We start from the raw sequence: 50,645 nt of genomic DNA on the forward strand, positions 1-50,645 counted from the left end.
TCTATGTAGTGTTATGAGCCCACACACCTTATTCACCAAGGTGACTTACACTGCTAGATACACTGCTTAAAATGGGTCACTCATCCATACATCATCTACAAATAATTTGTGTGACAAATCACATCCTGCAGTAAAAGTGCCTACTCAAATGAACATTTTTTTGGCCCAGAACGGGGTAATCAAGTGGTTCTGAACTAGCTTGCGTTGATGACTGTTTCCTACAGAAGTGACATCCACAAAGAAAATGTTCACTTCTGCTTAAACAGTGACAAGTTAGGCCAAATTAAATAGCCTTTGGCTTAGATCCAAAGACAATCCACATGTTCTGTAAGCCATAAGTACTGATTTGTGCTGTGTGATAGAATTAAGAAATGTAAGTCTAATCATGTATCATGTCACCTAAAGAACAATGAATAAGCACCGGTGCTGAGCACAAAAAGTTTGTACTCACCAAGAACTGTGTTATAGAAGGTTGCAACTACTGTGGGTCCCCCACTCAACTGAACTCAACTGGGAAATGGATTTGGTTTATGTCTTTAAAAACTTTGTTAATTAAATGTGACACAAAAGAGTCTGCTAAATAAATAAACGTAAATGTTAACTATATGACAGTTCTGCAGGGTGCAAGAGGAAGGAATAAGGGGGTTTGGACAAAAACTCAGCAGCAGACTGGTGCTGTCTCTCCCCCACGTAACTACGGCTTGTACGTAAGTCGGACGTTCGTAAGCCAGTGACTGTCTGTAGTCGATGTTCCAAAAGCTATATCCATTCAATGTGGACAATGTGTCACCTGTTTGTTCTGCATTTTCTTAATAATGTCAATACAGTCTTTCAGACACTTGTCTGTTTTGAAATAATTCAAATTATACTACAGGGTGAGTCAGGAGTCCACCCAAATATTTCTAGGTGCCTAATGTCGGATTGATGTAGCCAATACCATTTGTCACTAGACCAATGGGTGTATCTGTGATGTATATGTGAACACCGCTCTGCCATCTTGAGGGGAGCAGTCTTGAATTCAGCTCAGTAATTTCAAATGAAAAAGCATCACGTGACCACTCAAAGATGTTTTTACTTTAAAATTGTTTCTAAAGCTTATAGAGGGAAACTAGTTATGACATCTTTTCAAGTCTGCTTTACATGTTTATTAGAACATTTTACCTTTTGTTTTGCTGACAATCAGACATATTCATGAGTACTGCAGAAGTGCCTTGCCTGTTGTTAACAAGAATTTTTTATGATTTTTCCATATTCACTATTTATCTTCCTAAATAGGATACTTCATAGCTTGCCAATCCACACACAATGTTAACAGTCATGCAGCTGGTTTTTAATGGTGCAATTTAGTAATGCATAATCACTTCTTTTGTGCAAGACTACTGTGTCATTCTTAAATATGTCTGCTTTTGTTCCCTTACACTTATTATTCAGACATTTATACCTTAACTGTACACTTGCATCCTATTTATACATCTAGATGTTTGAAACAAGTCACATGGGTTGCAAATTATCCCCATCCTTATAGTCTAAAACAGGCCAAGGGTTTCCACAGATGTTTCATTCTATCCTGAATAGTAAGTAAATAATTAAAATAAAGACTTCATTATTTTAATTATTTGTACAATAGCAGGTCATTTTTGATTAAAAAAAACTGTGTGTATATCACACAGACACACACCATGATGGATACTATAATTTAAAACAATTAAAAACCATAACCCAAGGGTCTGAAATCTATGATACTAATTAAAAGCCAACTCAACTCTTAGCTATGCTGCTTAGCAGTGACAGTTCCCTGGTTTGTTTCCCAGATGCTGTCCCAGCAAGGAATGGGAGTGGGCTTTGACAGGCTGCTGCCTGCTACAGGGTTTTAAATGAAACTCTTTGTAAAGTACAATTCTTATAACTCAAATGGGTGTATCTCAGGGTATGACTGAAGACAGAAAATTGATAAACTCCACAGAATTCTTAAATTTATGTGATTTAAACAGAGTAAATTTTTATAAGCCTTCACCCTGATTTAGCCCCTGATGTAAAGAACAGACACTTTTCTTGCACAGGGCCAAGAACACTGCCTCACCTTGTTCTCGCTTAAAGAATTCTTGCCAAGATCCTTAACTTGAGGTCTGTTAATTGCTAAGTAGGTCTCTGATCTCCAGGTCTGTCAGTCAAATATACATACAGATAAGATAAGTATCAGCAAGCATGAAAATCACTACTAAGCAGTAGAGCTCATTAATATTTCTAAGCATCTTCACATAGGTAGAGTGAGTGATAAAGCGGTCACCTGGGGCAGTGTCAGTTGTCCATGACTAGTTGGTATGCATTGTGTAGCCTTCAGTAACTTACCTCTTAAAAACTTGCTCCATATCAATTATTTATACAACTATTCATGTAATGTATACCAGCAGAAACTGTAGTGTTGGACTAATTGTCTGTACTTTTTGAATCCTGTGTCTGCATCTCAGGCTCCGTATCTGTTGATGCAATGCACTTTTGTTTACTTTGAGTTGTACTGCCAATGAACGAATGTAAAGTTGTGTGCAATGTGCTATTCTTCAGTCTTGAACAGTAGTATGACAGGGTGAGTATGTACAGAATTGTATGGTTTTGCGTATCTGGGAGAGAAAGAAAAATAAAGTAGACGTGTAAGGCAACAGATGGGAAGTGCAGAAGGTGCAAAATTGATAAAAGAATGACCAGTGAGACTGTGTTTATAGTCATGTACAATGCTGTGAAAAGTATTTGCCCCCTTTGTAAAAATGTTCTGTATTTTTAGAGCTTTGCTTTGAGTGTGTCACAACATGCCTTTATGAATTTCTGTTTTGCCAATATCACTTTTGCTGGTAAGAGTGTAGCTATTTGAGAATTATATTGGACAGGGCTGGTCCAAATCAGGCCTGATTGTATTCAAACAGCTGACAGTAATTCTTAATTAGGTTTATTATAGTTAGGGGGTAATTACTTTTTCACACTCATGATTGCACGTTTTAGTATCTTCCACACCTAGAAAATGAAATAAAAACATTACTGTGTAATTTTTGTCTCTCTCAGGCTCCATTCATGTACTATCACATCAGATCTGAAGTTTAATGTCAGTCACCAAAAGAGAAAATTGTAAATTGGGCAAACACTTTTTTACAGTTCCAGATGCTAAAGTGTAGCATTACTGAGGGCCTTACAGAGAGCATAAGATTCCTTCCTCTTACCTGCAAAAAACCCAGAAGAGTTTCAATCATGTCTGCGTATTTGTATTTATATGATTCCATGAAAACCCTAGAAAAAGAGATTTTGTGCAAATGACCCAAGGCAAAATATATTTTAAAACACTGCTATCTGAATAAATTTCACTTTATGTCGTAACATGTACCAAAAGTGTTTGACACTGAAGTAGTTTATGGTAACTGGAATAAGTAACATCACCATCATGGCAGACTCAGACATTACTGTGATAACAGTCACATGGGATATTCTTTTCTTTCAGCTCCTCCATCCTGCTTCAGTTTCTCTAAGAGCCTCTTTAAGTGCTAGTCTGCTGTAAGGAAGACTGAATTCATCCTGGCCTGTGTATCCTATCTCTTTCTAATCCTTCTGGTCCTCACCAAAATATGCATCATGTCTGAAAATACAGCCACAGCTGTAGGTCTCGCCACCAAACATTCCTTCTCCCACAACCCTCAGCCTTTGGGCAAGGAGAACAATGCTGCTTATCTCTGTCCAGTTGGAATATTTTGTTCTCCTTGTCCTCACCTATCCTTGTTTTTCCTCATTTGAATTCTATGCTGTCTCTACTACTGCTCCAACTGCACTGCTTAGTGGTTTGTCTGCTATAGCCCTTTCACATCATTTTTTTCCTTATCTTCTTTCAGTCTTCCATCACCTCTCTTTCCCAACCTTCCTTCTCTGCACCCTCTGTCATGTTCTGCTGTAACTTAAAATTGCCCTCCTTCTCCTCTACCATTCCAACCTCCTTCCTGTCCACTGCAAAATTCTCCAATTTATCACCTGTGGACCCAATTCAGTCCAAAACTGCAGGCCAGCTTTTCTTCTCCCTTTTCTCTCACACCTTTTGAACATTCAAAGTACAACCTGTACTCCTTATACATAATGATTTCCTTAACACTTTTCACTCTGGATCCAAGATTATTCAACCAATATTACCCTCTATGCAGTATTGGTAGCTCTCCACTTAGCTAAAGCTGCCTTCCCCATTGATTATTCACTTTTTATTCAGCAGGTTCAGATGTATCTTTGTATTGCAGCTTGTCTCTGACATCTCTGCTTAGACTGGTGATGACTGATCACCATCTATGACTTAATCTCACAGCAGGTCCATCCAGCTGTATGGGAAAACCTGTACCAACCTGGATAAGTTGCTCATTTCACACACCTCATTGGTCAAGAACCTGAGAGTAACAATCGACTCATGTCTCTGCTTCACCTATCATGTAACTCAATCCTGCATATACCTTCTGTATGAAATCTGCAGGATCCACTTTTGTCTCACAATACTCTACACAAACCTCGCCTAGGGATTCCTTAGGGGTCCCCTGCCGGTTCCAAGCCCGAATAAAGGAGGAGGGTTGGGCATGGGGCTAGCGACCCCATCCCACCACCGCTACAGAAACGCGAACAAGGACTCAAGACATCTCAGACATCACAAAGGTGCCTGGAGAGCCCTTGTTGACGGCCTATTCCCCAAGAGGGGTAATAGGCATAAGTAAGTAAGTAAGTACTCTACACAGGTCCTGATCCAGGCCAAAGTGATATCCCGTCTACACTAGCAGAGCTCCCGTTTACTTACTTTTGATTGTTTGTCTGATGTTTTCTTCAGAGTGACTTGCAGTGTTAAGCTACTTACAAAGGTTTACCTATTTATTGTATACAGCTCAGCAATGTTTACTGGAGCATTACAGGGTAAATACGCGGGTCAAGCGTGTTATAGCAGTAGGTGGCATTCAAATCTGGATCCTTCAAGGCCAAAAGCAACACTACTCAGTACCATCCTGTGTGGTCTTCCAGCTCCCTCTCTCCCTCAGAAGTATTCAATCCCTTTCAACATTCAAGGATGGTCACAAAACAGATCTCTCAGATTCACTGCTCTCCTGATCTCCTATCTGCTTCATAAACTTGTATCACATCATCTGTCAGTTCTACATTTATTAATTTACATTTGTATTCTATAGGCAACTACTTGCGGAATGTGAACCAACAGAAATGATAGCAGTGGACAAACTGTGCTACAAAATCAACTGTCTGCATCTATAACTTTTTGTCTGTTGTGAAATATACTTTGATTTAGTGAGTTGCACATTGCTTTGGAGAAAAACATTGGCTAAATGATAACGGTAAATGTAAAATTATTCTCCTTTTAAAAAACATGCCATAATTTGTTTTCACATTTTACTCATCTATATGTGGCACGAGGGGGTGCAGCGGGTTTGGCCGGGTCTTGCTCTCTGGCAGGTCTGCGGATCAAGCCTGCTTGGGGTGCCTTGTGACGGACTGGTGTCTCATCCTGGGTGTGTCCCTCTCCCGCCTCCAGCCGTGCGCCCTGTGTTGCTGGTTTAGGCTCTGCTCACCACAGCCCTACTGGGACAAGCATTTCAAAGTGTGTATGTTGTACACCAGATAATGCTGGTGCTTCAGAGTGACTGGGCTATGAATTCAGATGTAGTGTGAATCTATCTTGGTCTATATGGAATTTGCAGATTCCTCTGTGTTCTTGTTGGTTTCCTCACATGGTCCAAAGATGTGTGGAAGAAAGCAATGGAAACACTTCTGTACCTACTCTTGCGATGAACATCGGTGCATACAGTGGAAAGAAACAAACTAGGTTTACTTAAGAATCACTCGTTTGCAACTATGTCTCTCTCATAATGTAATTGAACAAATTTTATTTTCTGTGAGATGTATGTCCTTTGGAGAAAGCGTCTGCTAAATGAATAAAATGTAAATGTACCTTCCCTTATAGGGGGCGTGGTGGCGCAGTGGGTTGGACCGGGTCCTGCTCTCTGGTGGGTTTGGGGTTTGAGTCCCACTTGGGGTGCCTTGCGGCGGACTGGCATCCCGTCCTGGGTGTGTCCCCTCCCCCTCTGGCCTTACGCCCTGTGTTGCTGGGTAGGCTCCGGTTCCCCGTGACCCTGTATGGCACAAGCGGTTCAGAAAGTGTGTGTGTGTGTGTGTGTGTGTGTGTATACCTTCCCTTACTGCAAAAACAGTACAGGTTGTTGTAGTGAGTCAATCTGAATTCAATGGCACTTCCACTATTCATTTATATCTTCCCCTCTGAAGCAGGAAAACCACAATAATCTGGGATGTGGGAACTTGGGTAAACACATTGTCATAAGTGCATGCATGAGCCAACTGCTTCTAAAATACATTTCTTTTGTTTCAGAGTTTCATACTGTATCTATTATCTGTTTCTTCTTTTCCAGTTTTGCACCCATTTTGTTTTTAGTGGTCAAATTCAATCCACTGTGTCGGACTAGGTTTAAGATTATGGAAAGCTAGTGTAGCCATATGGTGTATTTCTGTTTGTATGCCACCTTGGAGGAATTTTTTTTAAAATGCTTCCAATTAGTGTCAATTAAAAAAAAAAAAAAAACTTAGGTTTTCATGTATTAGCTAATATATTTTTTCAAGTGAGAAACCTCTGTAAAGCAGTGTGAGAATAGTTTTGTAAAAGTGTTTAAAAAGCCAGATTTAGAGTTTTCTGCTGTATTTCTCCCTACTTATTTCCGCCCCAGCTGTATGGGGCAAATACCAGCAGCAGTATCTGCATGAACAACTGGATGTCTCCAACCAAACTTGATGTTTTCCTCTTGTATTGCCCCCTCATTTTTGGCCATAACACAGATGGGGTTCTCCAATAAGGGGCATCCTGTAGGATTAGATTGAGGTCCAGCATAAATTCTCCCTAAAAATACAAGGTCACAGAGTAATACATCTGTGCAAAGTAATTTGTACAATCCTGGCTCTGTAGTGCAGTGTAGCCTTAGTCAATATAGTTTCAGACTCCTATTAATATTCTTTCTGCCCACTTGTTCTAAGTGATTAAAATTGCAGTCAACTGTGTCACAGTTGGGCACACAGTGGCACAAAGGGTAGCACTGGTGTCTTACTCCAAAGGGTTCAGGTATACAGTTACAAGAAACCCTTTGGAGTTACCTGGATTTCTGCATTAATTATTACTCCTAAAATGTGGTCTGATCTCAACTAAGTCACGTTAATAGACAAGCGCAATCTGCTTAAACTAAAAACGTGTGAACAATTGTTCTTTCTCTTGTCAATACTAAACAATTTTCTACAATTTATATGTGTTGCAGAGATTAAGGGACCTGTGTTTTGGTGCCTAGCTAATTGGGAGTAAAACACACCAAACAGTATCGGAGTGTGGGACTGCCTTTATTTGGCTGCCTTACACTGTGTTTTCAACTCATGCTTGGTGTTTCTGAGTATCAACACTCAGAAACAAGATGGAGAAACGTAAATGTTTGCGGGGTAAATCAATCATCATTATGAATATGAGTTTATAGAGACAATGCATTTTTCATTTTCAGTCATTTCAAATTAGTTTTAGTTGGAAGTTAATAAAAATGTTAAGTCAAAGGATTGATATACAGTTCATTCAATGTATTCAGACCCCCTTACTTTTTTCACATTTTTTATGTTGCAGCCTTTTGCTAAAATTTTTTAATTTTTTTCCTCTATAAATCTACACTCAATACCAAATAATGACTAAGCGAAAATAGGATTTAGTAATTTTGTTTGTTAGTTTATTTATGGGGTATTGATACACATTGGGGGGCGGAAAATGAATTTTATTGATTTTAGAATAACGCTGCAACGTAAAAAAAAAATGTGAAAGTAAGGGTCTGAATAGTTTCTGAATTACTGTATTTACCTTTGTCTGGGACTTTTAGAGAACCTAACCTAAATCAGCAAAGACACAATGTTTTTGTTAACTACTGAAGATAATTCCCCTTGTCCTATTTAAATGAAGAAAGTTTAAAGTGGCTAAAGCAGAGGAAGATGGTAGAAGGTAAAGCAATGAAGCAGTTAACAGTTACAAATTTAATTTAATTGTATATTATTGAATGTAGGGGGGTGCGGTGGCGCAGTGGGTTGGACCAGGTCCTGCTCTCCAGTGGTCTGGGGTTCGAGTCCTGCTTGGGGTGCCTTGTGACGGACTGGTGGTCCTGTCCTGGGTGTGTCCCTCCCCCTCTGGCCTTACGCCCTGTGTTTGCTGGTAGGCTCAGGTTCCCCGTGACCCTGTACGGGACAAGCGGTTTCAGACTGTGTGTGTTGTGTGTGTGTGGTGTGTGTGTGTGTGTATTATTGAATGTAACAAAAAATAAAATTAATGAGTTTTTATTTAGAATTATGGTTTTTTAATCAGTGGGGGGGCATTGGTGGAGTGGGTTTGGCCTCTGCCTGCTCTCTGGTAGGACTGGGGTTCAAGTCCCGCTTGGGGTGCCTTGCGACGGACTGGTGTCCCGTCCTGGGTGTGTCCCCTCCCCCTCCAGTCTTTGCGCCCTTTGTTGCCGGGTTAGGCTCTGGCTCATTGCAATCCGGCTTGGGACAAGCGGTTTCAGTTAGTGTGTGTGTGGTTTTTAATCTGTTTTTTATAGATAAACTGATAGATTGATATACCTATTTATAGCTATAGATGGTTATAGAATAAACCAACAAATAAACTGAAGGTTGCAAAAGTCTGAGACAAAGTAGCAAACAGTCATAGTAATACAAGGTATTAATAAGGATTTGAGCATCCTACCTGAGCTAGAACTAGAAAACAAGGATGCCAAGTCATGTAGAAGATTATAAACCCAATTAAGACTCATACAGAAGGACAATGTCTAGTCCTTTCCAAACCTATCAGGAGATGACAGGAGTATGTACAATAAAACCTTTCAGCAATTTCTTACACATATTTGCATTAGTTGCAGGATATGTGATTTTTCCAAGCTATGAGTAAGATAAAACATACTTTCCTTTACAGTGAAGTACAAAGAAGGAGTCTGCAGAAACTGTGATAGTAAGTACAGAAATATAATGAGTATGGCCATAAACAGATGCATTGTTACTGTGTGTCTAGAAAATCATTTGTCCTCCCAGTAACTGAAAATTGCTATACTACTAATAGTTAAGACATTTGTAGCTGCCCTGTACTGGTATAGCTCACACATTATGTTTAAAAGCTTCTTATCTTTCAGCAGAAACTTTAAGGAATTAATATAAGACTGCAAATATGTACCTCAGAATCAGTTCTCAACAAAACACAACAGATTTAACAAGAAAGTACATCATATAAGAAAGAGTGTATAACAAAGTATGAGATAGGAAATTATCAAACTTATACTATCAGCGTTATGGCAATGATACCTAGATTTTGTTCTCTGTTCAACCCGATGCTTCAGACATATCCTCACACATCACTGCTTGTCTTTCAGATATCTTTGCTTCGATGACTGATCACCTCCTAAAACTGAACCCCTACAAGACTGCAATCCTTCACTTCCCAACAGGTCTGTCCATCTGTAGGGAACTCTCTATTAAATAGCACAACTTGCTCAGTCTATCCATTTCATTGGTTAATATCTTTAAGATCTCACAACACACGCTACACTTGACTTGTCCAGGCCATAGTCTGGTCTCCCAGCCTCCTCCATCAAACCTCTCCAGCTGCTCTGGAATGCTGATGCTGCATGAGTTGTGTTTAACCTGCTACATGTTCCCATGTACCTGCTCTCATCTCTCCACTGCCTGTCTGTAGTTGCCTGTAACAAGTTCCAAGACCTGCTCACTGATGCACAGGACCTGATTGCTGAGCCCCCACAGACTGCTCCGCTCCTTCATCTCTAGCCACTCGGTGGTCCAATACACAAGAGGTTCCAAAACATAAGCCCAAAGGTTCTTGGATCTGGTTCCATTCTCTTGTGCATTTATCTCCTCCTCTGTTCATCAGAATTGCTGAATCACTCTACACATTCAAAAAGGGTCTCAAAACACATCTTTCAATTCCACTTCCTTCCCGATCTCCTATCTGCTCTATAAACTTGTACTACATTAGTCGTTATGTGTTTAAAAATGTACTCTATCTGTATTGTATTTCTATTTGCAGCTTTCGTGTTTTGCTAAGCGATTGTGTGACTACTTTGAAAATCGCCGGCCTGCATTATCATCTCGTCTGTTAGGGAAATGTCCTTTTGTTTTCTCAGAGTTGTATTTCGCGTTAGAGAGAAGCATCTATTAAATGAATCAAATGTAAATAAACGGCAAGGACGTTTTTCACTTGATATACTAAGAACGCCTCCGCTGCCTTACAAAAGGAAGCGCGCCGGGTTGTCATAGTAACACCGATCGACGCTCGGCTATTTCCGGCGACGTGAGCTACTGCGCAAGTTCAGGTGGTCCGTGACGTCTTCCTTCGCTCTTTTCGCTTGCAATTTGATGTTCCGAACCACTTAGCTGACTTGAAATGATAGAACTTTCGGTTTTCAAAACAGGGATATATACTTAGAAAGTCACTGAGCTTTAGAGAACAGTTATTGGAAAGAGAGGCGACTAGAGACGTAGAAAAAAGGGACTACTACGCTACAAGATGGTAAGTTACTGTGCGACTCAGTCACACTCTGTCGTGGTCGAGAAACACGCTACTCTCGTGTAAATACCATTTGACCAACAACTACCGGCAGACTGGTGTAGTATAATTTAAGTAACATGATGGCATGCAAAATAAGTAGTTCTTCGCTTCTAGAAGAAACGAGCTGGGTGGTGGCAACGAACAGTATCATACTACTAGTAAGCAGCTACCTTGGCTAGCTACGGTCACCTAGCCTAGCTAAGGCTCTTTTTTGTCACGCCCAGAGTCAGGTACTGTATATTCATTCAGTGGAAGAAATTGCGAGCACCATGCCCATCAGTGACTGTGTTAAGCTGACGTCATGTATGGAACCGTCCCATTGGAAAAACTTAAATTTTACTAACCCACCTGAAAACACTTATTAATTAGATGTTAAGGTTGCAAACGTAGCAAATCCCAGCCAGCTATGCTGCGCTATTATTCGGTCAAGCAAAGATTTATTTAGATACATACAACAGCTGAGTCAGCTAGTCTTACGTTGTAAATTTCGGTCTACTGTTAACGATATTTTTGCTGCTTGTGGTTTTAAAATATTAATCCTAGAAAAACAAAGGGTTCAAAGTGAATTGAACACATGGACCCATGAAAAGCTTAATTGCATAAGGTTGTTTGAAAGTACGTTGAATGTCCGGGTTGCACATACTACAGTACCTACGGTAAGTTGCGCGTTTCCGACTGTTCCAATGCATGACGTAGGATCTACGTAACAGGGCCGAAAGTGAACCATAGCAACGACACACTGCACGGAGTTGAAGCAGTGAAGCGAGTTAAAACATGCACTAAAAGAGGTTTAAAAGCTTTCATAAGCTTGTTAGCATACAGTGAGAATCATAACTATTGGGAGTGTAGTCAACCGACAAACTTAGGAGACTTATTTTTAGTTCAAAAAATGAATGTGAGACTAAATCAGCCTTTATTTCTGGGTAATGACATTATGATAATGTTTTCCACACAGGTTTAAACCCTGTGGAAGTTATATTTTGTGTTTAGTCTCCCCCAGTTTCATCTGAGCATAACCTTAACCCTAACCACAGCTGCTGGTCGGTCAGTGATGCACCCAAGACCAGGTAAAATGGTGAGGGTTGATGTCGGGGAAGGCATTCTGTTGTGACATCTCTGCTCCAGTCATACCACCAAACGCCGGAGCACTTGGAGGTAAAACAGCCAAACCTGGGTTCTCCTGGAGCTGGAAACGCACAGTGTAAAACTGAACAGTAGTGGAAAAGTAGTAGTGGTACATGTAGGATTCTTGCTTTTGCAGCCTCAGTGAGTTGATCTTGCATATTAAACATGCAGTAGTTGTGAAATATTCCAGACAAACGATTAAGACCATTGTTAGTACCCCTGAAATGTAGTCCAAATCTTTTTAAATTGTCAGCAGTTATTTAAAATTTATCGGTGTTAGTGAACCTCTCGCCCACATGTAGAGAGTGAGTTGCGGTCCAGTGTTTTGTGTTCTGCTGTCTCCCTCACGGTGTCAGAGAGAACATAGACAGCCTGGAAACACATGAAGAATCAAGCTTGTGGCCGTAAGTAATGTTGATGGCCTAGCTGTAGCACAAGTGCTTTTCTCGTTTGACGAGAGATGGTAGACTGTGAATGTGCGCTCGCCAAGAGTCCTTGCAGATGTGGAAGTGTGCCATTGTGTTCCTGTGTATTACTTTAGGTGTTGCTGGGAAAGCATGTTCCCTTTGAAAGTGATATCCTGAATGTGGTTTTGTCCATACTGTTAAAAATTACACAATGTTTTGTAATACATAGAAAACCATGTAGTAGAGGTGCAACCATAAAGACTTTAGAAGCTGTGAAACCTGCACTTTACCCATTTAACATATCTTAAAATAAAGCTTAGTTATATGTGACTTGTATTTGTGGATGTTTATCTTAACTTTAACACTGTGAAACCTCCAGTGTGAAGACTGATACAGTATTTCTTCACATCAGTGCCGATGTACACTGGTTCCTTAACTTACAAACACAATTGGGACTGAAACTCTGTTCATATGTTGATTTGTTCATAAATCCGAAGGCTTCTTTACCACTAATTCATAGATGTCCTTCAGTTTATTTTGCTGGTTAGGTTCTGTACACAAATAAATTAGAAATCCACCAGCACTCTCAAATTCCAGACATTAGCTATAAATACTGTCAAAGAAAGTTGAGAACTCCTCCACAATACTCTGTTGCATTTTTACTGCCCAAGAATTTGTACTCACAACACAGGTAATTTTTGTTCTGCAAAAAACAATTTTTAGAAAATGTATGTGAAGAAAATGCAATTAAAAATAAATTATCTGGGAAAAAATGTTCCTATCTTTGAAAATGTTTCACTTGAATGTTTGTAACACGGGCAGCTAGTGTACAGATATTCCCAAAACTCCCTCTCTCTCCTTTTTATCACTGTTTTTAGGGGTCTGAAGGTAATTGCTGCTACTTGATTAACTTTTAAAGAAATTTTCAGTATTTTTCTTAAAACTGAAATGCTGTTCTTACTAGGGTTCCTCCCCCAGAAGCCAGAATTGCTGCCATTCTGGGGATGTTACAACTGGAGCTGAAATTATGTCACTTGGTTCTAATAGGAGAAAATTGATCGGAGGTTCTTCCTCAAATGGTGACCTCTGAACAAATGGTCTTTTGTAATTTAATGTATGTCTGGTACATTACTGTTTGGGGGTTTAAGAACTTTTCATTCTCACAATAAATACAACTTGAATGTGTACTTGTTTAAATATTTTCATTATGGCTATATATATGCCTTTTACCTTCATATAACAGGGTCCCACACAGAGAAAAGTTACTACAGCGACTTAAAGTACATCCTTTTTTCATACAACAAGCTTGTTCAGCGTTTTTGCTCGTTACACTGTCAATTTTACTTCCCCAAAGGATGTTTAATTATGTACAGTGGCTTTTATCATGGGTTTTAGAAAAGAGATGCATGTTTGGTGCCAGAACCCATAAGGTTTTTGTGCCTCAGTGGTGTTGGTCTGGCTGCTGTTTTTCCTTCAGCCTTTCACCACAGTTAAAATTTTTACTTAGGAAACCAGCTACTCTGTAAAGCCAATATAACAATCAAAGATTGGATCCCAGTTCTACCCCCCCTTTCTCATGTGCTTCAAATTTAGTCAATTTGCGGTTTGTTCTTGTGCGTGTAGCAGTTTGGAGAAAGCGAAAAACATTATACTCATTTATTAAGAAAACCACAATGTAAAGAGGTGTGTACCATGTAGACTCCATTAAGTACTCAAATCAAAATGTCTGAATGCATATCTTATTTTCACAATGTTGATCTTTAGGTGGTGCTTCATTTTTTGTTAGAGTGGATGTAATTTTTAAACTTTACATGTATGAATTTTTGTTCTTGACAATAAAACATCAGAAAACTGAGCGAAATCTTTTTCCAACATTGAAGAAGTTTCTGGTTTATGATTTGTCAGGCATGAAACATTGATAAGCTTATGTTAAAGTAATCTGAATTCAGTTCACTGGCATATTTCTGGTCACACTCCCCCCCTTCTTCCTCCTCCTCCCCCTTTGGGAGGGAATCAAGATAAGACTGCAACCGGAAGTATGATTAAAATAAATACTGTTGCGTTGATTTACTCTGCAACTGTAAGCTTCCTAACAGACTCAATGTAAGCATCTATTATTCTGTTATTTCATTATACGGGAAAATTTAATTCCGAGTGCATGTCAAGGTCACCTCAAAATCACTGTAGATGATGTCATAAGGAAAAATTGCATGACATATTAAAATAGGATGGATAACTATCAACATTATATATAAAGTTTGAAAAAATGTTTTTCCATAAACTCATGCGATTGTGTGCTTGGACTGACTTGAGGAAGATGGAGACTATATGGTCATATTTAAATAAGTAAATAATGAGAAAGTTAAAGCATAATAGGGATAACAAGATATAAACAGCACATGAACATAGAAGTGAGACTGTAGTGTGCCAGACAGCAACTGGGAGCATGGGTATGCAGTTTCCACATTGTGTAGGCAGAAAAAAACATGAGGGTCTTGGAAAACTCCACAAATGAGCTTCATAAGCACAATTTGGAGAGTTAGGATTGAAGGGTCCAGGGAGGCAGGCTGCTAGTAGTGTGGTAGAATGAGATGGTGAGCTAGCAGAGTATGCAACCTGGTTAAAAATGGGGCAGACCAATGGGGAAAAGTATATTTTTAATGCATGGCTTAGTTACCTACTTGACATATATGACTTTATTTGCTCAGTTCCACCACTTTTTTTTTTTTAAAATAAACTTTTCAATTGCTTTAAGCTACTTTAACACTTTTTTTTTCCCAAAAAGGAAAAACAGACAATTCTTTTTGCTATTTTATTGTGGAATCCATCCTTTCTCTTATTTATAAATAATAATTGCTATGTGAGTCTTTTTCGGTTTCTTTGTCTGCCGCGAATCATCACTGTCAAAGCTATATTTTTAAGATGAATGGGGGTGTGGGCGTGACCTCCAAATGATCTCTTTGATGTTGTGCCACTGTTACGGTGGTAATTTTTGATGCTTGTGCCTGGATGTTCCAGATGCGCTTCATGCTGCTGTTCAGCCGGCAGGGCAAACTACGGCTACAGAAATGGTACACAGCAGCCGCAGAGCGGGACAGAAAGAAGATGGTGCGTGAGTTGATGCAGGTGGTGCTGGCACGCAAGCCCAAGATGTGCAGCTTCCTAGAGTGGAGGGACCTCAAGATTGTCTACAAGAGGTAGTACAGATTCCGTAAACTTGGTAAACCTTCGTTGGTTATAAGGTTCACACCTTATGAGTACAAACAGCACAAACCTGTGGTGTGTACTTTACCCTGTCATGGCAGACACTGTTCACCCAGTATAGGAGTTCTTACCCTGCACTTGCAAGAAATGTCTTATGGACATCAGGTAGGAGTTTGCATGAACAACTTTGTTATACCTTAGTTTTCAGGTATTCAATTTGACCATGTAAAAAGCCTTCCTTAAGTAAGTGGTTTATCTAGTGCATTTTCAATTACTTGGATTTTTTATTATTAAACATTCAGTGGCATATCTGTAGTTTATGGTGGTCCTTATACTTGCAAAAAAGCTCAACAACAATAGGTTCCAAGCCCTACAACCTATAAACATTGAAATGCCTTGTCATGTTCTCTTGTAATTATCAGCGCACATATTATTCAAGTATTGAATATTAAGTTTTTTGTTTAAATCAGTTCATCATACTTCTTAGAATTGCAGTGTTGGATTACTGTACACATTCTCTAAAAGAGGAGTTTTTAGCATAGTGGTGGTATAAGGCCAAGGGCTTGTATGCTGAAAGCTTTAAATTCATGCCTCAGTCCCCTCTACTTTTACAGTACCTTTGAACAATATCCTCACCATGAATTTCTAAAATGCCCACTGGTGTAAGGGGTTGAAATACTCTACATTACTTTGATTAAAAACATAATCTTAACAACAAGTTAATAGTGACAAATACTCATTATAAAAAAGTACATATTCCATTAAGTATTATTTGCTCACACTATACATTTGTAGTTACACACTTAGTACATTTCTATGTACACAGGAATTAGTAAGCTTTAACAGACTCATAGCTATAAATGTATTATTTAGCTCACGTCTCTTTTCAAGGCGACTTGCATTTGTATGCTAAGTTATTTTCAGCTACAGTGTACTGCAGAATGATTGGCAGCCTTGGTAAAGATGAGCAATAGCTCTACAGTAAACACAGCATTGTCTCACAGCAGCCGGTCTTACAACTTATTAACTGTAGCACATATTGTTTTCTTGTGGTACCATTGCTCAGAGGAGAAAAAAATTAACAGACACCTGCATTTTGTACTTTCTGCACCCTCCATTTGCGAAGATAACAGAACTGAGTTTTCTCCTATAATGTTGGCGAGGTGGGAGAATACATAGCAAGCAATGGATTTGAAACCATGCCTCTGATCAAAATCTCTCCAGATCCTTTGGAGTTCTTGGTCTTTGTTTGTGAACTATTTTCTTCAGCTCACTCCACAGATTTTCAGTGGGATCAGATCAGGGACCTGGGATGGCTACTGCAAAAACTTGGTTGTGTTCTCATTTAACAAGATTCTGTAGATTTGGAGGTATGTCTTGCACCATTGTCCAACGACAGCCCAGTGTTATCCTCTGGCTTGTTGTAAAATCTCCTGATGGTACTATGTATCCTAACAAGGTTCCCAGGTTCTTTGGAGGTTTAAAAAAAAAAAGCCCAACAGCATGACAAATTCATGGCCATACTTCGGGGAGGGGGGTTACATTCTGTTCTGCATAACCATGCCTCTTTTTATGCAAAACCCACATCTGGTATTTAATGCTGAAAAGCTCTATTTGTGTTATCTCACCATAGAATCCATACACACACACACACACACACACACACACACACACACACGCACACACACACGCACGCTGAAACTGCTTTTCCCAAGCAGGGTCACAGCGAACCGGACCCTAACCCGGTAACACAGGGCAGAAGGCTGGAGGAGGGGACACACCCAGGATGGGACGCCAGTCCATTGCAAGACATCCCAAGCAGGATTCGAACCCCAGACCTGCCAGAGAGCAGGACCTGGCCAAGCCCACCGCGCCACCCCACAGAATCCAGTTCAAATCAAAATTCCACTGACGTTTAGCAAACTCCAAGCACTAACATTTGTGGTTTGAGGATTGCAGAATTATATATCCCCATCCACACCTATGGTCAGCAGTTTTGAGTAATGACCAAAAGGACGAGATCAAAGATACACACACACATTTTCAGAACCGCTTGTCCCACATGGGGTCGTGGGGAACTGGACCCTACCCGGTAACACAGGGCATAGGGCCGGAGGGGGAGGGGACACACCCAGGATGGGACGCCAGTCCGTCGCAAGGCACCCCAAGCGGGACTCGAACCCCAGACCCACTGGAAAGCAGGACCTGGTTCAACCCACTGTGCCACCGCACCCCCCTAGATCAAAGATACAAGCAGCTGAAATATGATTTCTCCACAAGGTCGTTGGGTTCAGTCTCAATGGCAGGGTTAGAAATTCAGTGATCCAGAAGAGCCCCTGAGTAGAGTCACTGCTCCTGTGGGTCTTGAGGACTTAGTTGAGGTGGTTTGGCACGGTCATTATATTGCCCACCGGGTGGCTCTCACTGGAGTTAGACTGGATATGTCCCAATGGGAAGAGGCCCCGTGGCAGACCTAAGACAGATTGGACCGATTACATTCTTCAGCTAGCCTGGGGGACACGGGGGATCTCCAAGAGAAGCTGGAGACTGTGGCTGGGGTCAGGAAGATTTTGTTTTATTTGCTGTGTCCTATCACTGCAGACCTTATCAGTATAAGTGGAAAGAAACTGACTGGAATATATACATTTATTCACTTAGCAGATGCTTTTCTCCAAAATGACTTACAATGGATACTATGTAGTGTTACTAACCCACACACCTTACTGTGGTGACTTACACTGCTAGATACACTACTTACAATGGGTCACTCATCCATACATCAATGAAACACACACACTCTGTGACACTCGCACACTATGGGGGAACCTGAACAGCATGTCTTTGGACTGTGGGAGGAAACCCATGCAGACACAGGGAGAACATGCAAACTCCACACAGACTAAGTGGGGATCGAGCCCACGTTCTCTCGCACTACCCAGGTGCTGTGAGACAGCAGCACTACTTGCTGTGTCACCGTGCCTCCTCATATACCCTGATCCATCCCATGTTGAGCTGTGATCCATGGGTGTTTCACCCCAGTGAAACAGGAAGTCATGGGTGTCCTCTTGAGTTAATAAAGATTCATGTGTTTAAAAAAGTAAAATATAAAAAAGAATATTGTTGTGCAACTGATTTTTTTAATTAAGATTTTCTTAAAGTAAAAATTTAATTCCTCATATGTAAATGGAAGACAGGTGCTGTATTCCTTATTCACACATGACTGTGTAGCCAGGCATAGCTCCAACACCATCGTAAAGTTTGCTGATGATACCACCATTGTGGGTCTGATTACCAACAATGATGAGATGGCCTACAGAGAGGAGGTGAGGCTCCTGGCAGAGTGGTGCCAGGACAGCAACCTGTCTCTCAATGTCAGTAAAACTAAGGAGCTTTGGTGATTGACTTCAGGAAACAGAATATGGCTCATACACCCATCTGTATAGGAGGGGACACTGTAGAAAGGGTCAACAGCTTCAGATTCCTAGGGGTCACCCTCACTGCCAAACTCACATGGACTGAGCACACAGCATCAGCCATCAAAAAGGCCCATCAACATCTCCACTTCCTCAGGTGTCTGAAGAAAGCCAGGATGTCCACTACAGTCCTCACCACTTTCTATAGGTGTGCTGTGGAGTCCGTCCTCACAGGGTGTTACGTCCTGGTGTGGCAGCTGCTCCACAGGACAAGAAAGCCATACAGAGGGTGGTCAAAACAGCTCAGGGAATCATCGGCACACAGCTACCAGCAGTCCAGGACACCTACACCACACGCTGCTTCAGAAAGATGATACGCATCATGAGAGACCATAGTCACCCCGCATGGGCACTCTTCTCTTCCCTACATCTGCAAAGCGGCTCAGGTCTATTCGAACCCGCACTGCTAGGTACAGGAACAGCTTTTACCCCACTGCTGTAAGAGTATACAACACTCACCAATGTGCTACCTTTAGTAACTAGAGTTGGACTGCTCCACCCAAGAACATTGGTAAATTACACTGTCACTTTAAGCATTCTCATGTTCAGAGTTCTCTGCCTGTCTAGTGGTATTTATTGTTATTATTGTTACCGTTATTTATTGTTATTGTTTATTAGCATTACTCATTGTCATTGTTACTGTTTTGTGCAGTATTTCTGTTGTTTTTGTTCATAGTCCATGGAGATTCAAGAAGAATTTCATGATACTTGTGCATAGTACTGGTACCTATGACAATAAACTTGAAAATTGAAGTTGATAGGATATTTTTAAAGACCTTGTTCCTCATCTTTACAGAAGATTCCAGTAATTGTGGAGTGTACTGTATTTACTTATTTCTACAGCGGGATAATTTTTGCAGGTATAATTCAGGGTTAGTGCCTTTCTCTAGGGTATTACAGCAGAAGCAGAGATTCAAATATGGGTCCTTTGATTACAGGTTCTAAACACTACTGTACTGACTATCTCAGTTGTCCCCCAAGTAAACTCTTCCTTGATCACTTTAAGCGAGATTGTGTGTGAATGTGTCTCTGTTCAGAGCACTAACCCCCCTCCTTTCTCCAGGTATGCAAGCCTGTATTTCTGCTGTGCGGTGGAGGAGCAAGACAATGAGCTCGTTACCCTTGAGGTCATCCACCGCTTTGTGGAGCTGCTGGATAAGTACTTTGGCAGCGTGAGTCACCGGCTTGCAGTCCTCCCTGCTCCTCGTTCTCTCTGCCACTCTCCTGTCCTGTCAGCTCTCCATGCAGAGCCAGGAGTTGGTCAGTCCCATAACTCCCCACCATTACCCTCCCTAACTACCCTATCTCTGTTCTTTTAACCCCAGCAAATGAGTTTCACATTGCTCTCTCCATCCAGCTAATTTTATTCTGACCTATAACATTTTTATGTGGAACTGACTTGAGCAGGGCAACAGGTGGAAGAATACTTGGAAGGAAATTATAGCAAGGACTGCTTGCAGAAATACTGCCTTTAAAAATATGTCTGACATGAATTTATGCTCTCATCAATCATCTGACTTCATCTTTTCTACAGAAGTGTCCAACATAAGACTGTTTTAAGTTAGATTTAAGTGTCTATAGAAGAGCAAATAGCTTGCCTTCAATGTTGAAAACATGTTGCAACCTTTAAATGGGGATCAGTGACATTCAAATGTCTCTTGCACTATGGTAAATGGTTTTCTAGTAGATTATTGGGCACAAAGATGATTTGTGTAGCATTAATGCATTTTTCTTCTTACCTTCCTCCTTTTCTCTTCATATATTCCTCTTACCTTTCTGTTTGGCTTCCTTGTCCTCCAGGTGTGTGAGTTGGACATTATCTTCAATTTTGAGAAAGCGTACTTTATTTTAGATGAGTTCCTCATGGGTGGTGAGATCCAGGACACCTCCAAGAAGAGTGTTCTTAAGGCCATTGAGCAAGCAGACCTGTTGCAGGAGGTAGCTATGATGTAGCTAATTTTCACTTCTTTGCTGTTTTTAAATTTGTGTAGACATTTCCCACATTAAGTGGTCCTGATTCGTTTCTAAAGACTGAAGTGATGAATGAACTGAACTGGATAAAGAATTTGCTTATTCCCCTCATTCGTTTGGAGAAAAATTCGTTTGTCTTAACATGCATACAAAGTTCAACCCAAAATCAACCAAATTGATGCCTAATGTCATAAAAAAAAATTAGTGTAATGTATTAAAATAGAATGAACGAACACACACACACACACATTGCCTGAAGCCACTTGTCCCAAATGGGGTCGTGGCGAGCTGGAGCCTAACCCAGCAACAGAGGACATAAGGCTGGAGGACGATGGGACACACCCAGGACGGGACGCCAGTTTGTCACAAGGCACCTCAAGCAGGACTTGAACCCCAGACCCACCGGAGAGCAGGACCTGGCCAAACCCGCTGCGACACCACACCCCCCCTAGAATGAATAGCAATATTATTTTTTTAATTGAGCGTTATCCGGAAAGCATTTTTGAATTGCATATATCCACTTTTTTTTTTAATTGCACATTTTCCTTTTTTCTGTGTCTTTTTTTAATAGCATGTGTCCGCAAAGCTTTTTTTGAATAATGTTTGTTTTTCCAGTTGCAAATATAGGCCTGCATATAACCTTATACAGTATAATCTGCATATAAAGCTTCTTTTCCATTTTACATCCAAGGTTTTTTTAAATTCTACATCTGGAAAGGAGTTAAGAACAATGAATTTTCATGTCATATTTTACTTTCAACTTTTTCTATTCTGCTTATAAATAAATGCAGAAATTAGTCAAAGCGTTGTGCTTTCACTGGGCCAATAGGGTAATGGCAAAATTATGATTTCATAAAGTAAACATCATGGCAGTGTGCATGGTCTAATTTGAGGAATATGAGGGCTATATGTCGCATTTAAATAAATTAATAAGAAAATTAACACACAGTGTTGCAGAACAGAAATTGAAAACAGAAGTATACAAGCCAGGCTGTAGAGTGCCAGGAGTAAGCTGAGAACCTAGGTCCATGGCTTCACATATTGCAGTGCATTTCATAGTCTTTGTCAGACAGCTGCTTGGTGGAACTTTCAATGTGGTCTCAGTTTATTGTGCCAGGCCAGATGTCTGGGGCTGGGGAACAGTGGACAGCATAGATGACAGTACGGACCAACTGAGTTGTTAATTATCTTGGACCTGATGCTTGAAAAAACTCAGTGTTAGAAGGCCAGAATCCAGGAGATGTGTGGATTCTTTTTTTTTTTTTTTTGGAATTATTAGTTTGTTTTCTTTATGAGCATGGAAATGTAAGATTAACTTTGTTGCTTGTAATGATCTGATTTGGTAAAGTTTTTTCTCACTGACCATCCCAATCATAGGAGGATGAATCTCCAAGGAGTGTTCTGGAGGAGATGGGTCTGGCTTAAACGTTTGCTCTGGGATTTTGGGTAAGAGGAAGAGGTCATTTGAAGACATGAGGGATGAGCTTCAACTGTGGGAGGATGCCATCCAAAGGAGGCGGGTGAAATTGGCAGTAATGAAGAAGCTGTTATTCAGTTAAAAAAAACAATGTGCAAAAAAGAGGTGTGGGGTATTTCCACTATGTTTTGGGGTGTTTTATTTTTGTCGAAATTAAATGAATGATGTTTGAGTGTATTTTATTTCAATATCCAGGGATTCATTTGTGGATTGTTGCATTTAAAAAAAAATCAGATTACGACTGTATATGAGGAGCAGAATGTAGACTGTATATATTTTTTCTCAAACCCATAATGCCCATGTCTTTCTCCCCTCTGGATAAATCACTTGTCATTATGTATTCTGAAAGTTCAAACAAATCAGGGCATTCTGGTACACATTCATTAATATATCTTAAAAGACCATCACTTGCTTCATTGTTCAAATCAAGCCCAGTATTTGTGTTGGTTTCATCCAGACAGTATCAGTCTATCTCTCCGAAAGATTGTGTAATTGGGCTCCAGACATGATCATACAATGAAGCACTAAGTTAACTATACAGCTAATGTTTAAATAATTTTTGAAATACAATTCATAATGCATCATAAATCAAATGTTGCCTTTGTGCTGAAAGATGAATCCAGAACCTCATTCAAGAATTTAACCTTTTACCTTACAGGGGGCAAAGGCTGGGGTATTCCTTTGCTACGTTATATTTCTAATCCTATGCTGTCCAAAAAGTTTGCTTTGTTGGTGTGTGACACCATACCATCATTAGGGAAAGACCAAAAAACTAAAACAACCTGAATCATTTTTAAATTTTAATTTTTAAAAATATTAGTTTTGAAAGTATTGTTTGGCTATTGAAGAGAAATACTCAATAACACTTTGTTGGTCTCACAGCCAGTACATTTTCTGTCACACTTATGTATTAAAAGGGTTTGGGTAATGATGGGGCATGTCAATTTGCTGTAGAATTGTACGGATACTAAAGGGAATTATGTGAAAGTGTAATTTTTTTAATAAATAGACCAAATGAAAACCCTAACCATCTTACAGTTTTTGTGGTATTTTATAACTGTGACTTTAGGGGTGGTTGTGAATTGTGGTGAGCCAGTTTGTGCATGTGGGTGAGCACTGCGGGTTTCATCATTGATGCTGCAGTTGAGTCAGTGTGATTATCTGCCTGTTCCATTATCAGTAAAATTGTTGCAGTGAGTTTATCTCAGTTTGTGCGTCAGTATACTGGTCTGGGTACGGGGATATGTCTCTGCATATAATCCTGTTGTTTGGTTGTGGTCATTTATATGAAACTCTGTGAAGACTTCTGTGTATGTGTTGTAATGTTGTGTTTAGTTAGCACAGATTGTAAATGCTTTTCTTTTTCTGTTATTTGCACATGTCTAATCCTGTTTTGGTATGAGAACTAATCATTCAGCAGTTGTGTTTGTGCATGCATGTGTGATCGTTCATGTCTTATTATGGAAATGCAATGAAGGGAACTGCAGCATCCATGGACTCCATTCCTCAGTGGCTCAGGAGGTTTTTCTAACATTTTTAGTGAGCAAGTTGTAAAATGTAAGAAGAATCCTGAAAAGCATTTACATAAAAAAAAAAAAGCTTGTCTGAACTGGCCTTAAAATTTTGGGAAGAAATTATATTGAGGACTTGACCATACAAGTACATGTAAGTTGTACTATAAAATTTGATTGTGTCAACTTGCATGAGATAGAGAATGAAAATTTCAGTTCAGGGTTCAATAATGCCAAGTACCACAAAAGGTGAAAAAAAAAAAAAAAAACCCTCCATCTTTCTTAAGTGAGGGTTCTGTGCATCTCAGCAATGATTTTGTTTTTTTTTTGGCAAGAATCTCTTGGAAACTTGTCATAAAGTAAACCTGTCAATCAAAATGAATCTTAAACATTTTAAAGAACATTGTAAAAAGTTTGAAAAGTCAAAAAGGCAAGGGATAGCCTATTCTATCAGGTCAAAACTTGAAGTGATGTAACACATGCAGCACGGCGGCACAGTGAATGATGCAGCTACCTCAAAAGTGCCTGGGGTCTCCAGGCAGAGGTTTGAAACTAGCTCAGTCTGTGTGGAGCTTGCATGGTCTCCCCGTCTCCATGAGTTTCCTTCCACAGTCCAAAGATGTGCAGTTCAGGTGAACTGAAATGCTAAATTTCGTGTAATGTGTTTGTGTGTGGCTACCTTGTGGTGAACTGTCACATCCAGGGCATCCCCATCCTAGCCTAGTGCCCAGTGATTCTAGGATAGGCTCTGAACCACCATGACCCTGACCAGGATACAAAGTTAAAGTGAAAGGTAATATTATTACACATGATTTTTTTGTGATTTCTTGTACTATTAATTTAACACAAATAATACTTGGCAAATAGCTCAGAAGAGAGGGGCTATGAGCATTGTTAATAATTACAAGAATTACCTGTGTTTTAATATTGTGGACTTTCGAATTAGATTTTCTGCATGTTTAATAGGTAAAGCAGGAATTTATGTTTAATTTCTAAAAAATGGGTTAATCTGTGGCTCGGGAAGACATTTTTCTGATGTAATGAAAATTCAGTTTTGTTTTACAATAATTAAGCTTTCAGGAACACATTATGCTCATTATGTAAGAGAAGCCTGTACATACAGGATGATGTATTGCTGTAACTAACCGGAGAATAATGGAACATATTCAGCTGTGAACTAATTTTACAACAGACATGAGCCATAATCAGAAAGGAGAGCTCAAAAACGCTTCTCAGTGACTTGACATAGACTGGTGTCAGGCTTCCTGTCTCAGATACTGTTTGCAGAGAATCTAAAGAGGTGGGTTTTCTGTCTCATTTTGGGAGACGGAGTGATTTGCTGGGTTTTAGTTTGGAACAGAGGTCAGTCAACCACTGTGGAATGAGGGCAGAGGAATGAGAGACCAGGTACTTAAGTGGCCTATCATTGAACTTTATTCTGCAGGTACATTGAGCACTATTCCCTAATCGCTCTTAGGCCACCACTAGGGCCTTGTGAGCTGCAATGAGAACCCATTGAAGGATGATCAGGAGTGACAGGGCACTGGATAATTGTAGAATAGCTGAGCAGCTGCATTCTCGGCGTTTAGCGATGAGGGCATCACAATAATGCAATCTTGAGGGTCCCACTGCTTGGGCGAGGAGCTGTGCGGAGGAATCGGCCAAGTACTGGCATGTTGTAGATGGAGACATTTCAGTTATAAGTTTGAGATGGCCCTTTCTTGCTTTGCCTGTTCATGGCGAGTTTCCACAGCAGTGCCTGAACGTGGATGACTCACCCTTCTACTATGTGACTCATTGATGGCGACTTATCAAAATCTACCTGTCTTCTCCTCCTGGTGGTTGTCAGGCCTGACAATATGGTTTACTGGTGACCCCCCCCACAGCACATGTTTCAGTGTATCTTTTGTTCACACATTGCAGGTTTTTTGTTATCCAGAATTGCCCCCCCCCCCCCCCACCATCCTCTTCAATTGTGACTTGTGCTGTCTTGAATGTGTTGCTTGGATGTGTGGGTACAAAAAATTCTGTTGAATTGAAATTTGTGCTCATGAGACATTGACGTAGTTTCTGTAAATCTCTTTGTATTTTGTGATTGTGTGTGCCTGTGTGAGATTTTGTATGTGGATATTTATTAATCTATGTGATCATGCGCAAATATGAATGAACCTATTGTACAAATGAATGAGTGTATATGTCTCAGGCCGCTGATATGAATGAATGTGTCTCGGAATACATGCTATAAAAGCATCACAAAAGGATGTGCTGATGCTACGCCCTTCACAGATTGAATTTATCCCCAGTTTTTATGGCTTTCAAACCACAGCCCAATCAGAATTGAGACAGCCCACTGGGGATGCCTCCAAATGAAAGACAATAGCTGCAAGGCAGACTAGTCTGGTGTCCCTCTTTCCTCAGGGAAACTGATTATGTGCTGTTTAACCTTGCATTGTTTCATGAGTTTGTGAGTTGATAATACCAGACCTATTAGCCACAATATAAAAGAAAATGTCAAAGAGCAATTTATATGTATGTGGATGTGACTTATGGTGTGGTAGAAGTCTCTCTACAAAGATTCTCAGGTCTAAATATTTAATTAAGTCCTGAAGGAGTCAGCAGTAGCCTATTAGCTTTTCCTGGAGCTGGAATATTGTAATGGCCAACACACACAAGACATCACTGAGTGGGAGTGCTCTCTGCAGTGATCAGACTTTTCTGGTTTCGACAGTTTCTTGCCTTTTGCCGACGAGCCAAAACAAGGGCTGCATTTCGTAGATAACTGTAATGTACTTCTTTCCAAAAAGGCATTAAAAACTGAATTTTAATAAAATAGTTGCTTTTATTTGTTTTCTCTTTTAGCAAAACTAGTAATCAACATGCTTTTATTTACACACTGCAGACGCATGTTTATTTAGTACTGTACAATGCACAATCTGGAAGTGACATCAAGGACGAAGTTTCCTTTTACAAGACTGAACAGTTTACTTGTGTACACTAGTCATCTTCATTTTTTTTTTTTACTTTTTTTAATGATAACAATTTATTCAAAGAAGTAAAATGTTTTCCCTTTTTTTTGTTTTTTAGAGATGCAAGTACACACAAACGTGCAATCTTTTTTTCTGCTTCTCCTTCCATTCTTTCATCTCTCATCCCTCTCGTCCCTCTTCTCCAACCCCTCTCTCAATTCCTTTGTCTCCTCAGTCCTCTCCCTCCCATTTCTTCCCCCCTTTCTCCATTTTTAGTTGAAAAGTTCCTTCTCCAGTTCACCTTTCATGTTACCTTTCACTTGTTTAAGTGGAAATTTCAGAACCTGTCTGGGCTCCTTGTAGTTAAACAGAGCAGAGGGGGTGGAGACATTTGTCACACTATTTGTGTGTCTTAATCCAAGATGTTTTGATGGCCGGGAAACAAATTAATAAACACATGAGGAACATGCATACTCTATACCTCAGTATGTCCTTTGAAGCCACAGAATAGTTTATCCAAGAAAGTGTTTTTAGTAAATAATTCTGTCTTTGCAACTGCTGATTGAAATGAGCATTATTTCTTTTTCATTTTTAATCCAAAAATTGTGGTAGTTTTGGGATTGTGGATATAGAGAGAAAAGCACTTCTTCAGAGAGAGAAATGAGAGGAGCTCAAATGGTGAAGGAGGCAGTGGGACAAGTGGGAGAGCAGGATCATTACGGGGAAGACAGGGACAAAGAGAAGGCCAGCAAAGTCAATACCCTATCACACCTCTGGCTCACTGTAGATCAAAACTTTCTTGACTGGTCCAAACTAAGTTCACTGAGCTTTTCAAAGCCTTGCTATGAGGAGGAACCTCTACAAGGCAGCCAGAAAACAGTTTTATGAAGAAGGCGCACAAATTGCAGTACACATCTCCAAAATACAAAGGACGTGGTGAGAACACATCCTTGTACCTGAGGTCTGATGTTTCACTGTCTTCTGCAATACGACTTTTGATAGGGGAGGATAAGGCAATAGAACTCTGTTGACACAGCTTGCATTTATAAAGTTTAGATTCCTTTTAGCCATTGGAATGTATGAATGTGCACCACTTCATGGAAAAAAAGGAAGCTGATTAAAAAAGAAATTGATCATTAAAAAATACCTGTACATACCTGACACAGAAACAAACAAGAGGTGTTTCTTAGATTATAAAGCAATAGTTAATTACCTGGCACAGAAAAATACTTCAGTAAGGGACTGCATATAGGACTTTAATCTCCTTTAACTGGATTTCTATTGTTTTTTTTTCCTCAGTGCAAATTGGTATTAATATTACAGGTTTTGCCACAGGCTAGCTTGCTCTGCTTGCGTGTGTGTGTGTGTGTGTGTGTGTGTGTGTGTGTGTGTGTGTGTCAGGGTGAAGGCAGGATAAAGGTTTGATGTTAGGTACAGCATATATGGCAAACAATGAAAATAAAATTAACAAGCTGTGTTTCTTGCATCGGCATGTTTTTCTTTTAAAATGTAACTCCACTCATTCAAGACCAAACCCACATTAGAGGCACCTAAATCAAGATGGAGACCAGTGAACAAGAAAAGAGAATGTAAATAAATAAATAAGGCTTCCCATTTCTGAATACAACACAACAAAGTGGAAAAAACAAATGTAATCTTTCCACAGTTGTCTTTGCTTCTCTCTGTCCTTCATCTTATCTTCTGCCCTTCAGTTTTGCCTAGATCCATTTTTACTGAAACAATCTGCGTTTCAGGTATACCTTCTCAATAAAGTTTTCCAGCTCCTCATCACTGTCCTGCTGTGCCCCTGTCAGGTCATAGTAGCTGTCATCCTGGCCAACCATAGAATAGTAAGGAGAAGGGTGCATATATGATGTTGACCGTGGCTTAGCAATAGGACGAGCTTGGTATGTCCGAGGATGGGGGAGAATGTAGTTGGAGATGTAAGGGCTCTGTGGGTGGGCAGGGCGTTTTCTGAACCGTAGCTGGTTCCAGGGTTGGTACCTGCGTTTTGGGATGTCAAAGTCCTGATCCATGGAGTTCTCCAGCAATTCACCAAAGGATAGTCTTGACTTGGCATAATAACGAGGTTTTGGCTTGGGTGGTTGGAAGTAGATGGGGTAATAGGCGCGGTAAGGCTTCTGGTAGAATTGGTAAGAAGGGTAAGCCAACAATTGCTTCTGAGGCTTGGACCAGAAATCTGGCTTCCATGACTTAGTCTTAGCTTTGCTCTTGAACCACTTTCCATATGGTCTGATGAGGGGGTGTGACCTGATAGGGGAAGAGTAGTGAGATGCTGGTACTGGTGGAGGAACCAGTGGACGGTAGCGAGGGAAATTCTGTGGTGCATCTTTTCTCTTCTTCTTCTCCTCCACGTCACTGATGATGTCAACCACATCATCAGCTGGCAGATGTAGCTTGCTGGAAATCTCAATCAGCTTATCAATAGTTTGAGGGTCAATATCATCATCATCATCTTCTTCCTCTTCTGACCGTTTGTCTTCCACAGCATTGCTTGCCAGGGCAGCCTTCCTCCTCTTGTTGGCATACCCTGCTGCCTGTTTCTTCACCATGTACTGCAGCACATGGTCTGATGCAATGTCTGCCAGCCTCTCCTCTTCAGCACGAGCCCTCTGGGCCTCAGCTGCCTGTCTCCTAACCTCTTCTTGCTCTGCACGAGCCCTAGCTTCCTCTTCTTCACGTGTCAGGAACTCTTCTTCATCATCATCTGCATCATCCTCTCCCTCCTCAAAGTCACGCATGAAATTTGTGTCACTAAACACTGGTTGGGTCTTCCTGGTTTTCTCCTCCTGCCACTTCAGCTTTTTCCCTGCCTGGGCCAGCTGCTGGTTGTACAGCTTGTAGCCCTTTAATGGGGGAAGTATCTCATTGTCCTGTAGGCCCAGATCTATATTTGGAAAGTAACCCCGAACTTCTCGATTGAGTGAAACATCTCCTGCCTCCTTGTCATCTCTGGCATGTCTCTGTAGCTTTTCTAGAAAGGTTTGCAGGCTTCTCACCATCCCCTTTTCCTCCATATCTTGCTGCAATCCATTGTCCAGCTTCTGCTCACCCACTGCCTCTTCCTGACCGTCCTCAATTTGACCACTGGTTGGTCCTAGCTCTTGCTCCTTCTGCAGTTCTGTTCCTTCTGCCACTGCCCTGTTCTCTACCACCTGTCCCTCCCCCTCAGGTTGCTTATACCCTTGATAAGAGGCATCAGTAGCTGGGCCTGATAAAGCATGGTCACCAGTGTTCCATAATCCTCCTAGTGTGGTCTTCTCTCCTCCAATTTTCCCATTCCCCATCTGCTCTCCTGGCTTGATGAGGGACTCAAGAAGAGCGACAGCAATGGTCCTTGGGTCCACATTTTCGAAAACCTTCTCCTGGGGTACCTGGCCAAGGTTTACCCCCTTTTTCCACCAATCCCCTGCCTCTGCTTGTGCTGGCCATGACAGGGTTGCATCTGAGGGACCTGCTGCATTGCTGTTCTTGTCCCCAACCACGGGGATGCCGACAGTGAGGCGTTGAATGACACTGTACAAGATGAGCAGTAGGATCGGAGCACTAGAGGTATGCTGGGACAGGGTCATGACCAATCAAAGTGAAGAGTGGGGAGAGGGGGTGGAGCTGACGCACCTGACAGAAACACACAAACACACATAGAATGATATAGCAGTTGCATTTCCAAAGAGACCAGCAGTTAACATGTAACTGGTTATATGTTTATTGGAGCATTCTTGCATCTTGTCTGAGTAATTCTCAAATTCATCATACTTCTGTATTGTGTGGAGCAGAATTCTCACTGAGTGAGACAATCTGTAGACACAAGTTTGGCAAGAGGCAAGCATGATTTATAGCCTCTTGATGGAATTCCTTTGTTAAATTTTCAGAAAAAAAAATCGTTGCTACATTTGTTTATGCCAGCCATGGAAGACGATATGTTCTGTTCAAGAAGTCGGGTGTTGCTGGCGTTCTAATAATCATGGTGAAGCAATCCTTAATGGAACCATTCTGCCAGAAAATTACAGAATAATATGTTTTTCTTCTATTAAATATCAAGCTGATTGTAGTCAAATATAATTTAAACGGCTACGAATCTAGCAGTTAGGTTTATTATTTTTTGTTTTCAAACTTACTAGTTGCAGAAATTATAAAGACCATAAAATTGATACGATTTAATCAGAAACACTGTATAGATACAACATGAGCCACAGAAAAACGTAAGCAGAGTTAAAATTTTATCATATTATTTTCCCCCAAAAGAAAGGCTTTGATAATATACAACCAACGAAGAGAGGTCTGGTCCGACTTGAGCGTGGACTTCGGAAAAGAGAACTCGCATTAGACAAGCGTTCGTGGAGCTTCTCGCAAATATATTCAATGTACCTACTGAATATTTTGACCTGGGAATATATCTAATCTCTCGAGGAATTTTTGAAAATTCTAAATCTAAAATTCTAGATATACCGTTGACATGACAGCTGTTCCCTACGTCAGTCCCCCGGTTATAAATCGATTAGGAACCGAACTGAACGAGACTAAAGAGCTTTACTTTGTTTCATTGTTTCAATGATAACACTCCCCCTTTGACCTTTAATATAGCTATAAATCCAACGTTTAACTGCCTTCCCAGTTTTTTTTGCCAGAAGATCACCGTACATACTGAGAAACCAGTGAGATTCTTTACCACCATGCTTCCGTGGTGCCATCATGTCCTTCGACTTAACACAGCGTTCTTGCCGTAAATTCAGCTCCAGTGTTTGTTTCATCTTTCATCTGTTATCATTTAACAACGACTGTTTCGGTGTTGATGTTTTTCTATCAACGTTGGTAGTAATGGAGCAACTCAGGAAATAACGCCGTTTCATGTCTATTGTAAAGCGTAGAAGTTGCTAAATATATCAAGATATACGTTCTATCTGCATCATCTCGCTGATTTTTTTTGGAGCAACAGTTCTTTGTATCTGTTTTTTAAACAGCAGCACCTGTATGAACGTCACCACGGATATCATTGAGATATTTCTTTCTGCACCTCATTAAACTAATAGTTGAAGAACGGTCCCAAACCGTCCTGTTTATTGGCTTCATTTTCTGTTTTACTCCTTCATTCACCATCTAACTGAGCATAAATGTACTCATCACCCTCTTCCATATTTCCATCGTCCATATTCGCCAAGGTTCATTAGCAACGTGCTTGAGGAAAGGATGAGTCCGAGTAATACCATAAACATTTCAAACTGTACAGGCTTGAACTCCATATAAGTAATTTGTTCTTACAAAACTTTACTTCTGTCAGTGCGATTGAGACAAATTAGTGAGAATACCTGGAAGTCTTCACTTACCTGGAATTCCGACGGAAAGGTGTATATTCTTTTAAAGTTTCTGTTTCCCTTCTTCTTTCCTTGCGAGAAAGTTTACTACAAGTTGCATTTGGTTTCCCCCGCGATTCTCTATTGTTTATTAACAACCGACAGTATTGCCTTTAGTGCCAAATATAACATGTGATCGCATGTTTGGGTATCACTCACAACGTCAAAAAAGCGGCTTCGTTCGCGCTGCGCCTCGCAGATATTTTCAGAACCACGGCCAGCTCCACTCCGACGGTTATATACGCGCCGCTCGCCCACGTGACCCGACATTAGCGTTCCTCATTGACGTCAGCCGCTCCATTGATAAGAATTTTCGTGTCAGAAACGAACTCCTAGTCTTCGCTACGCTGCAGTGCCCTGATGAATGAACGGAAACAGGATGAATGAAATACTTTTTTCATTGAAGGAATGAAAGGGAGGGGGAATATAGCGAGATAGCAGATGTTTTTAAAGTAGCCGTTTAATCTTGCTGGTACCCTCTGTTTCTCTCTCGGGTCCATAACCAAATTATAATCGAACCATGACATTCATTATCGAAATATACTGCATACGTGGCAGAGATAACTGGGGGCATTAGTAGAATTTATAACCGCACCCCTGAATGCCAATAAACGAAAATGTCCGCACAGCCTCCGCTCTCCTCTTCGCCCTATCGATCATTAAGCTACAAGGGTGCCTCTAATCGACACTTTGAGGGGCGCCGGTCCACTGGAACGGCCATGACGCATGCAGTTCAGCCTCGCTGCTCAATTTCCGCTCAATTTCCTGGGCTACTTCAATTTTCTGCTCTTTGTTTGCGCTGTCTCTAACTCTGTAGCCGCGCACCCAACACACAAGCAACACCAACCCCTCCTGTCAGATTCGTTTTCTGTTGCTGACATTGTGTCTAATGCGCATATTTGCTTCATGTCGTCTCGAGCCTCGAGGTCTTTCGCTGATCAGAGACACACACACAGGTAAATGTGTGCAAGGGATACAAATCATACCATCTGAAATGGTAATGTGAGAAAACATGGCACGTGGAGTGTAAAATGGAATGCACAGCCTTGGCAGTTTATTTATTCTCTTGTTGTAGGTACCCAGTATGCCACTATTAAATCACTTCATTGAACCAGTAAACCATCTTTCATTTCCCATACAAACGGATTATCAGATTTTATTAGGGTTTCTTTTATTAGAACAATCCAAAAGAAGTCTCAGCTAGTATACAGTGCAGTAAACACTGTCAGTATTTTTGTCAGAATTGAAATTCTTTTTTAATAGAGCTTATTTGTCATGTCACCGTTACACTGACGTCTGCATGCATACGTCGTTAGGAAGATGAAAACGGACTTTCACTTATTGTATTCTCTGAAGCCGGGATGCAGTTATCCTCTAAAGTGAAAACAAAAATTAAACTACTACTATAAGCTTTAAATTAATCCATGATTAACTTGATCAAGTCAATAAATCCAGTAGTACATTAATTGTCAGTTTAACTAGAAATGCCAGCCACTTTTGTGAGGTTGCGCTTGTACTATAATTAAAAGGACACTGGCAGCTGAATGTACGAAATATGCCTATTTAAAGAAAGAAAGAATTATTAGATATGTGCTCCGTGAGTCAACTAAATTTCAACACTACTGATATTGCGTAATTATTCAAGCTGACCTTTTGAACAATTCTTTACAAAAATAATTGATTTTTCACGATGCACAATGCACATAAGTTGCAACGGCTAATAACATTTATATGCAGTCGGTCATTGCTTTAGGTCCCTTTTGACTTTAGGCGTAGGATTTGATACTGAGGTGCGCTTAAAACGCAGCACTAGTTTGAAAATTTCTGCGTGTATGTGCGTTATGTTTGCTTGAGTGTGTGTGAATGTGTGGCTGGATTGTTGCATGGGTTGCGACGGTTAACGGGCTGCTACAGAGGCCAGATTCTGATATAACGGCGTAGCATTCTTGACTACCACTCAGAATTCCAACGGATCTGACCCTTCCTCCGCTTTCATTACCACTGTGTGACTCACCTCCTCCATTCCGGCCCGAACACTTTTAAACTGATAATGCTTGAAAATGCACTACAGAGTTAAAATAAGCTAAAATACCAAAGGGCGTTTTAGCTCGAGATTACTGTTATATAATTTGCAAAAATGTGGAAAGTACATTAGTAATTTGTAATGCATTATTTTGAGTTTCAGCTTTTACTACTACACTTAATACCAGCAGTACTACTGACGGCAACAATGATGCCAAAGCAGGTTAGAAAACGGATATGAAAAATGAGTAGCGTGTTTAGATTTCTTCATATCCTATACGTTTAGCACATGAATAAAGTAAAAAGTTATTTGAAGAGTGTGACACGAAATAAAAATAAGCATTTACTGAAAGGGCAGGCTAATGATAGGCAGGTACAGGCATACTTTTTGAACAATATTGCTTTAACATACGGAGAAGCGTTGGACACTACTAGTTCCATCTCCCATATTTTGCCGCCTCGGCTCGCGGTTAATGGTCTGAGTCTCGCGCCCACACACGGCGAAAGGTGCGGGTCTGCGTTCGCCGAGGGCATCTCGTGCCCCGAGGACCTCCCGAAAACGCTTTCAATTTCGCAGCCAACTGCAAAGGCTTTGTCTTTCCCGAATATGCCTCGCAGGAAACGGAATATTACTGAGAACCACCCTTTCTTTCATGTGTGTCACGCAGATCAAATGTTTATGAAAATTACTTTGGCTTTTCACTGGCGACGTCGTCACCTCTCTAAAAACGAGCAGACCAGAATCCTAAGATAACTGAAAGGAAGGATTGTTAAAACCTACTGGCAAAATCGTATATCGATTTCATCATACACGACGAAAAGTGGCGATTGCTCTGATTCAGCCTCTGCCATCATACACCGACATTGACAATCAATGGCATCTGTTTACACAACCTTCTTTCTCCGTTCAGATGTGCATCATTCATTATACAGTTTCGGCCATGTCGGAGTCCGGCATTTGGAAATGTTAACATTTTCTAAGGGCACTGTTTCATGATATTCACGATGCGGAAAATGCCCTCCATCCTTTGGCTTTTCTCGAATCCTGCGCTTCATTCATAAAAACCACTGGTACCGGAGTGGCTTCCTTGGTTTCCCACGTTCGCTACGTCACACTTTACGCATTGAATTCCAATTCGGAATGTGTCCCGTTTTGTCACTGCTTGTCGACCGTTTTCTCTGTCTGCCTGGTACGTTTCGTATATTTACGTATTTACCGCACCGTGAGATCCTTTTGTGTCACATACAGTGGCGCGGAGAGGCTAAACAGATTTTGAAATGTATTACAATCTCTGCTCCGATAGCCGCTAAATCCATTATAGTGAGACTTTGACTCCAGTGAGACTGTGCGTGAACGTGCGGTCTGATCTTTCGCTAACCACCACCCCACAGCAATACGGTGAAGAAAGGAGCGGTGTGTCTCGGGCTATTTCGCGTGTGCTGTGGAGGGGATTCATTCGTAAGAGACTGTTCTGTTGAGCCCCTGACTCAAAGTAACGCGTTGGAAGCCCAGTGGAGCTGGCGACGGCGCTGATGGATAACCTCCGAGTTCGGATTCGGAGAGAAGATAATGAAGCGATGCAGATCAGTGGGCGATATCAGCTCGCCACCGGTGTTCCCCGCTATTAATCTCGCTTTCTCGCTTCCTCTCTCGTTCCTTCCTCTGTTGTACGCCTCCCGTTGTCAAGTTAAATCGCACGACAAAAAAATTCTCATCCGAATAATAAAACCTGCTTTCAAACGCCCTAAAACGCTATTCGTTCAGTAGATGCTCTGTTGGAACTAGTTATTTGTTTCTGTAAGGAATCTATGTAAAGCGTGGCTTAAAAGCCCAGTGAACACGAAGCGAGATCATGACTCCAATTGCTGGCAATTGTTTTATCAGAGACATTCTTCCAGTTATGAACAAGTTCCTTCTGGGTAATTATTATATGCGGTTCACACAGAACGAAAAAGTGGCCCTGCTGCTATCAGATCGCTGCAAGATCCCGGTTTGCCACACTATTCACAGGGTTTCGGTGAAATAACTGAAACCATTAACATGCTTCGCTCGTAAACGAATCATTGCAGCGTTTTCACGGCGCTTCCAGTGTCGGGCTTTGTGTTACTGTCTTTGTGTTTCATACGGGGCTGATGGCTGCGTATTACCTGCCCGCTTCTGTGTGGTCTTAATGGTCCGGGAAGGCGATCCTGGACACATCTGTGTAACAGTAGGACGCACCTGTGTCCTGCTATACTGCAAATGTGCACAGCTGTGAATGAAGTGAAGTTCTGCTTCGGCAAGCGCAGCTTGACCTCTCCTTACCACCGGCAGTGCGCACGCCGACTCTCTTTTGTCACAGGACCAGGCTTAAATGTTGTTATGTTGTGCAATGAATAAACGATGCAGCGTTCCTTTGTATGTGATGACATTCACGTGTGCTTTTTATGACACTGGACTGGTTCCATCACAGTGCTGCAACACGCCTTGATCCGCAACAGAAGACCCGTCGGGCGTTTCTCAAAATAAAGACGGAGCTCGCGATTCTGCACACATAATTTGAGATGAAATCATCACGACGGAAGAACATTTCACGAACATTTCCCAGGAATGTCGCTAATCACTCATTGACTGTGAGTGCCTTCATTTGGAAAACGTTCGTCGTTACAACGATCATTGGCGTCGCTGTCCAACCTCTTTGGTTCTGAAAGGTAGCACTCCAATTAGAAAAGTGAGATGGTTATTTCTATACAAGTATCCTTTATGTTAAACAAATTTATTTCATAGTAAGTACTTCATTGTTGCTGCACAGGTGTTCTTTATCTTTGTCCTTTACCAGGCTGCTTAGAGTAGAAAAACAGGACTTCTTTCAGATGAGTCTGAATACAGTCTACAACAAGGTCAAAAAGTATCTAATAAAGACAAAAAGATAAGACTTAAAAGCAACATATTTCATTATTGTGAAGAAGTAGGAATCCTGAGTATAGACTTGTTAGGCCTACAGGTGATGAGTACTTTCTGAGTTCTAAAATCAGCGATATCAAATGCCAGTGAAATGGATGGACGTTTGGGCATAGGGTTCGAACCTGTCTCAGGAACTGTGACGCACCAGCCTTACTCAGGGCACTACCTTGCCACCTTCTCAGCCCGAAGATGAAAAATAGCCTAGGATTAGAAAAATGCTTACCTCAAAAGTACATTTAAATTTATTTATTTAGCAGATGCTTTTCTCCAAAGCGACTTCCAACAAATTCGATGTAGTGTTACCAGCCCACACACATTATTCACCAAGGTGACTTACGCTGCTAGATACACTACTTACAATGGAGTTGAATGGAGTACACTGTAGAGTTAAGTAAAATTATAACAGGGTTATTGCAATAAGACATTTGACTAGTTCACACTATTAGTCTTTTGTCATAATGTTTGGGATACTAACCATCAGTTCAAACAGTTTTAAATGGTAGTGCTCCAGTTTCACTATTTTTTACTCTCTGTAAACTTCGCAATACATTGCCAATATCGAGACATCTTACTGACTTATGAAGAAAGGCCTCCTTTGAATTTTCCTGTTGTTGTTCTTAGTGATATGCACACACACACACACACACAATTCCAGGCTTATGTTCTTTTTGTTAAATTTAATATTTAATGGGGAGGTAATATGGGAACACATGCAATTCAACGTTATAATGTGTTATTCAACGTTAGTTTTTTTTTTCAGCTATTTGACATGTTTGATAATGAGCATTGAATGTTTCTCCACTAAATAGGTGAAACAGTAATTGATTCAGAGCACGTTACAACAACGGAGCTCAAAAGAGGGTTTTATCTATAAATGCCATAAATGTTTATGCCCCTTTGGTCTGAACGATACTGCTAACAATTTCATGTTTGGCTCGACCTCCCTCTGTTGTGTCATAATCATTGGATTTGTGTGTGTCAGTTTAAATTTCATGCCTTCAGACTACATTTTGTATAAGTTAAACTACAGTGAACAAATGAATCGGAAGTACTAGTTTGAAGTGTTTAAACCCCTTTTATTTTCATTCATTTGAATTTTATTTTACTTTCATTTATCATAGGTTCACTTTTGAAAGAATAGTTCTAGAAAGAATAGTTCTTCACAAAATGAGAAGCACTTATTTGTCTTATTTTACCAGTCTTTCCGTGGTGAAAAGTATTCCAGTATGCTTCGAATTAATCCGTTTCCCAGACTGATTATTTAAAAAGATCTGAATAAATGAAAATAATTATTTAAAAACTTTTTGAATTTTTAAATGATTGAATTGAAACCAAAATGTAATAATAGTTCTTGTAATGTTAATTGATTCTAACTCAAAGTTTAATTCAGTCATAATATAAAAACCTCCCTAAATTCTTAGGGGCCACCAACCCCCTATGACAACAGTCACACATTGATAAATAAAAAACTATTTTACAGTCAAACTAGTCCTTACACCTTGTCCTGGTGCCTGAAGTAAGCTTACAAAAGATAGGACATGATTCAGCTGCAGTAATGAATTGCTTTAGAAAAAAATACATTACCTGTGTTTATTGTCTATGGTTAGATTTCGTTCCAGATTACTTGCTTGCAACTTTTTACTTGCTTTTTATCCAAAATGATAAACTGTACCTTTAACTTTACCTTTAACTTTTCACTCTGCCTGAATGTCTGTGGCTGTATATTTTACTGAAATAACTGCTACAAAGGGTATGCATTAAATGTCTACCTGGGATTACACTTCTATTTTGAGAATGTCAAACAAGCTTGACTCCAGCCTGCTTTCATTGGGTATATGTTCAGTCCAGTAACCAGGACACTACAAAACACAGATAGCCGTTTCCATGCCCACTCATGTTTTTTCATATAGCCAAATTGAAAGGTCACTGTGTGTCCTGGTTGTAGGATCAAAATTATATAATACATAAAATTAACATGAGCCTTTCATGAACAGACTTCGGATACATTTCTCATCAACAGATAAGAGTAACATACCCGCAGTAGAGTTGTTTTCAAAATATCTGTCTTAACTGAGAGCTGTCAACAACTTCCTGTACTGGAAACAGTCTGATGAACTGAAAGTAAAATGCTGAACGATATGTATAATCGAGGTAAGGCCTCTTCCAGAAGTGTAGGGACTTTATACTGATATTGAAATCCACAGTTTGCCACAAAATTATTCTATTATATTCTATTCCAAATTTTTAATTTCTAGACAATGTTCATCATTTTAAAGATTTTTTTTATGTACCACCTTGATAAGATATCTTCTTTTGGGTGTTGGAAATATAATTACTTGGATTACATGTCTGCCCAACATTTAAAAAAATGTTTTACCTTGTATTTAGAAAAATTACAATGCTGTATGTATAACAAATTAATCTTGTTAAAATATATTGACACAAATGACTGTTCATTCTTATGAGGAAATGGAATGCTCCAGAAAATACTCCAAAGAGAACTGAATAGAAGACCCTTTTTCTTTCCACTTTTCAAGTCCAACTTTTATTGTAGCTTGTACAAAACATAAAACTGTTAGCTGCTTTAGACAGAGGAATCAGCTAAACAAAGTAGCTCCGATTTTCCATGAAATACTCTATACATCTATGAGCAATACATACACATACATACACACACACACACACACACACACACATAGGGTCTAAACCGCTTGTCCCATACAGGGTCGCGGGGAGCCGGAGCCTAACCCGGCAACACAGGGCGCAAGGCTGGAGGGGGAGGGGACAGACCCAGGACAGGACGCCAATCTGTCGCAAGGCACTCCAAGTGGGACTCAAAACCCAGACCCATCGGAGAGCAGGACCCGGTTCAACCCACTGAACCACCGTGCCCCCCTCTATGAGCAATAACTATTCACAATAACTAGAGATAAAAAATGCTGGGTGAAGAGAAACCCATAGCAGGTCAGTTTTAGATAAGACAGATGCTAGGTTTACTCAATCCATTGGCATTACTTGTTTTAACATTATGTGACAGGTCATTTTAATGTGTTGTTTTTACAGAAGCATTCAAAACTAACTAATACAAATCAATGCAGTTCTCTTATAGATTTTCAGATTAAACACATTGGTTAACAACAGAACCTCTCGTGGGGTTTTGTTGAAGTAGACTGTACTGTACTGTTTTTATTTAGCCTAAGAATTTTTTTAAGATTACTTTAGCATTACCCACCTAAATGTCAATGCAATAATTTTACTAAGAAGGTTGAATCATTGCACTCATTCACTCAGTAATGATAATATTTTATCCTAAGGCAGGTTCACAGAAGTCCAGAGTCTATCCCCTCGAAAGAAAATTTTTCCTCGTTTTCATTTGTTCTGTAGTTCTTGTTTTCTGTTCTATACTAGCCTAGTTGAAGCAATCAATAACAGGAAGTACAAGGAAAATATAACATATATTTAAGACATAACACTACCAAAAATAACACTATCAAACATGGGTAGTAAATGACTTTTTGATTTATAGAAAATTCATGGTTTATAAAAGTCTACTCACTTACTCAGTATCAATAATCTCTTGTCCTATTAGGGGATCGTCATGGTCCGGAGCCTATTCTGGAAGCATATGGCAGCAGACAAGGCAGGATACATCCTGGATGGAACACCAGTCCATCATAGTGAAAGCCTTCAATTTGTTAAAGACAGCTGGACGAAACACTTTCTGAAAACTTCACAAATGTCAAGATTTAGATGGTTTCTAAATCTTTGTTACTGATTAAATGTTTACCACCCCCAGCTTCCCCATTTCAAAATTCTCCTACAGTCTTGGATCTTCTACATGAAGATGAATTTTTACTGCAATCTGAGATGGAAGCACTCATCCAGGCAGTCAAATCATGCTTTTCAAGAGAGACAAGGCCTCACATAAGAGCAGAGAGAAACATAATTCAGTTGCAGTCAAGAGAGATAGAGAGAGACCTCAGAGTGACTGCAGGATATATGACCTCTAAAGCTACATTCTCTGCTCCCAGATCCTGATGTATTTGTATGCTCTCCTTGCCACATTTTTATGGTCATTGAACTTTTTACAATGGCATGTTGTATTGGCTGAAGATCTACCCTTGAAAAAGAAAAAAGATGTAGTTAGAGCAATCTTCTTGCATTCTGTATGTCTCCAGAGCACATCTGCAATTCTACTGCAGTACCCTTCAGCAAAGTACTTACCCTGACACTTTGGCAAGAATGCCCTGCTGCATAAATGGGTAAAACACTGTAAGATATCTAACATTGTATGTCACCTTGGATAAAGGTGTCGGCCAAAATATTAATAAAAATGTTGTCTGTGTCATGTTTGCGTATATACTCAGATAAAATTCATAAACTGTATTCGGGCTACCACTTTTTGAAATTATGCGCATCACATCTTGGTAACCTAACAGTTATTGAAGGAGAAGAGTGTTATAAGGACATTACCTTAAACGTACTCAAGGCCAGTTGTGCAAGCTCTTTCTTGTTTCAGCTGATCTCTGAATGAACTGGTGTGCAATTGTATTACTAAGCTAACCAGAGGTCTTTTTCAAGAAATCGTAATAGTGTTAGGATGATATGAAGTTCATTGACTTTCTGTTGCAGTGCAACTATTGTAATGTTCTGTTGCCTTCAGGATACAGACTTGAATTAGTCATTCCTCCTGATAGTATCAGCTTTGAATTTTATGTTGCGATAACTTTAATCTATTCTGCAATAATAGTCAAATATAATCAATTTACGAGGACTTGAGTGGTAACCACACAAAACACACATACTACATGCTCTAAGCAGTATTATAAAGAAAACTAACAGAAAATGTATACAATATGCACTGTGCAAAGTGGTTATTCATACACATCACACACAACCTGTGTGAGATTTTCCTTCATGTTCCAAACAGCTAAGGTCTTCTGAGTTCCCAGTCAAGAAGACACATCCCAGTTTGAAAACACAACTGATTCATGTTATTAAGACTTTTGGATATTTCCTTAAAGGGCCAAAGTTATACAACCTCAGCATAAATCTCTTCTGAAGTTATCAAAAAAATCATCATACGTCATAGATTGACCTTCTTAAGGTGAATTGCAGGGTTATACATTTTGCCAGTCCTATAAAAAATATCGTAATGGTTGAACAGGCTATGTGAAAATGTCAATCAAAGAGTTTAGAATGATCGCCATGGTAACATTATTTTCCTAAGCGATCTGATTTCCCTCCCCTGGCAATATACAGCATGTACCTGAATCACGATCTCAGGAACCACATACTCACTGGAAACCTTTACAGTCTGATCAAATGTTGTTTTAACTTTGTACTCTGATCCAGATCTTCAAAAAGAAAGAGGTGAATGAAAGATACATTGAATGCCATCAGTGCTATGGCATAAAATCTAACATTACCAGGATTATTCAAAATGAAAGCAAAAACAGTGCACTCACAATCCAAGTCTAAGTATTCCTCAGCAAGTCCTACAGGAACCTTTAGTGACTCACTTCAGGTTGGGAAGATAATGTACTAGGGACCAACTCATCCCCAACAGCAGATCATATTTGTTGTTTTATCCAAAGGGTGGCACGGTGGTGCAGCTGGTAGTGCAGCCACTTCACAGCACCTGGGTGCAGATTAGAATCCAGCTCAGTTATGTGGAGTCTGTATGTTCATGGCACGGTGGTACAGCGAGTAGCGCTGCTGTCTCACAGCGCCTGGGTGGTGCGAGAGGATGTGGGTTCGGTCTCTGCTCAGTCTGTGTGGAGTTTGCATGTTCTCCCTGTGTCTGTATGGATTTCCTCCCACAATCCAAAGACATGCTGTTCAGGTTCACCCATAGTGTGTGAGTGACACAGAGAGAGTGTGTTCCACTGATGTATGGATGAGTGACCCATTGTAAGTAGTGTATGTAGCAGTGTAAGTCACCACAGTGAATAAGGTGTGTGGGCTGATAACACAATACAGAGTTCATCGGAAGTTGCTTTGGAGAAAAGCATCTGCTAAATCAATAAATGTAAATGTTCTCTCTGTGTCAATGTGGATTTCTCCCTGGTGCTCTGGTTTCCTCCCCCATTCCAAAGACATGCAATTCAACTGGATTGGACAGTCTAAATTTCCATAGAGTGTATATGTGTGTGTGTGAGGCTGCCGTGCAACGTACTGGCATACTGCCCAGGGTTTATCGAGCTTTGTACCTAGTAATTCCAGGATAGGCTTTGGATGGCTGTGACCCTGAGTGGGATAAGAGGTTAATGAAAGTGAATCATTGTGAGTGTGGTTTAGCCAGGGAGCCTTTGCTTGTGCACACCTTGTTGTGTGTCATACAGAAAATTATGATGTGTATTATAATGTTTCCATCCCTGTTGTAGGTACATGAACTGGCTACACTAATGCAAATTTATGTATCACATATCAACTTATGCAGTGTTTTAGCAGACAGGCCTGAACATATTTTGATTCTGTACAGCTGTAACAGTTTTAGGCAGACTGATATAATGATTGGAATCAGAATCAGACGAGTAAGGTCTTCCATACTAATGAATATGCACAAGCACTTACCTTCACTGGAGCTCTGTATGTATAACAATGCAGGAACATAACCCTTCATGTACAAGACTGGGAGTCTGACATCTTCCCTCAGCTGATACAATGTTTTTATGCAGCGTTGTACCAATGATGTGTGACATCCCTGTCAAATGAGGCACTTGAATACAACAGAACCTAGTGTTACAAAAAAGAAGTATGCAATATCCAAAACAAAGAAACACAATAAATGGCTTTTGGGTGCCATCTGAACCACCTGGAAAGATCAAACTCTGCCTAACTGATTTTAAATAACCATTTCTTTAACAAAACAGCCTTTCCTCACAGCTCTTAACATGCTATTTGTGTTATTTTAGCGTGTGAGAAAATGGCTAAACCTCTGGGTTTGGTGAAGAACGAAAAAATTTTACAAGATTTTCCCTAATGCTTTCTGGCAAATACATCTGCTCACCAGTGAATTTGGGGGGGGGGGGGGGGGGGGGGGGGGGTGTAAATTGTTTCTACGGGATGTTGCGGAAGTTGTAACAGGCAAATTCCTGAAAGCAGATGGGAGGATTGTGAAGTGAGTGCAGGACGTGTGTTTAAGTTACACAAACCTAGCAGTTCCACAGCTTCTCTCACGGTGAAATAAAAATAAAGCTTTCATTCCAACATTTGCAGTTTGTAGGAAAGTAGCTATGTAACATTTCTAATGATTGCCTTGAAATACATTTCCGTAGTTGGATGTCACAAGAAGTCATCTAAAAACATTTATTGCCACCGGTGCCTGGGCTTTGTGGTGTATGTTTGAATCCAGCGCAGTCTTTGTAGGGCTTGGCTTTTCTCTTTTTGTCTGTGTGGATTTGCTCCAGGTGCTCTGGTTGCTTCCCACAGTCAAGAGACATGCATACACACACACACTGTCTGGAACTACATGTCCCAAGCAGGGTCACGGCGAACCGGACCCTAACCCGGCAGCACAGGGCGTAGGGCTGGAGGGGGAGGGGACACACCCAGGACAGGACGCCAGTCTGGCACAAGGCACTCCAACGGGACTCGAACCCCAGACCCGCCAGAGAGCAGGACCCGGTCAAACCTGCTGCACCACCGCGCCCCCTTCCTAGATTATAATAAAACTAATGAAAATTAATAAAGCACACTGCATTATATTTAAATAATGCTGGTTTTGACAAAATTTCCAGCTTTTATGACATGGAAATGTAAATCCTTACCTTGTTGTGACAGCACCAAGAAATGCAATAGTACCAAGTAACTTGTTAAATCTTTGTCCTGATCCAACAAGTATATCGCTCTTCTACCTTTTTTCTAACCCAGAGGATGCCCAGGTGGGGAACTAGAGCTGGAGAGCCCATCAGCAACATCAACAGTCATTGTCATGTAACCAGAAATGACAAATTAAAAGCCCATTTCCAGAAATGTTCTTCCCAGAGGTATATACCCCAGGATCCCTCCAGCAGGATGTGTCCATCCAGTACTGAACACCTGTGCGAGGTGAGTTGAATCAGTTGAATGGCATATATCTATGGATTATTTTTACAGAAAGAAAATTAAACTAGGTGGGAGCAGTTATAAACACACGACAGCCTAGAGAAATGCACTGGTGTCCTCCAAAGCTCCTTTAAAAATGAAAATTGTTATCGGTTATCAGCGCTGCACCCAACTGGAAGGGAAGTAATTTGAAAGACGCTTTAAACTGGGTAATTTGATGGTGTGACTCATCCAAGACACCCACAGCGATGAGCTTCTGATTCACGTGAAGGAGGAGGGAAAATCTCAGTGTGTTTTTGTAACAGCAGAGGGAGAAAGTGAGAGTTTGATATAAAATTGTTGTGTGATCGGCAAGGGGTCTTTCATAAAGAGATATCAAAAATGACTGCAGTTGGACCCATATTCAAATGTCCAGTCATTCATTATAGTCCTTGCCAAAACATTGTTGACATTTGAATTCAGTTTCACGTGAAAATTTTGGAAGGAGTCCAGCCGTTTTATGTTTTCCCCGTCTCTGTTCCATGGGCTGTAGTTCAGCCACTGCTGAGACGCAGCCATGGATAATCGGGAAGAATGGACCTTGTGACGCACAGGCAGACCACTTTCCCGGGTGGCCGGTTGGGTAGGCATGGTAGCAAAACCTCCTTACCTCAGACAAGCCTGCTTGAGACAAGCACATCTGTCTTTCCAGCTCTTTACTTTGGGAGATTTTTTTTCTCACATCCTGTTTTCATGATGGTTGGGGAATTTCCTAAGCAGTCAGTCTTCAGACCTGTATGTTAGCAGTAAATGTACAGAAATAATGATCCACCACTGACAATTTGTAATGGTTTTGTTGTAAATACCCCCCCCCATCTTTCACACTCATTTCCTCTTCCTCTCGCTCATCTCCTCCCTACATTTAGTCTGATTGGCCTACATGGTTACTCACAAAAAAAATCAAAAATCAAAGGAACGATTAAGGACTCAGGCATGGGCTGGGTCCACCCATGTCATTCATCATTGTGTTCTACAGCTCACCACTCAGCTGTGCTGCACAGCCACTAGTGAGTGTCTGATTGATGGCTGTCGCCAAGGGAACACGTGTGCAACCTTTACAATATGCCTCATGCTCTTATGCTCTACATATTTTGGGAGAACGTGGGAGTGGGGAGCTCATTTGAAAGCATCAAAGTAACTAATGTAGTCATGAGTGAGTCTGTCTCTCTCAGTCCTCACTCTTACTCGCCCCAATTGAATGGCAACGTGGTTAATTTCATATGCCAGTGAGTCTGCTTATCTGGTGGCAGTAGGCCAGCTGATGATAAAATAACCACAGCATTCCATATCGACTGTGTAGGAAGAGCAGGAATTGGACGAGGATACGAAGAGGACAATATAACACACAATGAAAGAGCATTTTAATTGGGTAATAGTTCTGTCAGAAACAGCAATGCCTTCTTTTGGTGTTAGCTAAGAATACAGTGTTTTAGGTTTTTATGTCCTCATCCTTTAAGCTTATAACGCAAGGTTAGTTGCTAGGTAAATAATGCCATGAACATAGTAAACGAGACATGGCCAAAAGCAGCACTAAAGCAGAACGCAGATGCTTCATGAGTCATCTATCCTATAGAGCGTCATGAGTCATTTATCTTGTAGGCAAATTGGTGAATTAATTGCTTAATTGATGATTGACTGAAATGATTAATAGAATCAGTTCATGGTCTACTTTTGTAAATTATCCTTCATTTCATTTCCACAGCTGGGAACTTCACTCTTCTGTGTCTAACATTTGTCTAATGGCCTCTGGAACCTCCAAAGAGTTCCAGCTCACCTCCTTTCTTAGTGTGGGTGCGTTTGATTGATGGAAAGTACTCAACAGAAAAAAAAAAACATGTGCATCATTTCTCATATGTAGACATAAGCAGTCACAGATCTTCTTAGGAGACTTTTATATAGAGCGAATGTGTGGAAGACCGGAGAGTGTAAACTATGCAGGGGGTGACGTAGCCTCTGGTTGTGGTCAGTCAATGGTTTCGTTCTCTTTTAATTATACCAGTGTTTACTGTCAACCTGGTGATTACATTAAGAGATCCAAATTCAGCCTTACAAATTACACATCAGTTGTTCATCAGTAGTTCATCGGTGAATAAAAATGAAGTCTGATGGAGGCATAGGAAGATAATAGTAATAATAGTAATATCTGAAGGACAGTTGCACAGCTGGGTAGAAATTGTGAGCACATATTTTTTAAATCACCAACAGAAGGTGTTCATCCGCGATATCTTTTTAGAGTGATGCCCAGATTTTCATTGCAAATGATTCAAAAATACATAATTACCAACTAATTAAGCCAGCGATGCACGTTGTATAAAACCTCATATGACTATACTTTCGAAATAATGGCTACAAACTGGCAAAGACGTCATAGGACGTTCATCCTAAGAAAGTAGTTGGCAGTCCGGTCCAGCAGAGGGCAGTAAGAATGTTACATTTCTCGTGATGCTTCAGTGAAACACCGTCGTTGGTGAAGAAGAGTGAACAAAGTGTGGAAAGAAGACAATGCAGCTGTATCGTGGTTATGAAGTTCTTACTGGAATAGTCTGCAAAAGTACTTATTCATAAATAACATTTTCAGTGGTACCTACAGTTACAGAAGGTTTGTACTGTTGGCAAAATTATTAGATAAGGGAAAAACTGGTGCAATACATTTCAACACATTTACTGAATGGAAATATATTCATTCATTGTCACAATTTTTTCTTTGTTATAGCTTTTACACCTAAAATGTCATCTAAAATGAACTGTGTATTACAAAATCCTAAAGAACATTGATCAAAAATACAAACTGTTAAAAAGGACATTACCAGGAGTCTGAAATTATTCTGTGATGAAAAAAAATGTAATTGGAAAAAGTGTCATGGTCTCAGGCACATTTACTGAGATTGTAACTCTCTTTTTTTTTTCATAAATGAATACATGAGCATAGCTTTCTAAAAACACATAACAGTGCATCCATTACGACAATGAAAACAGTAATTGCAGAATGTAAGTTATTATGCTGAGGAGCTGGGTTGTGACCATGCTGCATTAAAAGGACTGCAGCAACCTGTGACTCATTGTGCTGAATGTGACCAGGTGCCTCGGGAAAGATGAGATGCAGCCCAGCAGGTCCAGTGCTATAACTCCCAAAAGTTTTTTGCCAAAACTCAGCTTCAGTCGTGATGTCTCAAAGAATTATCTCAAAAACAGCTCGGAGCCTGGAGCCATAGTCTTTGCCTCTCGGGAAAAGTAGGTATGCTGGATATGCACACACTACTCACATTACAGAGAAGACCACTGTGACAGTACAACTAATAGTAGGAATATAAGACACTAAGTATTTTTAGACAGATTCAGCCTTTTTTTCTTTTTACATTTCTTGCAGAATCACCAAAAGTATCTGAAAAGCAGAACTGATTATACCTTTCCACATGTACGCACACAACAGAACCATCCAAAGATTTAACTAATAATCAGATCCACTATCTATTCTACATGTGCCTTTACATTGTTGTATAAACATAGCAAAAGGCTGATATAATAGGAAAGTGTGGAAGTATTAACCCATAGATGTCAAGGAAAATCAAGTCATCATCATCATCATCTTCTTCTTCTACTTATTATTATTATCATTATTATTATTATTATGGAAAATCAATAGAAATCTTACAGTAAAAGCAATTTTTTCAGTTAACATTTAAAGGACTCGAAAAATTAAAAGATGTCCTTACTGGTACTTATGTTCCGCACACAGGTGTATACTGGTAAACATCTATATGACATTGCAGTGCATTAGTGCAAACTTGCTGTCAAGCAACTTTCTTGAAGTATGTTTGTGTTTCAACACAATTTTGCCATCAATAACAGGCTGTTTTCCAGCGTTTTAAACACTCACAACAGTAAGAGATACATAATGAATTAAGTGCTTGTGCAACAGACATCTTTGTTAGCGGTTGCGAGAATCATGAAGGGCCGGGGGGGTTAGGGGGCCGTTGGCTTTGGAGAGTGTTTGGACCGATCCGGGTTAAGTGCCAGTTTTAGAGAGGGAGGGAGAGAGGGGGAGAGAGAGGGAATGGGAGGGGGGACGATCCCTCCGGCTGGATGACTCACTCCTCTGCAGCCGCCTGGTGCGTCACTGGTGTGCGGCTGGAGGAGGAGATAGTGGAGAGGTCTCTGCATTTAATTACCTCCTGACAGTTCACACACTGTAGCCACACAAAACACTCTCAGTCTCTCTCTCACACACACACACACACACACACACACACTGTAGCCGCAGCAGCTCACACGTGTGTACATATGTAGCCACACAATCTCCCATATATCACATACATAGCCACTTAAATTCATATGAATACACATTCATAACCACAGATTGACACACATATATATATATGTTGCCGGACAGCATCAAGTAGGCACCTATATGTAACCACACAGACTCACATACATATATACACATATTTAGTCTCTTAAACTCAAAAATAAATATATGTAATTACACAACTTACATAAATTTACCTAGCTCCTGTAGCCACACACAAATCATATGTAAAATAAATATCATACAGTATAATTTTAGGAAATGCAACAAATGGGGTATAGTTTCTGCAAACAAGGCTTGCCTTGTGCTCTCATTAATGTGTGTGTACAGCATAGCCAATTTTAGGTGATTTAGCTGTTAGTGGTATAATTTGTCACTAACAGATTAAATAATTGCACACATTGGTAGAATGTTAATAAGTGCAGTTATTAAGCAAAACTTGTAAATTTGTGAATAAGGCAATCCCACCCCTCCTGAATGTGACATTTCAATCCTCCCCATCAGGTCAGTTGCAGTGTTGCTGTCCATCCTTGGTTGTGGTTACAGAACAAGACAGGTTGTCACAGACAAGGTGAAACTGAAAAAAAAAAAACACTGGAAACATATGTGGACAGTTATATGTGTTCAAATTTGTAACAGAATTTTTTTTTTCAGTAGTTAGGGTTAATGTTGCAAAAAATCTGATCTACTAAATGTAGCACAGAAATCTAGATTGATTTATTTGGACAAGCTGCAGATACCATCTCCCAAAGAACTTTGCTTTTTCACCAGGTTCTTTGCTTCCAAAAGCTTTTTAAATCAGCCACTTCTGACTGTGAAATGGCTGTGGCTTAAGCTATTAGTTGCTGTGTTCTCCTGTTTTGTACAATTGTCTGTATGTGAGCACGTGTTTGAGCTAAATGTTTTTTTTTCTCTTAATTTTTGTATGCCTAAAACATGTTAAGAAAGGCAAGAGCTCAATATAAAGTGGTTTCCGAACACCTGGTGTTAGATCAAAAACAGAGATATGAAAATGAACTCATTAGCTTGGGGTTTAAACTGAGATAATACAGAGTTTTCATAGAGAGATAATTATGTCCACAGTCTTTAAAGATAATAGGAAACCCTTTTTTAAATATATTCGGTGTAATT

The 50,645-nt window shown here is 40.3% G+C and overlaps 2 protein-coding genes across 3 annotated transcripts; one reads left to right on the plus strand and one right to left on the minus strand.

Annotated features, from left to right (window-relative positions):
- Positions 1-10,398: 10,398 nt before the first annotated feature.
- LOC114910429 (AP-1 complex subunit sigma-1A) lies at positions 10,399-23,327 on the plus strand. Of its 2 annotated transcripts, none has more exons than XM_029251254.1 (5): positions 10,399-10,609; positions 15,199-15,377; positions 19,921-20,029; positions 20,658-20,795; positions 22,206-23,327. In XM_029251254.1, exons 1-5 carry the CDS (start codon positions 10,607-10,609, stop codon positions 22,251-22,253), a joined length of 477 nt encoding a protein of 158 aa, XP_029107087.1. In that variant the 5' UTR covers positions 10,399-10,606; the 3' UTR covers positions 22,254-23,327. The 2 variants fall into 2 exon arrangements, with proteins under 2 accessions (XP_029107087.1, XP_029107088.1); XM_029251255.1 differs by having other exon boundaries at positions 10,400-10,609; positions 20,710-20,795.
- Positions 23,328-28,491: 5,164 nt separating this feature from the next.
- LOC114910442 (uncharacterized) lies at positions 28,492-32,339 on the minus strand. Its single transcript, XM_029251470.1, has 2 exons — positions 32,128-32,339; positions 28,492-30,421 (listed from the first exon to the last, which is right to left on the minus strand). The coding sequence occupies exon 2, from the start codon at positions 30,373-30,375 to the stop codon at positions 28,513-28,515; it is 1,863 nt and encodes a 620-aa protein (XP_029107303.1). The 5' UTR covers positions 30,376-30,421; positions 32,128-32,339; the 3' UTR covers positions 28,492-28,512.
- Between the last annotated feature and the right edge of the window lie 18,306 nt (positions 32,340-50,645).

This window comes from Scleropages formosus, chromosome 4, assembly GCF_900964775.1.
Source record: "Scleropages formosus chromosome 4, fSclFor1.1, whole genome shotgun sequence".
Classification (NCBI taxonomy): domain Eukaryota; kingdom Metazoa; phylum Chordata; class Actinopteri; order Osteoglossiformes; family Osteoglossidae; genus Scleropages; species Scleropages formosus.

Bases quoted from the DNA above. Each gene is read 5' to 3' on its own strand.
- LOC114910429 (XM_029251254.1), top strand. The intron at 20,030-20,657 runs GTGAGTCACCGG...CTTGTCCTCCAG, and splicing joins TGGATAAGTACTTTGGCAGC to GTGTGTGAGTTGGACATTAT. The intron at 20,796-22,205 runs GTAGCTATGATG...TCCCAATCATAG, and splicing joins AAGCAGACCTGTTGCAGGAG to GAGGATGAATCTCCAAGGAG.
- LOC114910442 (XM_029251470.1), bottom strand. From the start codon at position 30,375: ATGACCCTGTCCCAGCATACCTCTAGTGCTCCGATCCTACTGCTCATC.